Source organism: Ceratotherium simum, chromosome 13 (genome assembly GCF_057802395.1).
Source record: "Ceratotherium simum simum isolate JZ-2026a chromosome 13, ASM5780239v1, whole genome shotgun sequence".
Classification (NCBI taxonomy): domain Eukaryota; kingdom Metazoa; phylum Chordata; class Mammalia; order Perissodactyla; family Rhinocerotidae; genus Ceratotherium; species Ceratotherium simum.
Genome location: NC_141912.1, coordinates 52,529,350 through 52,584,719, shown reverse-complemented (window position 1 = coordinate 52,584,719; position 55,370 = coordinate 52,529,350). Strand labels below are relative to the sequence as shown.

Genomic DNA, 55,370 nt, shown 5'->3' with positions numbered 1-55,370 from the left:
GACACTCAGTTACATTTGAATTTCAGGTAAATGACAATTTTTTAGTACGTGTATGTCCCAAATATTGCACAGGGCATACTTATACTGAAAAAGTATTCATCATTTATCTGAAACTCAAATGTCACTGGGTGTGCTGTACTTTTCTTCACTTGGCCTGGCAGCCCTACAGAGGAAGCCTTTCCTCACCAGCCCAGCCAGACACCCCTCTCCCCCTCAGCTGCCTTTCAGCTCCATCACACTCTTATCTCCTTACCCTGTTTTATTTTTTCAAAACATTTAACAACCACATGAAATTATATGTTTGTTAGCTTCACCCACTAGTCAGATAGAAAGTTCCATGATTCCATGCATAACGTGTCTTGCTCCTGGCTATCTCTGATATCTGGAACACAGTAAATACAATTTCATTTGAATGGATGGATGGATGAATGAACAAATAAATGAATGAAAGTATAAATGAGTGAGTTTTTATACACACTTGATTTTCTTGAATCTTTTACTTTAGAGAAAAGCTGGTAACTTTCAACGTGAGTTTAGAGTTCAAGGTTTTCTGTTCTCTGCCGCTTTAGCTCCCACTGTCTGCTTCATATGCCACTGGACTCCTTTCTGATAACTTCTGCCTTCCTTTCTGAAAATGCCTTTCCTGCCTTCCCCCTGACTTTCCTGCCCACCCTCCAAACCTCCCTGCCCCCAGGGCAGGTCCCACCCCTCCTACCGACTTCTCTGATATCTGAAATTGCCCAGAGACCCAATACTCTTGCTTGAAGTCCTCAAAATGCAAATGCTCCCGGGAACATAAATTTGTCCATTCTCCTTGATGCAAATGAACTTGTCAGGTTCTTTCCTGGGAGCAGGTTTTGGTTGAGAAGCGGGAGAGGAGGGAATCTCCGGGGCCCAGTGATTGCGTACAGGAGCCTTGGACAGAAAGGGGTTCATAAAAGTGAGACGAGGGGTAGACTTTCATTTTATCAGGCCAGCGCCTTCCGTCTGCACTAACGCGTCTCAGCCCTTTATGAATTGTCGGCAGCCGGGTGTCCGTCTTTCCCCTTCACATCAGCCCGTCAAGGGAGAATCCTCCTGGTCGTGGTCTCAAACCTCCATTAGCTGTTGTTGGTCGGCACAGCACAAAGCCATCTTTGTGAGAGAGGTTAGATTAGCATCTCTTTACTGCTCTGGAAATCTGGGTACAGACAGAACTTCTGACCCGAGGCCGGTCCCTGGACCTGGCTCTGGGCTCAGGTCCCTCCTCGGTCTCCCAGGGCAGTACCCTACCTGGAACACCGAACGAGTCCCAGGTGATGGAGACTCGCAGTGGCTGAAAAATGAGGCTGCGTTCCCGTCCTCAGGCAAATTGCTCATGTGGAGCCTCCTGATTGATTTGGGTTTTCTTTGTGTGCAACTTTGAATCCTTGTCGCGTATTTGGGTCAGAGCAACGGGAGGGACACATGACTTGCTTTAAAATTAGCCTCAAAACTCATTGTGTAACCGCTCTCGTTTCCACTAAATGGTATGGTTTCTTGAGAGGACAGCACAGCATTTGTAGTTGTGTGTCCAGTTGAGTTATCTTGGAGACAATCCTTTCAACCCACCAAGACTCAATGCTTCCACCTGTAAAATGGGGTAGTTTTGTTTGAAAGAAAATAAATGAAGGCTAACAAAATAAAAGTCACCACTCATCAGATCCCTTCCCCCAACCATCACACATACACACATACATACATATACACACTCACACACACACACATACACATTCATAGACACACACACACACACACACACACACACACACAGAGTTTTGGGGCTTGTCAGCAGATAGAGAATAAACCCTTCTATTCCCCAAAAGTAGAGAAAGAAAGAAGTGCTTTCTCTCTCAGTCTTGCCCTTGCCAGAGCCCGGTGGCAATGTTCTGATGGCTTAGCGAGCTCAGAGAATATATTTTAAGTCTTAAGAAAACAAACTTTCTTTCTAACTCTTTTCTCCTGGGACAGTGAGATAGTCTTCATACAAATTCAAAATCAGCAAAAAGAAACTAACAAAAAATCCTCCTGACTGTTGTCCTTCTCCAAGGACAAATAGTTTCTGCAGATTTCTGATTCATCTTGGCAACATCCACAAATAAACCCGAATGACCCAGTGGCTAAATAGATACAAAGAACTAGGAGTGACTGTGTATGCCTAAAATGTTTCTTTGTAAGGAAACAGTGTTCCCGTGATCGATTAGGTCAGAAGAATGGTCTGTTGTAATTTGTGTATCACTTCTGAGGTGGCAGTAAATTGCTGTCCGCTGGGGGAGGGGGTGCTAAAAGAATCCAGCCTCTCTTAAGTAGGGGGACAAAGAGCAGGTGACACTTAGCTAGAAGCCACCAAGCATAGGGTTCCCCCCTTACAGCTGGCTATGTCACCAGGCAGGAAGGCTTCCCCATGCTTAAAGACCTTTGCAGTCAGACGGACCTCAGTTCAAATCCCAGCTTCGTAGCCATGTGGCCTTGGGCAAGCTACTTTCTGTTAGAACCTCTCTTGGCTCATCTGTAAAGTGGGGCTAATAATAGTGCCTATTTTGTGAGGCTTAAATGAGATCATGCTTATAAAAAGGGCTTAGCAGAGCACGTGGTACATAATCAGCCCTAATGCTCAACTTTGTCGGTGATTGTTGTACTTAGCCCTGATTTTCTAGGGCTGCCATAACAAATTACCACAAATTTGGTGACTTAAAACAACAGAAATTTATTCTCTCGCTGTTCTGGGGATCAGAAGTCTGAAATCACGGTGTTGGCAGGGCAGTGCTCCCCTGAAGGCTCCGAGGAGTACTCTTTCCTGCTTCTAGCAACTTCCAGTGGCTGTCAGCATTCCCCGGCTTGTGGCAGCATCTCACCAGTCTCTGCCTCCCTGATCACGTGGCCGCCTCCTCTTCTCCCTCTGTCTCTCTTCTGTTTTTCTTAGAAGGACACTTATCATTGTATTTAGGGCCCACCCGGATAATCCAGAATGATCTGATCTCAAGATCCCTAATTTAACACCTCTGCAAAAGTAAGGTCACAGTCACAGGTTCCAGGGATTAGGACATGGGCATATCTGTTGGGGGGCCACCATTCAACCCACTACAGTAATATTTACATGGTTATTTAGCAAGTAGTGCAGTACCAGCCATCACCCTGGGCAGGAGGGTCCTGGGCCCGTCACCTCAGAACGCCCTCTGCCACATGGCACCGGCTCAGTGCAACCCCCAACCCTGAGCATCTGCTGGTGACTCACACCGGTCAGACCCCAAGGAACCCTCTACAACTTTTGCCCTGTGTTCTCTAAGCAAAATGTAACCACACCCGAAGCTGTAAAGGTTTGTAGAATGTGCCACTGCTGACCTCAGATCAGACCCTGCCTTGGAAAGTGAGGAAGACTGTGGTGGCCGAAGCTCCTGGGAGAAAGAGAAGATAAAGCAGCTCCCCCAAACCTTCCTCTCCAATGGCCTGAATGCAACAGTCTCAGTTTCTCTTCTTGTTCCAATGGATGGTTCTGGAATTACTCATGAATTAGCACAATATTCACAGCAGTTCACGTTACTCTTAAATGCATCTGTACACAGGTGTGCACATAATATGCATGAAACATGATATCAACTCTTTACAATACTATGTGGATCTAGATTTTTAAAAAATATTGTTTTAAGAGATTTTTGAAAATAGTGCTATAAATGATAGTGATTTATAGGATGAAATTAAAATATTTGTAACAGTGTCTGTGATAATGGAATATATCAGATGCAGCCCAATTATAAAGTTGGTATACAAAATTCCTGACCCATTTCCAAATCAAAGTATTGCTTTAAGAATTTTATTGATAATTTCAATTGCTGCTGCCTCTGCAGAGCAAAATTTCTCCAAGTTGAAATTAAAAAAACAAACTAAGATTCAAGAAAGGTCATCTAGTTTGGCATTACTGTCAATAGAATACAAATGATGTGAAAATATTGATTATAACAACATAATTAGTGGTTTTGCTGAAATGAAAATAAGGAACATCAATTTTATGGATAAATACATAATCATACATGAATTGTCCATATCTTTATTTTATTGCTCATTTAAACATATCAGCCCACTAACTGAACACCCACAAGTGTGCAATAATAATGGAATAGTTATTTTAAAATTTTTGCCAATTTTGTCATAAAAAACCATAAATTTCACTTTTTTTCCCAAATTTGTTGCTAGATATATTTATCCAAGTACAAGGATGAAGCAAATTTTATTTAAACATCAGACATTAGACGTGTGGGCTTCCATTCATACTTTCTCGCCCCAGGCCCTGCAATTGTTAGGGGCTGGCCTGACTCTGCTTCAGGGTCTCCATCTATAACTTATAATCTGCACTTGCTGAGAGTTTTCTTGCTTTAGAATATCTTTCTCTGTCCCTTTGGCAAGAAGACACCTTGCCCATCCAGGAAGAAGGTTAACGATGCTGGTCTTCCAGGGTCATCAAAGGCAGTTCACAGGAATGCACACAGCAGCATGACTTGCTCTGGGGAATGGCATCTCCTAAACTAGAGGCCTTGGACCATGGGTGTTGGAAACTTAGGGGGGCTTTCAGAGGTCTGCCCTCACTCGCATAAGTGCAGCTCTCCTGCTTATCTCTGTATCCCCCTCGTTAGCTTGGTCCTAAATTTATAAATGAATAGGCTCCTCTGGCCACACACACAGGCAACAAGGTACAGCCTCTCCTAGCTATCCATTTTGCTTTTTCCTCTGTTAGACTATTTCTAAACTACTTTTCACTCATTTCTATAGACTCAATTGCCTTTGTTTCTGACCATGTGTTGTATGAAAATTCTAATTTTGGTGGTAGGAAAGTTTAGGATCTCTCATAGTTTGGGGCTCCGCAATGTTTCATCTGATTCCCAAGGTGTACATGTGTAAACCTCTGTCTCCGGTGACAGGTAAGAGGCAGCGTGGGAGACAGAGCTGGACCTCCCCCGGGGGCTGGGCGGGGGCTCACCGTGCAGGGCGCCATGATGAGTGGGGCCTGGGCTCCGAGTGAGGTGCCATCTGCTCTCTTAGCCCTGCTCCTGACCCTCCCAGAGGGACATCCTTTTCTAATGCATCCACCAGGGGTGCACTTTTTCCAATTTGCATAAAATCGTCTAATACGGCTTGAGGTGGCTCTGTTTGCATCCCAGTCCCTCCACAGTCCCCTTTTCTCCCTCCTCTATGAATCAGCTGTCAGAAGAACTGGCAGTTAACCTAGATGAAGGAAAACAAGAGAATAGGTCCCAAGCTGTTTATACTGCAAACGAGCGAGTCACCTGCCCAGGTGAATTGCCTTTTAAAGCCTGTGCTTGCGTAACAAATGGACAATAGCTAGAGTGTGAGCCCTGACCAAATTATACTCGAGCTCTCCTGACCTGGAGGCTGCCACGGCCAAGTTAGAGACCAGCATGCAAACCAGCTGGACGCCACCGTTGGCTCCCTGCCAGCCCAGGAGCTCCAGCAAAAGGTCCTGTAAAAGGCACCCTCCGTTCCTGCCTTGCAGCCTGAGAATCTCTCCAGGCTCTCAGGGTCCACCTCCTGGCTCGCTGCTGCCCCTCACCTGTTCTCTCAGTCTCTGCCAGTGGTTCTCAACTGGGGCGACTTTGCCCCCCAAGGGACATTTGGCAATGCCTGAAGACGTTTTTGGTTGTCACAACCTGGGGAAGGGGTGCTACTAGCATCAGGAGCGTAGAATCCAGGGATGCTGCTAACCTTTCTACAATGCACTAGGGAGCCCCCACAACGAAGAATTATCTGGTCCAAAATGCCAATAGTGCCAAGGCTGAGAAAGCCTTGCTGTACTCTCCACTTGGATGCCTTGAATCTGGTTCGTACTGTCTTATTGCACTTAGGACTGATGCTTCGGCCAACCTTGGCCCCAAGCCCATCCTCACCTTGGCTGTAAATGCCGTGTTCCTTTTTATTCCACATCCTGAATCCACTAAACAAAGGTACAGCTGCCCTCATCTCACCAGGTTTCTATAAATCCTTTCAAACACTGGGGCTCTGCGACGATTTCAGGCCATTCTTGGGGCTCCCCCACGACCTTCCACCCGTGAAAGACCCCCTGCAGGACCAACTTAGTTAATGCTAATACGTTCTAGCTTGTTAAATAGTGTGATTTTTAGATTTTAGTTCTGTTTTGTGACGGTATGATAAAAGAGAGAAAAAACCAATCACATTCTAAGCCTCTGCTCTTTGCTCTGTTTTTTCCACAAAGGATTAACGTGCTTCTAAACTGTTAACTGGTGTTGTCCTATTTTTGTTCCTGTTGTAACTTTGTACCCCACAAACTATTAAGCCAAACTTCGATTTTTCGTGGCATCCTTTAGTTTCTCAACACCTATAATTCTTTAAACAATAGATTTCATCCACGTGGTAGGCAGAATAATGCCCCCCACTCCCAAAGATATCCACATCCTAACATCCAGAACTTGTAAATATGCTACCTTACATGGCAGAGGGGACGCTGCCAATGTGGTTAAGGACCTTGAGAGGAAGAGTCATCCTGGGTTCTCTGGGTGAGCCCAACCTAATCACATGGTTCCTTAAAAGGGGAACACCTTTCCCAGCTGTGGTCAGAGAGGTGGATGTGACAGGGGAGAAGGACCTTTGAGATGCAAGCTTGCTGGTTTTGAAGATGGAGGAAGGGAGCCATGAGCCAAGGAAGGTGGGCAGCCTTTAGAAACTGGAAGATGTGTGGAAGTGGATTCTCCCCTAGGGCCTCCAGAAGGAATATGGCCTTGCTGACACCTTGGTTGAGCCCAGAGGGACCTCTGTTGGACTTCTAGCCCAGACTGTAAGATAATATATTTGTTGTTTTTTGAAGCCACCAAATTTGTGATGATTTAAGGCAGCCACAGAAAACAAATGCAATCCCTCATTTTTCATCCTTCATATTCATTAAGGTATTTTTTTCTTCTTAAAACTCTTCTTGACTTCTAAAAGACTTTTTAATCTTAACCTTTTTCTGTATTTCCCCTGTCACCCATTTGCCAAGATTTATCCAGACATCTCTTCTTGATGTTTCTAGGAGCTGTGAAGTTGCAGAATTTTAGTTTGTTGGATGCAAGCTGGTGATTTACTACAGATCTTGTTTTGCAAATAAGAACGGGAGACTTCAGAGAGGGCAAGGGGGTTGTCAAGTTCATGCAGTTAACAGACAGCAGACTGGCACCACACCCTGTTTCCTGACTCACTAGCTGTTCCTATTTTCACTTCCTTCCCCTTAAAAAAAATAGACTAGTCCATTGATTCAAGAAGAGCATGCTAGCTTTATCCATGTATGGGGGCTCTGAAAACATAGTGGTAGTTGATGCTGTATAGATCAAGGTTTCCTGGCAAAAGTCGCATGGAACTTAGTTTAGAGAGATGCTCCAGGAAAATTTTTTAAAAGCTTCTGTGGTCCAATACCCTTGGGAAATGCAGTATGTTTATCCCTGTCTTGGAAGGTCATTACATACCTAAGCATAATAAAACTTCCCAGTCCTGTAGAGAGAAACAAGTTCTAACCCAGGATTTGCCCTTTCCATATAACACTCATTAGCATGCGACGAGAAATGCTAGTGTAGATAGTCTCTCCATGTCTTTTCTTTGGCCCTTCGCCTGTGGTGTGGTTGGTTTAGCACTGAACATAGACTTGGCCTGAGTATGCTGTATGGGGTCCTTTGGGAGTTGAGCAGGTGAGTGCTAAGACAGAGCCTACTGGGTACCACCCATTCTCCCTTTCTTCCTCAGTAACAGAACCCCATTTTATTTGGGTCAACAAGGGCTAAACTAAAACTACTTCAAGCTCCTTTGAAGCTAAGTGTGGCCAACTCACATAGTTCTGGCCAAGGAGATGGGAACAGAAATCTACAGAGGGGCTTCCAGAAAAGCTCACACATGCATTTCCTCTTCATCTTTCATCTTCTTCCTACCTAGAGTGCAGAGGCAATATCTGGTGGTGCAGCAGCCATCTTGTGACCATGAGGGCAATAACATTTACCAAGGATGGCAGAGAAGAAAGAGCAAGAGCCTGAGGCCCTGATGATGTGGCATCATCTCAACAGCTTCTAGTCTTCTTGAGAATGTGAGAAAAATAACAAATTGCTATCTGGTTAAGCTCCTATAGTCAAGTTTCTGTTCCGTGTAGTCAAATATCTTTCTAACTGAAATCATGTTTCAATATTTATTTCTGAGTATCATAGAATTTTGCTCTGTGAGTGCTGTCTTGGCTTTCTCTGTGAAAGGCAATGATTAGGAAGAGTATAAGGAGTTTACAAAGCAGTCCAGCACCAGCATCAGGTCACCCACAGTGTAGCCCCAGCCCAGCAGCATCAGCACTACCTGGGAACTTACTAGAAATGCACATTCTCAGGCTCCACTCTAGACCTACTGAATCTGAGACTCCGGGGGTGGGGCCCAGACATCTGTGTTTTAGCAAGCCCTCCTATTGATCTTCATGTACACTAAAGTTTGAGAACCACTGACCTAAGTTAAACATGCCAACCTCAGTTAAAACCCAAGGGAAGTGAAACACTTTGAACAAAATCATTGAGTCTGGGGCCGGCCCCATGGCTTAGTGGTTAAGTGCGCGCACTCCGCTACTGGCGGCCCGGGTTCGGATCCAGGGTGCACACCGACGCACCGCTTCTCCGGCCATGCTGAGGCCACATCCCACATACAGCAACTAGAAGGATGTGCAGCTATGACATGCAACTATCTAGTGGGGCTTTGGGGGACAAAAAGGAGGAGGATTGGCATAGATGTTAGCTCAGAGCTGATCTTCCTCAGCAAAAAGAGGAGGATTAGCATGGATGTTAGCTCAGGGCTGATCTTCCTCATTAAAAAAAAAAAAATTGTTGAGTCTGAACAATAAGGACCACGCCCACAGCTAAGAAAGCACAGGCTCTCTGGACAGAGGCGTCTTGTCACGCCTTGGCAATTCAAACAGAGACAGAAGCCAAGGTAATAATGACCCAGATAGGAGCCACCACCACATAGAGAGTGTGGTTGATTGTGGTTCATGTCAGGGTACCAAGGAGCCAGGGTCGCAATTTCATAGGAACCTTTCACTTTAGCTTTTCTTAATTAATCACATGCTGTTCTTTTGCCTCCAGCTCTGGTCATAGGGCAACCAGATCAGAGTAGAGACAGGATTTGTATAAATCTCAGCAATTTAAGAATTCGTGTACTTGTGTAAGAGCAGGGGTGGGGAGAGGGTGCAAGCAGAATTGATCAGTTTGTCTGGAAATTTACGAGAATGCTTCAGGATCTAAGAGGAGATCAGCCTTGACTTGAGATCTCTAAACCCACTCTATGCCATCCCAAAGTGATTGCTTTCTTCCTTCTATTCAATAACCAGCAATTACTGATCACTCTGTTCTGCAAAAGCTCATATACTCTTGTTTAATCCTCATGAGAGTCCCAGGAGACCGGTATTTATAGTGGACATTTGTTGAATTCTTGGAAGCAGAAGGGGCCACACTCTCCTGTCCCCACGCTCCCCGAGCTGTGGAACCTTAGGGGCAGAGAGAGTTGCTATGAGACTTACTCACAGCAGAGAAATTTAGCTTTGGCAACAATAGCCAGTGACCAGTGGAGGTAATGTCAACACCAGTTTCCCAACCAGAACAATCCTGAGGCTTCAACCTTGCACGACTTTACTTGCTCCCTGGCCTCCTTTATTTCTGCACATCTATAAGCATGGTTATATATCCTTCTCTATTGTGTGAGTTGCCCAAAATTCATCCAACAAATCCCTCTTTTGCCTAAATAAGCCAGAGTTATTTTCTGTTGCTTGCAACTAAGAAGTCTGGCTAACACAATATTGTTACCATCTTTATCAGATGAAGAAACTGAGACTTGGAGGTTATGTAACTTATCAAATGTGTGGTAACCAGCCTGCAAGGTGACCTCCAACGCTCCTCACCTCTTAAGTGTTCACACCCTTGTATAGTCTCCTCCCACTGAACCAGAGCTGGTCTGTGTAGAGGACGGCAGAGGTGATAGCATGTGACTTCTGAATCTAGATCATAAAGAGCATTGCAGCTTTTGTCTTGCTCTCTTGGATTGCTTACTCCAGGCAAAGCCAGCCACCATGCTGTGAGGCTGTATTAACCATGTCTTTTATTTTTGTATTTTGATGCTTTGACCTCTGGAGTCTTGCTGACCCTGGAGGGACTGCCCCTCCCAGGGTTACCCACTTCCTAGAGAAAATAAACGACTTGTTTGCAAGCACACTTTTCAAATGCAAACCAACCAATCCAGAACCCACATCCCCAACCACTTCCTTTATGGGACTCTCACACTCTGGGCCCCTATCCACCTGCACTAGTCACCCGATGGCCAGGTACTAGACCATCAGAGACAGCCACTGTGCCCCACAGCCTGCTGAAATAATTCAGACGAGCCAATCCTAAGCCTGCTCAAGCTGCTTTGCCTGTTCCTTGCTGTGGAAACCGCAGTAAAGGCTCTTGTTCACATTTTCCCCTAATTCTGTCTCCTCCTGATCTACTCCAGTACTCCCCGTGGAGTAGATGTGCCCCCTCCTCTTGGGATCTGTGAGTATAACAAACTCTCTTTTCATTGGCAGTCATCTCCTGATCTGTTAGCCTTGCCATACCGAAATAATAATAAAACCTATATTTTAAAAGAGAGGACACTCAAGGAGCCCTGTGGAGAAGCCCAGGTGAAGAGGAACTGTGGTGTCCCACCAGCCATGTGAGTGAGCCGCCTGAGAAGCAGACTCACCAGCCCCGGTTAAGCCTTTAGATGACTGCAGCCCTAGCTCATACCTGTTTACAATCTCATGAGAGGAGGGAATCTAAGCTGGAGTTGCCCACTCAAACCTCTCCCAAATTTGCAACCCACAGAAACTGAGCAATAATACACACGTATGGTTTTTCTAAGTCACTAAGTTTTGAAGTAATTTGTTCATCAACAACAACTTGTTAGTGGAGGAACTGAGATTTGAGACCAGGTCCGTGTAATTCTAGAGCCCAGGTGTTTCCTCATTGCCCCTCCAGTGTGCTACTTGGGCTGTATTCAGATGCTTTTGGCTTCTGACTCAAAGAGTAAGAAAAAAATTGTTATGTCACATAAGAATTCAAGGGGTAGAGGGGCTCCAGGGTTGATGAATTAAGCAACTCAGCTTTATCACCAAGGACCCAGGCAATTCTCTCCATTGCTCTACTTGGCCAGGCTTACTCAGCCTGTCAACTTATCTTTCTCATTTTCAAAAGACGGCCATGGTATTCCAGGCATCGCATGCAGACACGACAATATGTGTTTTCATAGAAGCTTCTCAACTGACTTCCCCGAATTGGCCAGAACAGCAGTACATGCCCATCCCTAAACCAGTCACTCTGAGGACAGTAGAATGGGAGCAGTGACCAGCTCACACTGATCAGGGTTTTCCCCTGGGGCTGAGGCTTTAGAGCCCTTCCCTTGGCCATGTGGGGCGGGGAGCACCTTGAACAAAACCAGGCTTCTGGCAACAAGGAAGACGTACACAGAAGGGCTGGGGTGGTGGTGAATGACTTACATTATCTTCTGTATGAGCCATCAAGGAGCCAGCAGCAGTAGTGAGAAGGGAAGTACAGACCCAGAGAAGGTGTGAGGAAAGCACAAGGTGGAGGCAGGAGCCTTGCAGGTGGGTTGAGGCCAATTGAAGGGCCTTGGGCTGTCCACACAGAACAGATCACCTGAATGAGACTTGCTCTGGAGCCATGGTTCCCTAGCCCATTCTCTCTCCTGAGGATGGGTTATGTAACTCTGGGCACATCTGACTGCTCTTCTACATGGCCAGTTTGGGTCAGGGGGCATGACCCAACTGCATCCACAAGCCTGCCAACCAGTGGGCCCACCGGAACAGGCTGTGGGCACATTGGTCAGCTGATGGCTGCTGATTGGAAGGCATGAGCTCTCCCCAGGGTGGAAGGCAGCCGGGCCTGTGCCTAACCTCCTCCTCCAGTGAGACGAGGGAGGGCTACTCGTTAAATGCAGTTAGTGTTGCTAAAAACATTTGGCATCCTTCATCTAGATATGGAATGATCCCACACATTGTCAGAGATGCATTCCTTTATGTGGTAGCTGTGGAAGTCCAAGTTCACGTTGAAGAGACTTGGCCAGGGTCACACAGGCAAAACGGGAACTAAAACTGAGTCTTGAGTCTCTTGCTTCAGTGTTCTTTCCTATTACACCTCGTGGAAAAAGATTCTATGTCAAATTCTATACCAGATCTATAACCTCATTTTTCTGAAACACAGAATCACTGGGTAAAATGTTCTAACAGTCCTTCATGTCCATTTGAAAATATAAATTATGCCTGATATTGAGACATTTATTTTTAATGTTGTCTAATTAGACTTTCAAGCCCCACCCTTAAGATGTTTTCTCTGGTGTTTACCAAAACAGACCAAAAGTCCAGCTAGTGATATTGTCAGCCAATTTTGCTGCTCTCCAGTAAATTACATAGAAAATTATTCAGGGTAATTCTTTTCCAAGTGACAGCAAAAATTACAGACTTCAACTCACCAGTTCAGGAGTTCATTGGACTCATTACTTTAGAGAGAGTATAAATAAGCTTCCTGAGATGATCTTTCTAAAATAACTCTTCTCTCTACCAGCTTTCTTGCAGAACTGACTTTGTACTTGACACAGATCCACATGACTGTGTATGATGGGCTTAGTGGTGTTGGGAGGGTATTCCAAGTTTTGCTTCTTTTCTTTCTTTCTTTCTTTTTTTTGCTGAGGAAGATTGGCCCTGAGGTAACATCTGTGCCCATCTTCCTCCATTTTATATGTGGGACGCCTGCCACAGCATGGCTTGATAAGAAGTGTGTAGGTCTGCACTTGGGATCTGAACCTGTGAACCCTGGGCCGCCAAAGTGGAGTGTGCAAACTTAACCACTGCACCACCAGGCCAGCCCCCAAGTTTTGCTTTCTTAGGTGATTTTTGCTCTTGATTTCTTGGTTTGTTTGAAGAGGTCAAAGGAGAGCCTCATACACCAACTGAGGGGGTCTCTTTATCATCATTTTCTATAGCTTTCCTTTACAAGATCCATTATGACTTTGGAAATGTGGTGACGTTTGTCTTAAGGGACTCTAATAAAGACGAAATCTGGTAAGGTGGCTCTGGGGAGTGTGTGTGTGTGTGTGTGCGTGTCTGTGTGTGTGTGTTCGGGCGTGGGCAGGGTGGGGGAAGAAGACAAATTTTGGAGTTGCAATTGCAGCCCTAGGAACAATAAAAGGATGTTTAGCATATACCCATAATAAATGTGGTCTTCGTTATTTTTAGTTATTATTGTTATCTCCAGAGAAATTATGTAAAGCATTCGTAGGTTGAATAAATGATTCACAGAAGATGATTGAAGGCAGTCTGTTCAGAAGCTATCACTACTTCCCCCTCTAATTTTCAAGTTGCCAAGTCACTCTGAGGAAAATATTCTTCGTCGAGCAAACTATTTAAGATTTATTGTGCTCAATCACTTAGGCACACAAGTGAATGAGCTAATGTGGGCTAGAAACCAGATTAGAAGCACACTCAGATTGAACCACTCATTCATCAAATGTACAGTAGACACTCACTGTGGGACAGGTTTTGTGCTATGATACAAGAAACAGTCATTAGGAAAAGACAAAGGGTTTCGATGCGGTGTGATGCTGTGGTAGAGGCATGGCCGGCATGCGTGGGAACACATTGGCCAGGTACCAATCCTGATCTGGGCAAGGAGATAGTCTGGGAAAGTTTTCAGGGGGAGCTGACATCTGAGCTCAATGTGGAAGGTTGGATCCGAGACAGGCAGACATGGAGGTAAAGGGAGCAGGAAAAACAAAGGCTTGGAGGTGTGAGGTGGAGCGTGGCAGGTCCAAGGACCTCAACGTCAATATGGTGGGGCCATCAGGAGGGAGGGAGGGAGGGAGGAGATGGATGGGTGCAGAGGGTGGAGGGGCCAGCTCCTGCGGGGCTGCATCCGCCTCGCCAGATCAGACTCCATCCTGAGAGCAGTGGGAGCTACTGAAGGAATCACTTCAAGCAGATCAGATTTATTTTGGGTTTACTGGAGGAGTGAGGAGGTTGATGTTTGTCTCTGTGTGTGTGTGATTAATCTTGTTTGGACAAGCTTTGAGCTTAGTAAAGGACAATACAAGGTACTTAAGACAGAGAGAACAAATACATTCTGTCACACTTGTAACATTCTCTTCAGTCACAGCACGTTTGATGAATGTATTCTCAGCGAATATTTCCTTCTTTAACATGTGAACAGAGATGTTGTTTGGTGGGAGAGGGAGCAAATAAAAGAGACAGCAAGGTTTGAAGACCTTTTTTGCATGTCTCAAGGTCTCACTGCTGATGTTTCATGCGCGTATTTCACACTGGCTTCCTCAAGCTTTTTTTCATCGAAGTCTTAACAAACATCGTGTTAACATGTGACCTTAGAAACTGTACACAAGGCACCTTTTTGGGACAATGTGTGCAAGGGAGAAAAATCTCTCCTTCTGTCTCCCCTCTCCTCGCCCATCTGTGCTTCTGCCTAAAGTCATTTCTATTTCAGAGTTTAACACTGTGTTCTTCAGATCTTAGATGCCAATTTGTATTTGCATGAGCCATACCAAAGACGCAGAAATTCCTTCTGTGGCTTGACGACTTGGAACTTTGTAAAGAATGAATAGTAAGACTTCCTGTCAGATTCAGGCTTTCTTTAGAACTTGCTTTAGAGAATTAAAGGATAAATTACATTTATTTAAAATTTTAATCATTACATCTCAAGAGCCACTATAACCAAACTCAGTACAACTTGAAAACATAGCACCCGATTTTGGCAGGGTCACCAAATGCATCCATTTTTCACTACAAGTTCAAATTCACTTAAAATTTAGCAATTAATCTCAAACATCTTTTTTGGCTCCTTTACTGGTCACCATAGTCACATCTTTTAAAAAAAGAAATAATACGTTGAATCAGATAAGTCACTATTAGGATCTACTCTCTACTCATGTAAAGCATGTTCTTTTATTTTAGGCAGAAATATTCTCCAAATGTAACTATTTGTGTGTATTTTTCTCTTAAGAAAGTTTATCTGAAAGATGCACATTTGAACTCAATGAAAGAAAATTGTAATTTTCTTCCTGAGGTGGTTTTTTTTTTTGTGAGGAAGATCAGCCCTGAGCTAACGTCTGCCAATCCTCCTCTTTTTGCTGAGGAAAACTGGCCCTGGGCTAGCATCCATGCCCATCTTCCTCCACTTTATGTGAGACGCCGCCACAGCACCGCCTGACAAGTGGTGCGTGGGTGCGCGCCGGGGATCCGAACCGGTAAACCCCGGGCCACCACAGCAGAGCGCACGCACTTAACCGCTTGCACCGCCAGGCCGGCCCCTGAGGTTGTTTTTAAGATTAGTAAAAGATAATTTAGCAGAAACAAACCACGGAATGAAGTTACATTTTTAAAGTATTTTGTAGACTTATACGTGAACAGTGACTTCATCTGCCTACTCTATGAAAGACTGCGGAAGCTGTTAACAAACTCCCCAAATGCTGAGCTGTGCGCTTCCCTTCTCCCTGTAATTTTTTTTTTTTGGTGAGGAAGATGGGCCCTGAGCTAACATCTGTTGCCAATCTTCCTCTTTTTGCTTGAGGACGATTGTCCCTGAGCTAACATCTGTGCCAATCTTCCTCTATTTTGTATGTGGGACACTGCCACAGCATGGCTTGATGAGTGGTGTGTAGGTCCACGACCAGTATCCGAATCTGCAAACCTGGGCTGCCAAGTGGAGCTGGAGAACTTAACCACTACGCCCCTGGGCCACCCCCCCAGCCTCTGTATTTTAATGACATAATTCAAGGAATGCTATCATCCCTTTGGAGATCTAATGGTGTAGCCCTTTCCAGACACCAGAAGAGTTGAACTGGACTTTAAACATTACCTAAGGTTTATCTCACAGGGTTACCACCTCCCAAACAAGCCATTGTCCTGGAGACCGAGTGGGGATGATTTTAACAGGAGGAGGTGGGAGTGGGGACAGAAGATGGAGAGGTGGGGTGGCAGGGGAGGAGGCAGATTGAAAGTGATTTTAAAAAAAAGGACATCTGGCCTCTGTCTGGGTTGAAAGTGCGCCTGCTTCCCCGGGAGCAACTGCAGAGGAAACATGAGTTAACGGGAAGAGAGACACTAGGAGTTAATCATTCAGGGTACAGGATGAAAGCAAGGAGGGATTCTAAAAATAATGCCTTCTTCACAACTGAAGCCGTCGGCAAGAAGCAGAACTGGAGAGCTTATTAGCTTGACTCCTTTGCCCTCTGCAGCTGATGCTCCCAGTTTAAATTCCGGCACAACCCTAAAATGGGGAGTTCGTTCTGCAAAGGTCGAAATAGTTGAGGACACAAAAGAACATCTATGAGGTGAGTTTGGTGGCACAAAACTGAGTCTTGAGTCCACATTTGTGTTAGGGGCTCCCCTGACCTCTCTCTTCTTGTTGCTACCCACAAAGGCAGCTGAAGGGGAAGCAGCCAGCCAGAGTTGTCGTTGACAGCCGTCCTCTCGTTCCACCCCTGTGTCACTTTCTGGTAGCAGTTGCTTTGGGAGGAACAAGGGGAAGGTGCCAAGGCATTCGATTGCATGCACACGTCTATTCCATTTTCTGTGCCCTTTATGCAAGGGAGGCCCTTGCTCCAGCTCCCGCTTCCTCCTGAAAAGCTTGCCACCCAGATCGACCGCACGCCTTTCAACAAACCCTGCAAATTGTTTCAATTCGTATCGCTGAGCCCACGACTGGTGTTACATGATAAATTCCTTCCTTCTTTCTTCTCCTCCTTCCTATTTCTTTCCACCTTCAAACATTCTGGGGCCCTGACCTAGATGCTGGAGATATGAAGTAGACCAGAACATTCCCTGCCCTCAATTATTCTCAGTCCAGTGAAGGAGACAGAAACCGAGGTCTGAGAGTTTTGAATAACAAAGCAATTTGTCAGAGAGGTCCAGCTCATATGAAAAGTAGAACTTAGGTCTTCTGACTCATAATGAAGACCTCTGTGCTCAACGCCACACACAATACATGTGCTATTTATAAATGGATGAATTCTGTTAATAAATAGATTGATCATTTCAGAAACGGCCATTTGTGCCCAGACAGCAGAATTTCAAGTACTAGCTTGTCTTTCTCCCATTCCCTAAACAAAGATCTCCCCTGAAAGAATATGTGTGCCCACCACTAGAGAGGCTGTCCGAAGGACTCTGGCCTTTCTCATTGAATGGTTTGGAGCACATGTGGGGAGGTCCCTGCCCTCTTCAAAGGACACAATCCCAGCTCTGTCACTTACTTGCACAGTAAATGTGGACAAGGCTCTTACATTTTCTGAGCTTCAGACTCCACATCCATGACATAGGGATAATTCTTCCTTCTTCGTGAGGTTGCTGTGATATTTAAAATAGGCTCCTGGGACACAGTAGTGTGCAAGAAGTGGGAGGGTTTGTTAGCACAGAGACTGTCTGCCCTCTCCTCTCATTTTAAGCCCCTTGCCGAGGAAGATGGAGAGAGAAGGCCTGGCTCGCAAGTGTTGCTTTCTGGAGGGATCAGGATCTTGTAGATGCTATGGCTGGTGATGCCGTAGAAGCAGAGGTTCAGGTCTTCCAGGAAATTCCTCCTGGAACAGCAACATGTCCCACTGAAGCTGGGCTTTGGGGGTAGACACATGGCAGCACCAGGAAATTCAAGTTGGAGGGATGGATGCCAGAGACCAGGAGAGGTACCAGAGGGATGAGAAGGTTATGTTTATAGACAGGCCGGTGATGCAAAATCAGAGGAACCATTGGGACATGTTTATTTATTTCCTCATGCGCAACTCTCAAATTGTTTTGATTTCAGATGTTACAAATTCATTCCACACCCCTGCACCCATGAGTCTCAGAGAAAGAAAGTCTCTGCTGCTTAAGACTCATCTATTGCCTCTCAACTCGACCCTACTGTGAACTGTCACCTCCCTTACCCTTACCCCAATCTTCCTTGGGGGTCCAAAAATGGTTCTATAAGCACAATTTGAAAACCACTGCCATGGTGCAATGTTGGGAATCTTGTTCATGTGCTAAAGCTTGAACATCACTTCTATTTCAGTCACAGATCACTTCCTCAATGTTTGGTTAGCTATAGCTGTGTAACAAACTACCCAAACATAGCGGCTCAAAACAACATTGATTTTATTTGCTCACGATTCTATGAGACAAGAATTCAGGCATAGCTCAGCTGGGTACTTCTACTTTACATGGGGTCAGCTGGGGTCATTGACTCAGCTGCATTCATCTGGTGCCTGGGCTGGGCTGGGAGGTCCAAGAAGGCTTCACTCATGTGGCTGGTGCCTGGGTGCTCCTCCATGTGGCCTCTCTGTCCACAGGCCTAACTTGAGCTTCCTCACAATATGGTGGTCAGACATCTTATATGGTGACTGACTTCCAGGGGAAAACGTTCCAAGCAGCAAAGGCAGGAACTGCAGATCTCTTAGGGCCCAGCCTTGGAAGTTACACAGCCTCGCTTCCACTGCACTTGATTGGTCAAAACAAGTCACAGGACCAGCCTAGATTCAGAGGGAGGGTAAACACATCCCACCGCCCCATGGGGGGAAGGGCAAAGAATTTGCAGCCATCTTTTTTTGTGTGTGTGTGAGGGAGATCAGCCCTGAGCTAACATCCGTGCTAATCCTCCTCTTTTTGCTGAGGAAGACTGGCTCTGAGCTAACATCTATTGCCAATCCTCCTCCTTTTTTTCTTCCCCAAAGTCCCAGCAGACAGTTGTATGTCATAGTTGCACATCCTTCTAGTTGCTGTATGTGGGACGCCGCCTCAGCATGGCCAGAGAAGCGGTGTGTCGGTGCACGCCTGGGATCCAAACCCGGGCCGCCAGTATCGGAGCACGCGCACTTAACCTCTAAGCCATCGGACCAGCCCCGTAGTCATCTTTAACCTTCCACAATCAGGAAGCCTTCCCTGACCTCGAATTTAGACCTCAGACCCTGTTACAGTCCTTCCTTGCCTCTTTAATTTCTGTTTCATGACATTTATCACAAGTTGGTTGTGTGATGAGCTGTTTCCCTTATAGTAACCTATGGCCAAAGAGGGCAGGAAATGAGATGAGTCTGTTAGAATCACCACACTATACCCACTGCCTAGGGCAGTGCCTCGTGCATTGTAGGCTCTCAAAAACTGTTTGTTTAGAGAATAAGGTAAAACATTATCAGGATAATAGAAAAAGACACTTAGGAAAAGTCAGAAAAACATAACATATTCACACGATACAGTTTTTTGGAAGCAAAAAGATGAAATAGTGTGCCAAGCCTTTAAAATCTGTCTTTTTTTGATACCAAATCTCTCATTAACCACCTGGAAATCTCAAACTTCCTATCTCTTCCACCATGGAGGAAAACATCTGCTATGTTCCATCTAAGCACCTCTGTTTTTTAATTTTCAGAAGTATCTATATAATAAATTTTTTAAAAATTTTTAATTGTGGTAAATACACAAATGTAAAATTTACCCTCTTACCCGTTTCTAAGCGTATAGTTCAGTAGTGTTGAGTATATTCACATTGTTGGGTAACCAATCTCCAGAACCCTTTTCATCTTGCAAAACTGAAGCTCTGTACCCATTAAACACCAACGCCCCATTTCCCATCCCCCATCCCCTGGCAACCCCCATTTCACTTTCCGTCTCTGTGAATGGAACTGCTCTGGATACCTCACATAAGTGGAATCAGACAGTGTATGTCCTTTTGTGACTGGCTTATTTTACTTAGTGTAATGCCTTCAAGGTTCATCCATTTTGTAGCATACGTGAGATTTTCCTTCCTTTTTAACTCTTAATAATATTCAGAATGATCTATATTTTTAAACTAATTTTTTTCTTTTAACTGTGAAATTAAGGATGTCTGTTCTAAATAGGTCTAAGGGAACAGCGATGCCTAGAAACGCTAAACTTATCTCCGCATCTGCACTGGGTAGCCTTATTCTTGATACAACTACCAAGATATTGATATTACCCTCTTTAATCCACTCAAGGACTCTAAAATGTGTCAAAATTGATCTGTTTTTGGCAGCAAAATGCCTGCCTTAGAGATGAATGCTAATCTACACTCTAGGTAATAATTTGTGAATTTTGGTGCAAAACGAAAATGCAGGTAACTTGTTAAAAAATTATTAAGAATTTTAAGATAGGGCCGGCCCCGTGGCTTAGTGGTTAAGTGTGCACACTCCGCTACTGGTGGCCTGGGTTCGGATCCCGGGCGCGCACCGACGCACTGCTTGTCCGGCCATGCTGAGGCCGCGTCCCACATACAGCAACTAGAAGGATGTGCAACTATGACATACATCTATCTACTGGGGCTTTGGGGAAGAAAAAAAGAAGGAGGATTGGCAATAGATGTTAGCTCAGAGCCGGTCTTCCTCAGCAAAAAGAGGAGGATTAGCACGGATGTTAGCTCAGGGCTGATCTCCCTCACAAAAAAAAAAAAAAAAAAAAAAAAAGAATTTTAAGATAGCAACAGCAAAGCATTAAAATAAATGTGCAGCCCTAAGCAAGAGCAAAGATCGTAAACCCATGAAGCTGGCCCTGCCCATAGAAAAACTGCTTTCCCAGAAAAATACTGCATATATATATACTGCATATATATATATATATATGCAGAAATACCATTTCTGCATACATTGGGAACCTTGATTTTTTTTTTTTTTTTTTTTGTGAGGAAGACCAGCCGTGAGCTAACATCCGATGCCAATCCTCCTCTTTTTCGCTGAGGAAGATTTGCCCTGGGCTAACATCCATGCCCATCTTCCTCTACTTTATATGGGACGCCTCCACAGATTGGTGCATTGGTGCGTGAGCAGAATCCAAACACGTGAACCCCAGGCTGCCGCAGTGGAGCGCATGCACTTAACCCCTATGCCATTGGGGAACCAGCCCCTGATTTTTTTTTAACCACTACACTGATCATACTTGAAATGTATCAAAGTGGTGGCCTAATACTATTAGGAAATTCTTCCTGAGATCTAGTTCTTGTGAATTAGATCTCACCCAAATGTGAGGAAATATCTAGAGGTTGGTGCCTGTACCCTAGCTCCAAAGGAGTGTGGGAGAATCCTCCAAACATTTTATGAGGGAGCTGCAGCCTGGGGAAAATTTGACAAAATACTGGGAGAAATGTACACGAGAAGAAAGAGCCCGAGTCTAAGTAATCCCCTGAAAAAAGGAAATTATTTTCAGACATAACTTTAGGGAAAGACAAATAAACATGTACTTGGCCACAAGACCCTATATGACTGGCCTTTCCATACAGACACACACACACACACACACACACACACACACAGCCATCACCCAGGCTCTCGCGTAGCCTCTGACCTTATCTCTCACCACTCTTTCCTCGCTCACTCTGCTGTAATCAAGACAGGCCTGACCCCCATTCAAGCCTTTGTTTTGTCTGTCTCTCTCCCTGGAACACTCTTCGCCGACAGATCCCTGGGGCAAACCCCCTTTCTTTGAGTCTTTGTTCAAATATCGTGTTCCTAATGAGGTCTACCTGACGATTATATTTAAAACTGCAATTTACCCCTGTAGAATGGTGGCTTCCAGAACATATCAGAGAAACAAACTATCAGTAAGACAAAGCTGAGTTTTTTCTTACCACAATATGAGAGAAAGAGTGCACCCCACTATGACAGAGTCTAGGAGCTTGGAGGGTCACGTTGGGTCACTTACGAGGTCTGAGAGTTGGGTTGAAGGCAGGGCTTTCATTGTAGAGCTTGATTAGGGTTGTGTAAAGGTCATGATATATTTTAGAACTGGTGGACCCAGCAAGGAGAGGATTTGAGATGAATATTTCAAAGAGTCTTGGGGAGTAAGCAGTCATTTGATCAGACTGCTCATTCAAATGGGTTTCTAGAAGGACAAACAGGAGATAAGAAAGCTTGTGTAATGTTTGTTTATGCAGGTGCAAGTGATCTCTCCGTCTTCTTCATGGCCACAAAACTCCCTCGAGAGGAGATTTATGAGAGGTTCACTCCTCAGCTCCTTCCTGGGAGTAGATTAGAATAGTCCCTGGAGGGACCAGCCCGGTGGCATAGTTGTTAAGATCGCGTGTTCCGCCTCGGCAGCCTGGGGTTTGTGGGGGATCCTGAGTGCAGACCTCTGCACCACACATCAAGCCATGCTGTGGCAGCATCCCACATAAAAAATAGAGGAAGATGGGCACGGATGTTAGCTCAGGGCTATTCTTCCTCACACACAAAAAAGAAAAGTCCCTGGAGTCTAGTAAGTCCTCTATAAACCATTGTTGAATGGAAGAATATGGTGTTGGCAACATTTTTATTCCTCAAACTGAAAATTGTCGTTTCAACAAATAATTTTTGCATGCTATAATGGAAAAATGATTTTATTTATTATTATTATTATTATTTTTGGTGAGGGAGATTGGCCATGAGCTAACATCCATTGTCAATCTTCCCTTTTTTGCTGAGGAAAATTAGTCCTGAGCTAACATCTGTGCCCATCTTCCTCTATTTTGTATATGGGATGCCACCACAGTGTGGCTTGATGAGCAGTGCGTAGGTCCGTGCCCAGGATCCAAACCTGCGCATCCCAGGCCTCTGAAGTGGAGTGCACGAACTTAACCGCTATTCCACCAGGCAGGCCCCAGAAAAACGATTTTAGTTTTACCATCTTGTAGTCCGTTCTCTTATCTGATATTTAAATACAGTAAAACTCACATTCCTTCTCCAACCAAAAGAACCACAAATAATTTCTGTTTTAAAAGTTAGTGAATGGGAGAATATATTTGCAAAAGACATATCTGATAAAGGACTTATATCCAAAATATACAAAGAACTCTTAAAACTCAACAATAAAGAAGTGAACAACTCAATTTAAAAATGAACAAAAGATCTGAACAGACACCTCACTGAAGAATACATATAGAGGGCAAATAAGCATATAAAAAGACGCTCTATCATATGTCATTCGGGAAATACAAATGAAAACAACAATGAGATACCACTACACACCTGTTAGAATGGACAGAATCCAGAACACTGACAACACCAAATGCTGATGAGATCGTGAAGCAACAGAAACTCTCATTCATTGCTGTTGGCAATGCAAAATGGTACAGCCACTTTGGAAGACAGTTTGTCAGTTTCTTACAAAACTAAATATGCTCTTACCATATGATCCAGCAATCACACTCCTTGGTATTTATCTGAATGAATTGAAAACATGTTCACACAGAAACCTGCACACAGATTTTTATAGCAGTTTTATTCATACTTGCTAAAACTTGGAAGCAACCAAGATGTTCTTCAGTAGGTGAATGGCTAAATAGACTGTGGTACATCTAGACAATGGAATATTATTCAACATTAAAAAGAAATGAGCTAGAACTAATAAATGAATTCAGTAAAGTTGTAGGATACAAAATAAATACACAAAAATTAGTTGTGCTTCTATACATCAACAATGAATTATCAGAAAGAGAAGTTAAGAAAACAATCACATTTACAGTAGCATTAAAATGAATAAAATATCTAGGAATAAATTTAACCAAGGAGGTGAAAGATCTAAACACCGAAAACTATAAGATATTGATGAAAGAAATTGAAAAAGGCACAAACAAATGGAAAGATATTCCATGTTCATGGATCAGAAGAATTAATATTGTTAAAATGTCCATACTATCTAAAGTGATTTACAGATTCAATGCAATTCCTATCAAAATTCCAATGGCATTTTCCACAGAAATAGAAAAAAAAATCCTAAAATTTGTATGGAACCACAAAAGACCCCAAATAGCCAAAGCAATCTTAAGAAAGAAGAACAAAGCTGGAGGCATTAAACTTGCTTATTTCAAACCATATTACAAAGCTACAGTAATCAAAACAGTATTGTATTAGTATAAAAACAGACATATAGATCAATGGAATAGAATAGGGAGCCCAGAGACAAACCCATGCATATATGGTCAATTAATTTATGACAAAGGAGCCAAGAGTATACATTGAGGAAGGGACAGTCTCTTCAATAAATGGTGTTGAGGAAACTAGACAGCCACATGCAGAAGAATGAAATTGGTCCCCTCTCTTTCTCCATACACAAAAATCAATTCAAAATGGATTACGACCTGAACCATAAAACTCCTAGAAGAAGACATAGCAAGTGAGCTCCTTTTTTTTTTCCTTCCTTTTTTGTGAGGAAGATCAGCCCCCAGCCAACATCCATGCCAATCCTCCTCTTTTTGCTGAGGAAGATCGGCCCTGAGCTAACATCTGTGCTGATCTTCCTCCACTTTTATGTGGGATGCTGCCACAGCATGGCCCGACAAGCGGTGCCTCGGTGCGCACCCAGGATTGGAACCTGGGCCGCCAGCAGCAGAGTGCGAGCACCCAACCGCTATGCCACGGGGCCGGACCCGCAAGTGAGCTCCTTGACATTGGTCTTGGCAATGATTTTTGACTATGGCACCAAAGCAAAGGCAACAAAAGCAAAAATAAACAAGTGGGAGTGCATCAAACTAAAAACTTCTACACAGCAAAGGAAATCATCAACAAAATGAAAAGGCAGCCTATGGAATGGGAAAGAATATTTGCAAATTATATATCTGATAAGTGGTTAATATCCAAAACATATAAAGAACTCATACAACACAATCGCAAAAAAACAAATAAACCAATTAAAAAATGGGCAAAAGACCTGAATAGGCATTTTTCCAAAGAAGACATACAAATGGCCAGTAGGTATATAAAAAGGCAATCAGGATCACTAAACATCAGAGAAACGCAAATCAAAACTATAATGAGATATCACCGTACACCTGTTAGAATGGCTGTCATCAAAGAGACAGGAGAGATCCTTTTATAGCTCATGAGCATGATGATTGGGTGTTCACACTGTTGCGTGAGATGTGCCTCCCAAAAACCTTGTTATGATGTTGGCACATTACCAGTCTGACATGGAAAAGAAAGAAAAAGAAAAGACAGGAGATAACAAATGCTGTCTAGGATGTGGAGAAAAGGGAACCCTTGTGAACTGTTGGTGGGAATGTAAATTGGTGCAGCCACTATGAAAAACAGTATGGAGGTTCCTCTAGAAATTACAAATAGGACTACCATATGATCCAGCAATCCCATTTCTGGATATACATCCAAAGGAAATGAAATCATTATCTCGAAGAGATACCTGTACTCTCACGTTCAGTGCAGCATTATTCATAATAGTCGAGGTATGGAAACAACCTAAGTGTTCATTAACAGATAAAGGGATAAAGAAAATGTAGTATATAAATATGACAGAATATTATTCAGCCTTAAAAAAGAAGGAAATCTTGTCATTTACGGCAACATGGATGAACCTAGAGGGCATTATGCTAAGTGAAATAAGCTTGACAGAGAAAGACAAATACTGCATGGTATCACTTATATGTGGAATCTAAAAAAAAGAAAAAAATCGAAATCACGGAAACAAAGTAGAAAAGGGGTTGCCAGGGGCTGGGGTGTGGGGAAAAAAAGAGCTATCGAGCCATGAAAAGACATGGAAGAAACTTAAATGCATATTACTTAGTGAAAGAAGCCAATCTGAAAAGGCTACAAACTGTATGATTCCAGCTATATGACATTCTGGAAAAGTCAGTGAAAAAAAATCAGTGGTTGCCAGGGGATGGGGGGAGGGAGGGATGAATGAGCAGAACACGGAAGACTTTTACCGCAGTGAAACTATTCAGTATGATACTATCATGGTGAGTACATATCCTTACGCATTTGTCAAAACCCACACCAAGAGTGAACCCTAATGTAAACTAAGGACTTCGGGTGATAATGATGTTGTCATTGTAGGTTTATCAATGATAACAAATGTATCACTCTGGTACGGAATGTTGACAGTGGGGGAGGTTGTCATGTGTGTGGGCAGGGGTTATATGAGAACTCTGTACTTGACTCTCCGTTTTACTGTGAACCTAAAACTTCTCTAAAATTAAAGACTATTTAAAAGGGAAAAAAAGTCAATGAAATTGGGAGAAATTTGACTTTTGATGATAAACGTTACTAGCTTGTCTCAAGATAGCATAAAACAATCAAAACCATATCTTATTCCATAGTCAAGAATCAAATAAACTGAGCCTGTAAAGGTCTTCTGTTTAATTATCATTCAAACAGAATAGCAAACTTTTGCCAACCTGGGCATAGATACGAGAGAGGAGTTAGAAAGCTCGTAGATGTAGACATTTTTAAATGCTGGCCACCAGGCTGAGGTAAGAAACCCTCCAAGAACTTAGAAATGTAGGGGAAAGATTGCCCTCATAGAGTTGAACTATTAGTACTCATACAGATATGCAAAATGAGCTGAAAAAGAGAGACCATTTTCCGGGCTGGAAAGATTATGTTTCCTTGGAAAATAGCTACATAATTTAAGAAGGAAAAGTGTCAATCAGAGAGTGGACTGTCAGCTACAGAAACATCATCATCATCATCTTCTTTTTTGTTGTCAAAATAATGGGTACACTTTGCTGAGCTCAGACCATAGGATAAATATTCTTAATTATCTTAGCAATCTGTTGAGGGAATTGTCATTATGTCCATTTGCTTAGAAAGAAATTCAGGCTCCAGGTAACTTGTTGTCTCCAAAACCCACAATCTTAACAATTATGATGTATTACAGGAGTCGGCAAACTTTCTCTGTAAATGGTCAGAGACAGTAAATATTTTAGGCTTTAAAGGTTATGTGGTCTCTGTCAAAATTTCTCAACTCTGCTGTTGGAGCCAGAAAGAAGCCCTATACAACACATAAATGAAGACTGTGGCTGTGTTCCAATAAAACTTTATTTATGGACACCGAAATTTGAATTTCATATATTTTTCATGTGTCATGAAATATTCTTATTTTTTCCAAACATTTAAAAGTGTAAACACTATTTTTAACTCAAGGATTTAAAAAAATAGGCATCAGGAGAAGTTTGGCCCAGGAACCATAATTCGTGGACCTCTGATGTATTATGACTCAACTTTGAAAAAGTAGCCGAGTCCCAAATTGGCAGTGTCCTTCCAAGCACAGTCCCAAGGAGAGGGAATCTTATCCACCGGATGAGAGTCTAGGTGGAGATGGACACATTAATATTAATATCCAATATTTATTGAGGACTAACCATGTGCCTACGCACTATCCTTTACTTAGAAAATCTCATGTAATCTTCATAGAAACGCCATGAAATAGTTCCCTATAATTTCCCTCCTTATAGATGAAAAAACTGAGCCATAGAGAAGTTAAGCAGCATGTCCATGGTCACACCGCTAGTTTGTGGTTGAGTGGGGATTTGAATTCAGGGAGTAGAACTCTACAGCCTGTGCCCCTTCATTTTACCTCCAACCCCACAGGCCTTCACCTGTTCCTCTAAAAGGCCCACTTTGGTCTGCCTTTGCTTCAGGATTGCCCAGTGCTACCTCCATTGCTTGCCCCTAGATTATTTTCCTGGATCTTTTTCATCCTTCAGGTCTTAACTCAAATATCATCTCCTTAAAGAAGCTTTCCCTGATAACCCAGTGAAAAGAAGCAACATCCCCAGCCACCAGGTCCCCCCACACACACACCACACACACACACACACACTACACACACCACACACACACACCACACACACACACACATACACACTGACTCTTTCTTCCTTTTATACCACATTCTGTTTTTACAGCAGTTATTTCTATCCGAAATTCGAAATTGTCTTATATATTCATTTGTCAAGCTATTTTATTGGGTCTCCCCATTAGATCACAAGTCCCTGAACTTGTCCATCCTTTGCAGTTGTCTACCCAGAGTCTACAGTGCCTGACATGTAGCAGGCGCTCGGTAGGTACTTGTTCTAACTCCACGTTGTGATATACTTCCTTTACCAAGTAACTTTTAAATTCCACTCTGATCACGTTTATTGGGAGAGACTTGTGTTAAAAGATAAACTGAGTCATATTAAAAATTTTAAGAATTTATTTGAGCAAAAATAGATCCTAATCCTGTGGCACCAAACCTGAAGTGGTTAGGAGTGCTCTGGGGACAGAAGCAGGGAGAGACTTACAGAGAAGAGGCAGAAGCAAAGCAACGAAAGTATTTGATTGGCTACAGCATAAGGTTGCCTTATTGGGGAAATTTAGTTGGCTGTTTGTGATTGGTTGTCCTTAGGTTTCCATTTCTTAACCTGCAGGCAGTACAGGCTTAGGTTTGGGTTTGCTTACCTAGATCACAAAGGCCTTGAAGCCTTAAACCTCAGTCTAATGGCCTCCTGGTTTAATTAATTTAACACGGTCCTCATGGAAAACTTCTGGTCCCTGCATAAGATGAGTTATTTCAGTGGATTAAAAAATAATGATTCTGCTCATGATGTGACTTCCAAGGCGTCCTTTTTTTTTTTTTTTTGGTGAGGAAGATCAGCCCTGAGCTAACATCTGTGCTAATCCTCCTCTTTTTGCTGAGGAAGACCGGCTCTGAGCTAACATCTATTGCCAATCCTCCTCCTTTTTCCTTCCCAAGGCCCCAGTAGATAGTTGTATGTCAAAGCTGCACATCCTTCTAGTTGCTGTATGTGGGACGCAGCCTCAGCATGGCCGGAGAAGCGGTGTGTCAGTGCGTGCCCGGGATCCGAACCCGGGTCGCCAGTATCGGAGCGCACGCACTTAACTGCTAAGCCAAGGGGCAGGCCCTTTCAAGGCATCTTGACCACAGTGTGGGAATCTCTGATCGTACCACACAAGTACTTCCGGTCTGTGAGTTACATTTCCCACTCTGCATTAATACATCAGCATTCTATTGTCCAATCCAGTCTCATACATGTTTTAGTTATTTCTCATCTTCTCCTGAAGGCGTCTGTGGTCCTTGAAAATAGAAGGTCATATCTGGCCATTAGGCAGTTAGGTGATAGATTTCCTTTTAAATAATTCCTACTAGAGTCACTCAGACAGAGCTGTGCTTAGCAAATTTAGAGAATGGTGCCCCTAACATTCTCCCATCTACCTTTTCCATCTCATTTCTCCTCTTGCTACAACCTCCTTACACCACTCCCTTCCCCTTACCCATCTTCCAGTACTGACCTGTTCCAGGCCATTTCTTTCGTGGGCAGTCACCTTCTAATTTAGTAATCCCCTTCTCACCCTATCAGGCATGCCTGCTGTGTCTCTTATACCCCAGGGACCCTCCTCCCAGAGACTCTCCCCAGGAAACACTCAAGTGTGAATAGGATCGCAAATGATATTTGTGAGTGCAAAGTTTATACCTGTTTTGTTTGTTTTTCTTCTTTCTCTATTTCTCAAACTTTCTCTAAATTGGTTACATTATTTTATAATTTAAAATTAATTTTTAAAAGTTAATCTAAGTTATTACTAGGACAGGGATGGCATAATTCTATGCTCAGTCATTTGCACTTAGCCTTTCTGATTTTTGCCATTATTAAGTACCGCCTGTGTTATTATTTACTTAATAATTTTTATTACATTTATTCACTTTTTTAAAAAGTTAAATAACTATATCTTAAAAGAAAATTGCATGTGACATCATAGAATGGAAAACACATTTGCCACAAATATAAAGTAACTAAAAATAAATACAGCAGAAATAAAATACCCTTAAATCTACTTTAATACCATTGCCTGCAGAAAACTGGGACCCTTTGTTAGAAGGATGATTAGCAAATGTTAGGGATCTTCTCCTAGACTTAATCAGAATGATTGGAGGAGCACTGAGACATTGTTAATTAATACAACGGGTCTCAGATCTCTTTTAGGGTCTATTTGCACTTTAATGAAGTCACCTTGGAGACTACACCCTGGCTGAAGGAGAAGAATATTTTCAGACCCCGGGGCTGGTGGGGGTGTGCACACATTAGGGTTAGGTTTGGGTGAGCAGGCGGCCTTTTGCTGAAGGGAGTACATCCTAGCCACACTAAATTGTCTGCCTTGCACTCAGGCCCCACAGGCAGGGATTGGGTACGTAGGTGATAGAGTGCTCATTCCCAGGCCCCAGTCACTCGAGTCATCTGCAAGGGCCTGACCACAGCTCCGTAGCTACTCATGCAGATATTCAAGTAGGGGAAAGCACCCTTTTCTCTTTCTTTCTACTGGAAATATTTCTCAGAAACAGGCAGAAGCAAAAATACAGCAAAACTGAGAGCAAACGCAGGGCTGCGGAAGATTTCCTGCAAAACCGGCTTTGAGTTTTTTTCTCCTTTCTATTGAGTCTGCTCATTGCTACAGTTACTGTCACTAACTGCAACTGAAGATCGAAAGAGCAGATAAATCCATTAACATTATGGTCTAGGGGCTGGCCCCTTGGCGTGGTGGTGAAGTTCTCGCGCTCCCCTTTGGTGGCCCAGGGTCCGCGGGCTCAGATCCTTGGCGCAGACCTACACACTGCTCATCAAGCCATGCTGTGGCAGCGTCCCACATACAAAGTAGAGGAAGACCAGCATAGATGTTAGCTCAGGGACCATCTTCCTCAAGAAAAAAGAGAAAGACTGGCAACAGATGTTAGCTCAGGGTCAATCTTCCTCACCAAAAAAAAAAAAAAAAAAAAAACCCAACATGATGTAGTAGGAAGAGCTCTAGATTTGGAAGAAGGAAACCTGAAATCTGATCCTCTTTCAGCATTTCTCAGCTGTGTGATTACCGTGACCAACTTATCCATTGCATACCATTTCTCACCTTCTACTAAATCTTTAATTCTCTCCCCTTTGTGTGAATGGGTTAGCTTCTGAGGACACAGTTAGCTCCCCCATAAGATGAGAACAACAACATTTTATCCCCTCGTGAAAGCCGGATAATCTCTTTTACTCACCAGTTAGAGGATCATAGAATCCTATGAATTAGAGAAAACCGATGGTACACCAGTACCTCATTCCTGATCATGAAGCAGTTATGAGCTATACCAATGTGTGAGCAAGTGGCAGCCTATAGGACAGTTATTTGTGGATAGCCAACTCTGCACAGTAACAATGAAGATAAGTAATTTTTGTTGAATATTCACTCCTCACAACAGCCCCTTGAGTTACTTTCTGTTAGTATCCCCACTTTAAAGGTGTAGAAACCAAGGCACAGAGAAGCCAGGTCATTTGTCCGCAGCCCACAATCAATAAGAGTAGAGATGATTTTGAACAGAGGCAGTCTGACTCTAGAGCTGTCCTCCTAGTGCCAACATCACACCACTTAGGGAAATAGCGATGAGAAGATACATGAACCACTGCCTTGCCCTCAAAACCTTGCACCATAAAAGAGGTGAGGACAAACACAAATAACAAGCCAGTTAGAATGCAATCAGAGCCAAATAAAGCTGTTAGGAGAGAGGGTTCCTTCTGGATGAGGATGTGTGGGTGGGAGCGAGGAGCAGAGGGCCCAGGCTTCCACATCTGTCACAGGGACTCCCTGGAAGGGAACAGAGAGGGTCAAGCAAATAGATGGCTTAAAGATGGCTTAACGGTTCGTTTCATGCTTGACCTGCCACGTGTGTTCTGACATTGACCAAACTTAGCATCACTAATAGGGGACAGCAGACATGGAGCTCCTGATGTAATGGAACATGAAGTCCACTGCCCCACCTATGAAGGAGTCACGCCCATGATAAATTAATTAAACAATAAATTAATTAAACAACCCATTAGACCGGGGTAGCTCTAATGCTGTGGCCGCCTTGATAAGCTACCCAAAATCTAAGCCTGTAAATGCCTCAAGGTTACCAAATCAAAACCTAAGGACAACTAATCGCAAGCAGCCAACTTGTCTGTACCCTACAGCCAATCACTACTTTCCCTACTTTGCTCCCGCCTTTTCTCTATAAAAGTCTCTCCCTGAGCTGCGTTGGTGGAGCACTCCTAACCACTTCGGTTTGTCACTGCCCAATTTGGAATTCACTTTCGCTCAAATAAACTCTCAAAAATTTTAATATGCCTCAGTTTATCTTTTAACACTCCCAACAATCTAATCATGTCCTCACAGCTAATTTACACGAAGCGCAGGAAATAGAGGAGAAGGTTAAATGACCCCACACGAAAGCGAAGAGACAAATCCAGAGTATGGAAACTTTCTGTAGGAAAACAGACCTATTTTCTGTAAGTCAATGACATGGGAGTCAAAGGAGAGGGGACTACTTTATTTATTTATTTTTTTTTTTAAGATTTTATTTATTTATTTTTCCCCCCAAAGCCCCAGTAGACAGTCGTGTGCCATAGCTGCACATCCTTCTAGTTGCTGTATGTGGGACGCGGCCCCAGCATGGCCGGAGAAGCAGCGTGCCGGTGGGAGCCCGGGATCCGAACTCGGGTCGCCAGCAGCGGAGCGCGCTCACTTAACCACCAAGCCACGGGGCCGGCCCGAGAGGGGACTACTTTAGATGAAAATATTAAAGAGGCATAACAACCTTGTGTAATGTGGACTCTAATTCAAAGAAACCAACTTAAAAAAACATTTTTGAGATAACACAGGAAGTCTGATTATGTGTGATATAGTAGATAATACCAAGAAAAAGCAATTTAGTTAGGAGTGATAGTGGCCTTGAGGTCATATGAGAAAACGTCATGCTTTAGAGATCTGTTGTGCTTTTAGAGGTTTGATATGATTCTAAGCATCTTCTTTAAAATATTTTAGCAAAAAACTAAAAAAGGGATAGATATAGAATGTATGGCACAATGTTGACACTATTGAATTTCGGTGATGGGTGTGTGTGGGGTCACTCTGCCTGTCTCACTCCACTTTCATGAATGTTTGAATATTCATAACACACTAAGGAGTACACAGAAACCTGTTTGCCAATGTTTATAACAGGCTTATTCATAATCACCCCAAACTGAAAACAACCCAAATGTCCATCAATGGGTGAATGGATAAGCCAATAGCCATACAGTGGAATACTACTCAGCAATAAAAAGGAATAAATTACTGATACATGCAACAACATGGATGAATTACAAAAGCATTATGCTGAGTGGAATAAGCCAGATTCAAAAGGCTGTATACTCTATGATTCCATTTATACAACACTCTGAAAAAGTCTAAAGGGACAGAAAATTGATCAGTGGTTGATAGTGCCCAGGGTGGGAGGATGCAATTGATCACAAAGAGGCAAGGGGAATTTTGGGGGGTGATGGAAATGTTCTGTATTGTGATGGTTACATAACTGTATACATTTGTCAAAATTCTTAGAACTTTGCACCAAAAAAGGGTGAATTTCACTCTACGTAAATTATACTTTAATAAACCTGACTTTAAAAGCAAACAAAAACAGAATGAAACCAAGAGCTAAAGAAGAGAGGAGGGAGGAAGGGAGGGAGAGAGAGAGAGAAGGAGGGAAGGAGACTCTGCAGAGCAGGCTTGGAGCCTAGAGACCAAGAAAAACTCCTTGCAAACGTTGACCAGTACAAGGTCATAAGTTATTTTGAGAACCACCGCCTTGCTCAGGAAGAAAAACAACAAGATAAATTCTGCTTCTCTCTTTCTTTCACATTTGCTTTGCTGTGCTTCGTCAGGGCTGTAGCTGTCTGCTCTGCTCTTGTCCCTTCCGGTCACCTTTTTCATGCTCTCCCTTTTGAAGGCGATCTCATCTCTTGTAGCCTCAGGGCTGGCTGCCGAAAGCAGGGGCCGAAACATTTGATAGCACATTGGTTTAACCAGAACAGCCTGTCCAGGGACGGAACAAGCAGTGACTCAGAGGTTTTTGTTCAAGAATCTGACTGTATTGATTCAAGCAAATAAAAAAAATAGAGAAATATTTTTTACTGCCAGCAGTCTGGCTAAGAATTGATGGAAAAACATTCAGGAAGAGTTAAATAGAGAACAATAGTGTTTCCTTGCCAGCATCCTTCCCAGGTGGCAGAGAATTCTTTTCGGGTTTCCATTTTGGCAAATATGTCTCATATCTCACTGGGCGGGAGCCCCTGACCCTCTCAGGACATGTCTCAGACAAGGAGAGTTGCCTAATCACCACCTGTTTATTTCATCCTAATTTACAGTCCTAAGTCCTTTGCTGAGCTCTTGTCTTCATGAGATCAGAGTACATTTGTTAAAGACTGAAAATTGATCGATTAGCAAAATAATAAACCATCTAAATCTTCCTGTGTGCATCTTCAAATTCCACAGATAGTTGCTCGTTTGTTGATGAAGTATTGGCTCTTGTAACAAGAATTTTGGTGACCACCAAGAAAACCTGGAATTTTAGAAGTGTTATTTTTATTTCATATCTTAAAATTTTATTTTTGTTTTAAAGTTTATTTTTTAAATGTTAGAATGGATAATCCACGCCAATGATTCAAAAAATAGGAAGAATTAGAGTGAAAATTTTCCCTCCCACAGTTGTCTCCATCTGCCCAGCACCCCCTCCCTAAAACAAGTTTCTTCTGCATTCTTCCAAGGATTTTAATGCGTATGAATACGAATATTTACTGACCCTACTTTTTAAATGTAAACTTTCTATTAAAGTACATATGCCTGGATGATAAAGTGCACAAGTCATGAGGGATCAACTCAATATTTTTTCTCAAAGTGAATATACTCATATAAACCTAGATCAAGAAAGAAAACTTTCCCAGAATCTCAAAGCCCGTATCCAGTCGGTAACCAGCCCACTGGCTCACCCCTCAACCCCCTCCACCTTCGTTTCTAACAACATAGATTCTTTTTGCCTGCTTTTGAGCTTTGTATAATACAGTATGTATTCCCTTGTGCATAGATCTTTCCCTCAACATTGTGTTTGTGAGATTCATCCATGTTGTTATGCATAATAGTATTGACTTATTCTTATTGCTAAATAGTGCTGCTTGTATAAATAATACACCATTCTTTATCTATTGATTCTACTATCTATGAGCATTTCGGTTATTTCCAGTTTGGGGCTATAGTGAAGAGCGCTGCTGTAAATGTTCCTGTCTTTTGGTGAAGATGAATGTAGGCGTTTCTGTTGCATATGGAGAAGTGGAATTGCTGGACCATAGGGCCTACGCATTCAGCTTTAGTGTATACTGACAAGCAACTTTCCAGTTTATAATCTTCAGAGCTGTATGAGCTCTATTTGACTTACATCCTCAACAACACTTGATATTGACTGTCTTTTTCATCTTAGCCCTTCTTCTGAGTGGTTTTCATATACATTTTCCTGAAGAATAATAGTTGAACCACTTTTCATATGTTTACTGGTCACTTGGATAGCCTCTTAGTAAATAGGTATTCAGGCTTTTTGCCCATTTTAAAAAAACAGGTTTTTCTATTTTTTTTTACTAATTAGTTGTTCTTTATATTTCTGGCTATCAGTCCTTTGTTTACTGTGTGTATTACAAATAGCTTTTCTTCTCTGTGGCATCTTTTTACCCTCCTTATGGTGTCTTTTGAGGAACAGAGGTCCTTAGTTTTAATGTAGTCTAATTTGTAAATTTGTTTATTTTATGGTTAGCACTTTTTTTTTTCCTGTTTAAGAAATCTTTGCCTTCCCTAAGCTTGTGGAGATACTTATCTATGTTTCTTCTACTAGCTCGATTGTTTCACAATTTCAGATCTCCAATCCATCCAAATTGATTTTTGTGTCTGTTGTAAGCTGGAGGTCAAGATTCATTTTTTCTTTTCCATATGAATATCCAGTGAACTTAACGCCATCTTTGGAAAGGACTGTGTTTTCTCTACCACACTACAATAACACCTTCGTTATAAATCAGTTGCCCAGATTATTGGTATATTTGCCTGGCACCAGTACCACACTGATTTAACTACTAGAGCTTCATAATAAGTCTTTTCTTCCAGCTTTATTGGAGTATAATTGACAAATAAAATCATAATATATTTAAAGTGTACAATGTGATAATATGATATATACTGTGAAGGGATTCCCCCCATCAAGTTAATTAGCACATCCATCACCTCACATCTTTACCTTTTTTTGTGGGGGGAGGACATGTAAGTTCTACTCTCAGTGAATCTCGTTACACCATACGGTGTTATCCACCAGAGTCACTACGTTATATATTAGACCCCTGGACCTTACTCATCTTTTTTTTTTTTTTTAATGAGGAAGATCAGCCCTGAGCTAACATCCATGCCAATCCTCCTATTTTTGCTGAGGCAGACCGGCCCTGAGCTAACATCTATTGCCAATCCTCCTCCTTTTTTTCCCCTTTTTCTCCCCAAAGCCCCAGTAGATAGTTGTATGTTATAGGTGCACATCCTTCTAGTTGCTGTGTGTGGGACGCGGCTTCAGCATGGTCGGAGAAGCGATGCGTCGGTGCGCGCCCGGGATCCGAACCTGGGCCGCCAGCAGCGGAGCGCATGCACTTAACCGCTAAGCCACGGGGCCGGCCTCTGCACCTTACTCATCTTATAACTGAAAGTTTGTAGCCTTTTACCAACCTCTCCCTATTTTCCCCACTTCCCAGCCCCTGACAACCACTTTTCTACTCTGTTTCAATGAGTTCAACTTTTTTTTCATAATAAGTCTTGATATCTGGTAGTTTTGATATCTGATAGTTTAAGTCTTTGTTCTACTTCAGATCTGCCTTGGCGATACTTGGCCCTTTCCATTTCCATGTAAGTTTTAGAATCATTTTGTCCCTCTCCCTTTTTTTAACCTAATTAGTAGCATACCATGCATACAGGTCTGCATCTTGTTTTTTTCACTTAACAATGTGTGTTGGAGGTCTTTATATAACTATACCTAAAGAGCTTCCTTATTTTATTTTTTGAAAGCTGAATAGTGTTCTATAGGACAGATAAGCCATAATTTATTTTATCAGCCCCTATTGATGGACAATTAGGTTGATTCCAATCTTTTGCTCTCATTCATACGGCCAATGAAGACATTAAGACTTTACATAAATTGTTCTCTTTGGGGGTCATAAATAGAAGTTGAAATACATTAGTAAATTTTTCTTGTTGTCCGTCTACTGGGAACATATAAAATACAAGAATACGTAATGTGATCAAAATGTCATTTCAAGGGATTGGGGAGAACTCTGTGTGGCTTTTGGCCGATATTGGCCATTTTGGCAATTATAGCAGTTGATATTAAAAATAACTATCATTTGTACAGAACTTTAGAGTCAGAGAGTTATTCCACCTACATTAGTCTAACCAATAATGCAGGGATGTATTATCATTTCTATTTTACAGGTGAAATGCAAAGACATTAAGTGACTTGCCCAAGGTCTATAAGCAGTAAGTGGGGTAGCCAGGATTTGCATTCCAGTTGTCCGACTTGATGTCTAGCACAAAGGCAGCCAAGAAACAATATTATTTAGCCATATTACCCATTAGAACTCACTCTACTCTGCAAGCTCCATGCCATCATCTTTTAGATTAATTGCTCAAAACTAAAGCCAAGCTTTTCAGTGGTAATGACTTAATTTGCAAAATATAATTATGACTCTTAGGAAAGTTATATTTTATTTTACTTATTTATTTATTTATTATTTTTTTGGTGAGGAAGATTGGCCCTGAACTAACGTCTGTGCCAATCCTCCTCTATTTTTTGTATGTGGAAAGCCACCGCAGCATGGCTTGATGAACCATGTATAGGTCCATGCCCAGGATCCAAACCCGTGAACCCTGGGCTGCCGAAATGGAGTCAGCAAACTTAACCACTATGCCATTGGGCCAGCCCCTGGAAAGTTGTATTTTAGATCTAACTATCTTGCTAAGTTGGCTTAGGTTAGCAAACTTTAAACAGGTTTTAAACAAAAATATTCTATTGATCCTCTGTGGATCTATATGAAGACATTTGCTAAGGATCTGATTCGATGTAATATCTTCTACACCGGATAGAGATTAGGCCAGAACCTAGTTCTTAGATTACTACCCATTTGTTTTACTAAATGAATACTTAATTATACTTAGTGAATAGTTTCCTTAACTGTTTTTACCAGGTGGAGCCGTAGATGTGGCTCTAGCCACTAGTGACTTATATTTAAGAAAACAGATCAAACATACCAGGATCCTGGCTCCTGGTGCTCTGGTGGAGATTTCACTTTAGTTGAAGTTGTCATACAGGTGTCTCTTCCACAACTGATTCCTGAACACAGACTAGTTTTGAGTTAAGCACTGTCAGGAACTGTCAGAGGATCATTCCCTTGGGTAGGGCAACTGGGGAACCAGTCTGGGGCCCAGGCTGGAAATCACTTAAATTTTTTTTCAAAATATCTGTATTTAACAATTTCAAGGAGCCCTTTAAATGCAGTTGTCTTAGGAAGGAGGGGTGGTTCAGAGTAAATGGCCCTGACCCCACACCCTCTATTCCATTGTGATATGTGGCTGCCTCTTGTTTTTTCTGTCTCTAAGAAGTAAGCTTGGGAGGAATGAGGAAGAAAGATAACTTGAAGTGTCCTATTTATCCTTTTTGACACTGCATTATTCATGCAATGACAATGCTTACTTAGTTATCTGCAGCAGATGACTTTTAAAAATGCATAATACTAATATGGCTAGATTGATGCTTCTTGTATTTAATTATTAACTAATAGAGATTCTGCAGTTTTTATAGTGATTTTAAATGAGAATTAATGGTGACATATAAAAATGTCCCCCTCCCCTCTCCCTACAAATCTCAGGGCCAATGACAGCCATACCCACATATGGGAAGGGTGAGTGTACCCTTGGGCACAGCTAGGTCTTCAGTTTACAAGGTTCCCAGGCGTCCCTCCTCCAAAGCTTCTGATGCAAATTTGAGGGCTTCCCAACAGCGGAAGTGGGAGGAGCTTGAGTTTTGGGTTGAAAGGCCCAGGGATGAGAGAGTAGTAGATTTTCTACTGGTTTTGTCCTGATTTTTCTCTCTAGGTAAAATAGTCTCCATCTGGACTGTTGCGTTTGGTTCTCCTGAAGGCAAAAGACAGTGCGTGTTAAATAGTCTTTAGATTTTTTAAAACAAAGAAAGGTTCTCTGAAGTCATCACCTCTAGGGGTCTAGGGAACGTCTTCTGTCCAAATTATTTAGGTAACATTTTTCCTCTATTTTTTCCATCTTCTTTCATTCTTTTTTTATTCTCCATTTTCCCTTGCCCAAAACCTCCAATCAAGTCTCATCAAGTTCATCTCGATTCTCTTCAACCACAACTCCATCAAATCTGATAAAAGTAAGTGATTTGTTGTATGTTTACTTCTCCATGTATTTTAAAAATATTTCTACCTATTTAAATAATTTAAAAATTATGTCATTTAAATGTGTGAGTTATCTTAGGAACAAATGGAATTACAATTACGAGCGAGTGTCCACTCCTAACTTTTCCTTTGCCGTTGCTTTGGGAAGTTCCGCTTCGATTTACAGAAATTCGCTCTTCTCACGGACTGCAGAGCGCGTCTTCGGCGTGAGTGACCTGGCCACTCCTTGAGCCGCACAAACAGGGACATGGGATATGCGGCCATGGAGAAAGCTGGAGACAACGCTGCTCGCGGAGTGAAAAAGAGACTGACGTCCTCAATTTCACTTTTCAACGCAATGACCTGTGATTTGTGCAAGTTACTTAAACTTTTTAAACATTGGTATCCTTACAGGTTGTTAAAAGATAAACTGAAGCATATTAAGAATTTGAAGAGTTTATCTGAGCAAAAATTCGAACTGGGCATGGGCCAACCCTGAAGCGGGTGGGTGAGCTCTGCCGAGGGAGCCGGGGAAAGACGTCGAGAAGGTGCAAAGCAGAGAAAGGCAATTATTCGATTGGCTGCAGCTGAAAGCCTAGTTGGCTTTTGTGATTGGTTGTCATTAGGTTTCGATTTCTTCACCTGGAGGCGTTCCAGGCTTAGGTTTGGGTTTGCTTCTGTAGGCCACCAAACATCAGAACCCCTTCAGCCAAATGGCCTCCTCATTTAACTAATTTAACAAGGCAAAACGAAGATGACCCATAACTCTCAAGGTTTTTGAAAAATTGAGTAAAAAAAACAAAGGTGAAATCGTCTAGCAACTAGACGATCATTTCATTCATTCAACACATAGTTATTGAGCACTTTTTAGTTCCAAGCACTTGAAATTAAATAATCGAAGTGAACAAAACAGACAAAATGTATTGGCTTGTGGAGTTAACATTCTAGCCAACTGCCCAGTAAGTACATAGTATAATATGTCCGAAGCTAAGAGAGCAATGTCATACCGTAGTGCAGAGCTCTGGGATCTGGTCAGGTAGATCAAGCTGAAAAGGTGACATGTGAGCAGACTTGAAGGTGACAGAGGTTGGCCATGCAGCTCTCTAGGGAAAAGCATTCCAGGTAGAGGGAACAGCCAGCACAAAGGCCCCCAGCAAGAGCAGCCCTGTCTTGTCCCAGAAGCAGCAGGCAGGCCAGTGTGTGGTGGTGAGGTAGGAGGAGATGCTAGGAGATGGGGTCAGAGAGGAGAGGGGAGGAGGCAGCAAGACCCATCAAGGAGAGCTTTGTCAGCCATGAAGGGACTTTGGCTTTTGCTCTGAGTGAAATGAGGAGCCAAGCAGAGTTTTGATCTGGCTTTGATTTAAAAGGATTTTTCTGGCTGCTGGGTAGAGAGGAGAATATCAGACAAGGGAGGAAGAAGGGAGAACTCTTAGGAGGGTATTCCAGTAATCTGAGCGGGAGATGACGAGATGAGGTGAGAAATGGTCCATTCCCGGATAAATTGTGAACCTAGAGCCAACAGAATTTCCTGACAGATTCTAGGTGGCGTGTGAGAGAAAGAGAGTGACCAAGAATGACTGCAAGGATCTAGGTCTGAAAGGAAGGAAGAGATTGCCAATAAGGAGGGAGGAGACAGGTTGTGATGGAGAGGAGCCTGGATTTCAGCTCTGGGCTGAATGTTTGGACTGCAATGTTGATTTTGCGACAACCACTAGATGCTCCTGTGGTGATGGCAGGTAGGCAGTTGGATAATGAAGCATGGACCTCAGGAGAGAGGTCTGAGCTGGGGTATATACTGGGGAGGCAGAGGCATGAGAACTGGCCTTTAAAGCTATGAGACTGAAGGAGCCTGTGAAGGAGAGAGCAGGGATACAAGAGAGGAGGTCCTGGGGCCCTCCAGTGATAAGAGGAGAAAAAGAGGAACAAGGAGAGGAGACTATGAGGAAGCCTCCAGCAGGTAGGAGAAAATTCAAGAGGGTGTGGTGTCTCGGAAGCCAAGTGCAGAAAGAGCTTTGAGGCCGAGAGAGTGATCCGGCTGTGTCAATGCTGCCCATCGAGCAGGTAAGATGCGATGGAGAGCTGGCCGCTGGGTTTAGCTTCTCTCAGGGGCCATTGGTAACTGATGCGAGCATTTCAGTAGAGGGATGGGGATGGTTTAAGAGAGATTTGGGGAAGAATTTTGGTCCTCAAGTGCAGATGATTCTTTGGGGATTTTTGCTGCAAATGAGAGCAGTAACAGGTGGGGGCAGAGGGAAGAAACTTTTTTTTTTTTAGCATGGGAGAAATACCAGCTTTTTGGTACGCTAATAGGAGTGATTTAGTAGACAGGGAAAACCTGATGGTGCAGGACTGGGTAGAATTAGTAGGGCAATATTCTTGAGAAGGGGAGAAGGGATGGGATTAAGTCGTTTTGGATTGGAGCATAGATAGATGAGGGGTCAGCAAACTTTTTCTATAAAGGACGAGATAGTAAATATTTTAGTATTAGTGGCTCATACGGTTTCTGTCACAGCTATTCTGCTGTGGCTCTGAAGCCACCACAGACAATACGTAAATGAATGGGCATGGCTGTGTTCTAATAAAACTTCGTTGAGGTACACTGAAATTTTAATTTCATAGAATTTTCACATGTTGCACAATATATTTTTCTTTTGTTTTTATCCCCCTTCCAACTATTTAAAGTAAAAACCATCCTTAGCTGGCAGGCTGTACCCAAAGGGGCAGCGGGCAGCATTTGGCCTACAGGCTATAGTTTGCCGACCCCCAATCTATGTAACAGACAAGAAGTGAACATAGAGGAGTACATGTAAGTTGGGTAGGTGTGTGGTGAGGGGCATCTGGGAAGTCTCCTGAGTGTTTTGATTTTCTCAGTGAAGTAGGACCCTGAGAATGGGGATGAGAGAGAAGGTATCAAAGATTTGAGGAGAGAAGCAAAGGCATAAAATACAGAACATGAGTTGACTAGGAACAGAGAAGTCAAACGCTTCTCCAGGCAGCATTAAGGCCTCTTTTGAGATTTGCAGTCATGAAGTTAAAGTGAGATCTGTTCAGTGGGATTGTGTTTTTCTCCAACCACAATCAGCTGCATGGATGGCAATGCAGAGCTGTCAGAATGTTGGGCTTTAACAAGCTACGGTTTCACCAAGGGAGTTTCAAGTTGGATGAGACCAAAGAAGTTGAGAGTTTATGTAAGAGAGTGATTACGATTGTAGGGTTTCGAGAGCTAGCAAATTAAAATACAGGATGCCTAGTTAATGTGAATTTCAGATAAATAACAAATAACTTTTTAGAATAAGTAGGTCCTGTGATTAGGAGGAGAGGGAACATACAGCAGATGAGAGAGCGCATCAGTGGATTGGAGGTTCTAGTCTAGGGAACACTGTTGGAGAGGGCTACCAGAAAGGGTGAGATGAAATCGAATGCTTGACATGGAGGTTGTGAGCACTTGCAGCTTCTGGTCAAGACAAGATTTAGGTCCAACCATGGGGGTGAGTGGGTGGCATTGGGTGGAGGGCAAGATGATTGAAGGTAAAGAATTCAAGGAACTGACTGTTCACAGAGATCATATACCTTGATGGCGCATTGATAATGCCATAACGATGACTGAAAATATTGCATGCTAACCATATATCTAGCAAGTGTGGGGACATCAAATAAAAAAAACAATTAAACTGTTCCAGTCTAGGGTGACATGGAAGCTGTATGTGCTAGAAAGGTCATTTAGAGCTAGATCATGGAGGCCCTTGAATGTTATGCTAAGAAATTTAGGACCACTCGTTCAATATCCCTCCCATCCTCTGTGAAGAAAAGTAGCAAAATCAATGACATGAGCACACCCCATCCCATTTGACATACCTGAACATGAAAGTGTTTTAAACACTTGAAACACATTATGTTACAATATCATATATCCTGGGGTTGAGTAAACTACAGTTAGCTTTTTTTAAGCTTTCACAATCTTTTGGTTACTTTTTAAATGAAAGTAATTTAGAAAATACTTTACTGACTTTGCCCGGAACAAGTGAGTAATATCAGACTGAATAAAAAGAGGAAGGCTGAGCGTTTAAAATACGCATTGGGTGTTTGTGGTTAGCCTGAGGTTGGCCCCAGGAGGGGTTAGGGAGGAGCCAGCAAGGGCTGGGTCGTGACCTGAACAGAGTTGTAACTTAGACCTTTCAGAAGAGGGAGAATGTCTGCACCACTTCAGTATGCACACACTACTCCCCTTCCAAATCCCAGTTATAAACTGGGATTTGGAAACAAACTGGAAGTCAAGAGGATATAAAGGGGGCTTCAGAGTTGTCAGGTTTTCAAACTACAGTCCACTCTGCAAAATGTTGGCTAAGATGAGCGGCCGCTTCTTAAGTAAAAGTAAGCTCCATCTTGTTGTCCAATCAGAAATGGAAAATGATTGGGCTATTTGCATAACTAGGATATAATAAGTTCAGGAAAATACTGCAGAGTCCGTAGAGAAGCAGCAAACCAGCAGCATCCTCACTGGGGCCTGGAGGGGCCGGCAGAGTGTTAATGTGAAAGGGAAAGGTGATGGTTCAAAACCCTCTAACCTAACTCCAGAGCTGAAGTTCGTAGAGGGCAGAGAAGGGGTTTGTATACGGCTGTGTCCTCAGTTCCTAGCAGAGCTCCTGGCACAACAATAAATATTGTGCCAGGAGATGAAGAAATATTTGTTGAGTGAATAAATGAGAACAGAACAGTGAAAGAGAACCCTGGGAATCTCCTAGGCTACCTTTGGCCACTTAACTAGATATGTGGTTTGGGGCAAGTAAATTAGTATCTCTGAGCCTCAGTTTCCTCATCCGAGTAATGGGACTAATTTTGGCTAACACCTCCACATCTTCTGCAAAGATGAAATGAGACAGCACCTAACATTGATGAGTAGTCCTTGTTACTGATGGGAAAAGGGATGGTGAGTAGTCGTTACATGGTGGGAGCAGATTTTAAGAAATAGCTTGAGAATTAAAAACTAAAGGGAGGGGGAAACCTTTAATCCTAGAACCTAGGAGAAAGTTTTCCAAATGAAGTTTGAAAAAATTACTTACTTTCTATTGTATGTCAATTCATATGGAAGACAGTTTTACATCTATTATCTGAAAAAAAATCCTTGGGGATAGGCAACATCCGGAAACAATATGACAAATATGCAGATGGTTAAACAGCGACAGGCAAACAATGGAACAAGACTTCAAACTCAGGCTGTGGGATATCAAAACTCGTATTATTTCTACTACATCAGAGTGTAGGCTTAAGTATCTTAGCATATTAAGGCGACTTTAGGAATTTAGTCTAGCCTCCCACACAGAGCCCAGGTCTTCTCAGCAGTGATGGGTTCTAGATTTTGGGCCACAGTTAGACAGTCTGATTCATTTTGAATGGTGCTGATTAGTCAAAGGTTCTTCTTTCCAAACAATTGAGATTAGTCTCTGTCAGTTTTCCCCTTTGGACTGGCTCTGGCCTCTGGAGCAGCCTGCAGGAAATCCAGGCCTGCCCGAAGGACATGGGGCCGTGTCCCTATGATTATTGACTTGCTGTTCCCCACAGCCGTGCACACAGTGGATGCTCAGAAAACGTCGGCTGCGTTGAACCTAGCCTGGCGTTTTCTGGTCAAGATCGCTAACAGATAAAATGGCTCCCGCTTCCATCACTCCGAGAGCAGTGCTACTGTTGCACTCTGTGAGATGCTGGCTCCAAGCCCTGACCTGAAAACCCTCCTGGGGAGACAGATTTATGCTCTCACTAGTTCATTCAGTCAAGAAGCATTTATGGAGCGCCTGCCATGTACCAGGCACTGTTGTGAACAAGAGAGGCACCTGCCCTTGTGGAGCTTATCCTCTCACTGGAGAAAATAGAGAACACACAATGGATAGACTATCTTGTAGAAGGCGATAAGTGCTAAGGGGAAAAAATTGAAGCAGGTAAGAGGAATTGGGAGTGTTAGAATGAGAAGTGAGGTGGTTTCAATTTAAGTGGGAGGGCCATGGAAGCAAAGACAGGAGGAGGTGAAAAAGGCAGCTATGAGGTTATCAGGGGAAAGAGCAAGGAAGGCAGAGGGAACAGGCTGTGCAAAGGTCCTGAGGCGCGAGCCTGCCCAGTGGGCTGGAGCACTGAGCACGGTGAAGGGGAGCAGGAGGCTGATCAGAGAGATACCATCAGAGACATGTGGGCTCGAGCTGTACTGTCTGATACAGCAGCCTCTAGCAACATGTGGCTATCAAGCTCCCGAAATGGGGTAGTCCAAATTGAGATGTGCTGTATGACTAAATGACACATGGCATTTCAAAGAATTTGAATGAAAACAATGTAAAATTTCTCAAGTTTTATATGGATTCCATGTTGAAATGATAATATTTTAGAGATACTCTGTTAAATAAAATATACTATTAAAATTCATTTTACCTGTTTCTTTTAACTTTATTATTATGGTTACTGGGAAATTTAAATGCCACATGTGGCTCCTATTATATTTCTATCGGACGGTGCTGGCCTAGAGTCTCGTACACCTTTCTAAGGACTTTGGCTTTTATTCTGATTGAAATGGGGAGCCTTGGAGAGTTTAGAGCAGAGGAGTGACATGATCTGACACTTTCAAAAAGGATCACTCTGGCTGCTGTGTTGAGATTAAACTGTAGGGGCTCAGGCGTGGCAGCTGGGAGAGCAGTCAGGAGGCTGTTGCGGTAACTCAGGGCAGAGATGACAGTGGCTCAGCCCAGGGTGTTAGCAGTGGAGGTGGTGAGATGTGGTTGGAATCTGGATATATTCCGAATGTAGAGCCTGCAGGATTTCCTGCAGGATTAGACCTGGGATGTGAGAAAAAGGAAGGAGTCCGAGATGCCTGCAATGATTTTGGTCTGAGGAACTGGAAGGATGGGGCTGCCACTAACTGAGATAGGAGCACCGTGGGCCTGGCGGTGCGTATCAGGATCTCAATTTCGATGTCAACTCAGTGGTCACGTGGAGATGCTGAGCAGACAGCTGATGTTAGAGTGTGGCGCTCAGGGCAGAAGCCTGAGCTAGAGGTATCTATTTGGGAATGGTGATGTCTAAGTGGGATTTAAAGTCATGAGACTAGAGGAGCTCACCAAGGGAGTGTGATTATGTTTAGAAAAGAAGTCCAAAGACTGAGTTCAAGAATGAGATTGGAGAGAAAATGTGCAATCAGCAAAGAACTAAGAAAGGAGGGGTATCCAGATTATGGTGACCTGGGAGCCAATGCAGACATGTTTCCAGAAGCAAGTACTCAGTTGTGTCAAGTGCTTCCTATAGATAAGGTTCAGATGAGGACAAAGAGCTGACCATTGGATTTAGGCGATGTGGAGGTCAGGAGGAGTTTCTTTGGAGTGGTCCGAGCAAAAGCTTGATCGCAGTGGGTTTAACCAAGAACGGCAGGAAAGGCTTTGGAGACAGGGAGTATCAGGGAGCGTGGAAATCTCCAGGAACCTTACTGGAAAAGGCAAGGGAGAGATGAGGTCATGGCTGATACGGAACTGGGGCCAAAGAAGGATTGCAAATAATGATGGGATAGATAACAGCAGGTTTATGTGCTAATGAGAATAACACAGTAGAGAGAGGAAAATTGATGATGTGGGAAAACAAGGTGGAAAATTGCTGGAGTCAAGTTCCCATGGAGATGAGGGGCGATTCCAGCCAGGCACAGGCTGGGTTGCCCTTAGGAGCCGGGACAGTTCATCTACAATAACAAGCAGGAAAGCCACCTCTAAGGGTGTGGATGCTGGTGGGGGCCTCGTGGAAGTTCTCTTCTGGGGCTTCAGTTTCTCAATGAAGTGGGAAGCAAGCCCACCAGCAGAGTGAGGCGTTTGGAGGTCTGCAGAGTGAACTGAAAGTGTAAATATTTGTCTTAGGAGAGAGTGGGAGAGTGAGTGCGCTGGGGAAATACAAGATGATTAAGGGCCCGCATGACATGTATGGACATGGCTTTAAAGTGAGAGTGGTCAGCACGGTGATTTTTTCCCTAGCCACTTTTTTCGCTGCAGGCGGCCAGGAGTCTGGTGAGTAGAGAGCAGAATGACCCAGGGCTGTGGTACCCGCAAAGGTGTTGAGGGATCATTCAAGGGAGTGATCTTAACGATTGGTCATAGAGTTGACTGGTTTAAACAAATATTTGCTGAATGCTCACTGTAATCACAGCAGGAATGTAATAAAACTACTCCTATGGCTCAGAGTTGCCAAGTTTCTGCTGCCTCTCAGGTGACCCTGCTCGCTCTTACACTGCCCCCCTCCCCCACCATTGGCCCTGCAGGAACCAAGGCTGAGACACCAGATAAGACAGGGCTGCCACCTCCCGGCCAGTCGCTGCTACTGCAAATACGCCAGGCCCACATCTGCAACTCGTTTCTCCCTGCCCCGGGGCGGTGCCTAGTAAAAACAATGACCTGGCCAAAGACTTGTCCTGTGTGGCCGATACTGCTGCCTTTCCCTACCCCTCAATTTTCCATTCTCATTCTCAGGAGGAAGCAGAGCAATCCCTACTGCGTGACACTCCTTTCCGGGGAAGGTTTCCATTTTAGCAGACAACTTTAAATATCAAAGAGCCTTCGAGAGCCAAGGAAATGAGATAGTCATTGAATTTCAAGCATCTGTGGAAAACGAATGCAGGAAATATTTTAGATGCAAGGGTCCACACTGTGGCCACTCTCACCCCTATACTACCAGATAGATGGGGCACTACACTCAGTGTAATCCTGAGTGTGAGTTTTGTGCTTTTGTTTCACATTCACATTAGATGTTTACTGAGTCACACCTGAGTATACATGCAAATAGTAAAAAAGGCTTATGATGAAAAACTGCAAATAGCTGATCTGCCTTTTCTTGCCACCCTCCTCCCATACCCGCAGAAAATTACCCTTATCTTTTTTCACAATTTGTCTTAGCATTTATCTCCTTGTTTCTGAATAATATGTTTATATTGTATTTCTCAATTTATCAGTTTTAGGTATTACTGATTCATTCCCCTCTCCCCAGATAATTATATAAGATTTTGGCTAGTCAGTGGTAGGCTATTTGCATTACTGTGACAAACAAATATCGTTCATTGCTGAAGTACAATCCTTTGTTTCTCCTGGAGTTAAAAATTGCCTCATTTTTTCATTTGCCTGGTTTCCTATGCACCCATAATTAATTTACCATATTGAATCTTTGCCACACACTGATCAACAATATTTTCTATACTCACAAAAGCGTTGCTTCTCATTTTTTTCCTGTAGACCTCTATGTTAGTTAGTGTTCGCCAGAGAAACAGAACTAATAGATTGTGTATATGTATATATATATAGAGAGAGAGAGAGAGAGAGAAATTCAGTTTTAAGGAATTGCCTCAAATAATTGTGGAGACTGACAAATCCAAAATCTGCAGGGTAGGCTGACAGGAGACTCAGGGAAGAGTTGATGTTGCAGCTCATGTGTGAAGGCAGTCTGGATACAGAATTCCCTCTTCTTGGGGACATTTATCTTTTTTCTTTTATGGCCTTCAACCGATTGGATGAGGCCCACCTACATTAAGAGGGTAATCTGCTTTACTCAAAGTCTACTGATTTAAATATTAATCTCATCTAAAAAATATCTTCACAGCAAAATCTAGACTGGTGTTTGACCACATATCTAGGGATCTTGGTCTAGCCAAGTTCACATGTAAAATTAATCATCACACTTACACAAAAAATTTAACCATCACGATCTCTCTCCCAGAATCCTCTATTCATGGACAGGGCCTTCTGCATACCTGCCCTGCTGAAACTTCCCTGCACCATGATCCTGGGCTTTTCGTCATGGCTGTCCTGGAGCCCTCTGTCCTCATTCAATTACCCCTATTTTGGTGGAGCGTATCCTTCAGTAGCTTCCAGTGCACAGGAAGTAAAATTTTAAGGCCGTTGCATGTTTAAAAATGTTTTTATTCTTTCCTCACATTTGACTGATGTGGCTCACTCTAGAATTTTGGGTTGGAGATGCTTTTCTTTTGGAATTTTGGAGGCATTACTCCATCATCTTCTGTTTTTTCTGGAATTCGTGCTTTTGAACAATCCAGTGAAATTCTGATTTTCCGTCTTTCGCATGTAACCTGCTTTTCCTCTCTGGAAGTTTAAGGACTAAATTCACTTTTACAGAGATGTGTCAGGGCAGGTCTCCTTTCACTTACCGTGTGAGCATTCTGCAGAACTTCACTCTGGAGTCTCACGGCCTTCAATTCCGGGAAGATTTCTTGTATCACTTTGTTATTTTCCTCCTTCAATTCTTTCTTTTTCTGGCAGCTTTTAGTTCCAGTTGAGTAGACTTTCTAGTCTGATCCTTTAAGTTTATTTCCTAATTTTGTTCTCTTTGACTTTGGGTTTAACTCTCTGGTTGGAAGGTTTCCCTGGTTTCAGTTTCCTATTTTTTACGAATTTTTCATTTTCACTGCCATATTTATAATTTCCCAGGGCCCTTTCTTGCTTTTTGCCTTTTTTTTTTTCTTTTTCCTGTAACATCTTGGTTGTTCCATCCTCAGGGACTTTAATGGCGTAGTTGCAGCATCTTCCTGCTCTCTCCTTCTCCAAGGCGTGGGTAGTTGGTTGGTTGGTGGGTTTTAAATCCCTCTCTTTCATGTTGGGGGTTTTCCCCAAAGGTGTAGTCATCCTGGACTGTCTGTTCCTGTTTAAAGAGTGAGATCCCTTTGTTAAAAGCGGATTTGAAGCTCTACATGTGTAGGTTAAGCTTGCTGACTGGTGGGTTCTCTTTTAGGGGATCTGTCATTGAGCTGTCCTTGTTATTATGGGACCCTAAACTACGTGCACTTCTTTTTTCTAAGGCTGTTCAATTTCTGCAGAAAAGAAGGGTCATCCATTTGCTACAGTCAGAGTGGTGTCCCAGGGTAGGGAAAAGCGCTGAGGTCCCCCCAGTTAATTTGTAGACTTTCATTTAATCATGTTGATTTCAGCCTGGTGCTCATCCCAACCTTCCCTTGTCCCTTATGTCCCCAAACTTCTCCAAATCCAGAGCTTTGGTTATTCAGTTTTCCAAGAGAACAAATCTCAGTGCTCCTGTTGGTTGGGGAGGGATTATTGTCTGATGAGTGGATGGGGGAGAATGACCCAGCTGCTCAGGACTCAGACAGTCAACCAATGCTTTTGCCTCACTCAAGTCTGGCCTTTCTTGGGCCCTGGGGTCTCCAGGCTCTAAGCCTGTGAGTGAGTGGTCTTTCTTTTCTTCCATATCCACCTCCACTTAGGTTGGAACACTCTCCCCTTCCTGAGTCTGTTCCCCTGATGTCTACTTTGTCTTCCAAAAATTCATTGAAATCTCTCTTCTACTGTATCCTCCTTGCCTCTTTTTAAAAAGTTTTTTGCCCTAAGACTATTTTAAATTCCTTTACAGTTACTCTAGTGGGTTTGGGGAAGGAAGGGAAATAACAGAGGAAAAAGTGCAGAGGATGGAACATGATCTGGAAAGAGACTCAGATGGTGCATGGTAGGGCTGGGCATAGGGGGCACCTTGAGGGTACCGAGTCCCTGGGAGAGCTGAGAAAGGTACAATCCAGGGGCATTCAGAGAGGATGCTCAGGGAGGCAGGAGCACTCAAAGAGCAGTTAATTTGGCCATTTCATAGCTTTGCTTCTAGGTAGTCTTGCTTGGGCCAACCATCATACAGTCAGTCAACTTCATACCTACTTTTTCTAAACTAAGCATGGGATCAAAGAACAATGCTCTTCCTAGCCAATCTATCCCACCCTGCCCTCCCCTGTCACTTTTTGCTGATTTCCTCTCATTGCAGGGTCTCTAATAGACCTTGAGATCATTTCACTGTTATCTAAATATATATGTTAGCAGGCCTGATCTCACATAGACAAATCTTCATATTCAAAAAAAGATACTCACTGTCAAGGAAAACTGTCCCATAAAATCATGAGGTTAGGAGGACCTTAAGATGTTGTCCAGCTTATATTTCTGTGCCTCACAGGGAAATTGTACTTAGGAAATGACTTCAAATGCTCATTCACAAATACTGACAGATGGTGGGGAAGAAGGCCAGAGCTGGAGTTGGTGTTACAAGATCTCTGGTGGTGGCCCCATCCCATGTTGACTAGTGGTGAGCTAATGGCAGAGATTCTCATCTTCTTTGCCTATAAAATTGCACAAATACTCACCCTGCCCATCTCGGAAGATTGCTGTAAAATCAAATGTGGCAATTCAGATCAAAATATTTCATTAATTGTACACTACATTGCTGTATTCAAAGATAAGTTAATGGAATTTGCCAGGAATTTTGCTATGTGTTACGTGGAATGTGAAGTTAAATGCAGGACATTCCCTGATCTTATGAAACTTACAATTTAGTAGCATATCTTTGGAGAAGAGGGGAAAATAACAAAGACAAAAATCTTGCTTTTTTTTTAACACTGGAATTTACTTCTCCAATTTGAAAACACTCAGTGCATACTTCTCTGATCCGTGTCTACTGCCATTAGTTCTGTTGTTTTGCTTTTTTCTTTGCCTATGTAGAATCTCTCTAACCTTTAAACGGAGGCTTGAAAAGCTTAAATGCAGTGGAAACAAACGAAACGTCCATTGGCAGATGAATGGATAAACAAAATTCGGTATATAATACAACAGAATATTATTCAGCCTTAAAAAGAAAGGAAATTCTGACACCCGTGACTACATGGATGAACTTTAAGGACATTTATGTTAAGTGAAATAAGCCAGGGGCCGGCCAGGTGGTGTAGTGGTTAAGTTCGGTGCACTCCGCTTCAGTGGCCCGAGTTCATAGGTTCGGATCCCAGACGTGGAGCTACACCACTCATCAGGCCATGCTATGGCAGCAACCCACATACAAAATAGAGGAAGATTGGTACTGATGTTAGCTCAGGGCCAATCTTCCTCACCAAAAAAAAAAAAAAAAGAAAGAAAGAAAGAAAGAAATAAGCCAGCCACAAAAAGACAAATACTGTGTAATTCCACTTATGTGAGGTCCTTAGAGTAGTCAAATTCATAGAGATGGAAAATAGTATAGTAGTTACCAGAGCCTGAGGGAAAGGAGAGTTATTGTTTAATGGGTATAGAGTTTCAGTTTTGCAAGATTAAAAGAGTTTTGGAGATGTATGGTGGTGATGGTTGCAAAACAATGTGAATGTATTTAATGCCACTGAACTGTACACTGAAAAATGGTGAAAGTGGTAAATTTCATGTAATATATATATTACCACGATAAAAAACATGGGAAAAATAAAGCAACTTAAGTGCATTGTAAATGTGTAAATCCAGTAGTATGGCCAGACATAAAATCAGATGTGCATGCTTCTCTAGAAGCTTACACATCTGCTGCACAACTGTAGGTGTTCAACACACTTGGGCTTGTTGATTGCGTTGGATTTCTACATATTAACTTTTCAAGTGATTTCAGTGAATTGTTCTCAAGCTGAGTTTTCTGGGCAAAGTTTGAAGGAGTTATGAGAAAGATGACTGAAATAGCTTTCAATAAATACTAAGTTCCAAATATTACATTAGAGAAAAAGGAAGAATTATAGGGCCTACATTTTCAAAAGGAGAGTCCATTTCAGCTGAGTTGTATTGCTTACCTTCTAAAGGACTGGGATTTTCAGTAAATGACAGCCCTTCCCCTAGCAGGGACCTTGGGCAATCAGCTGGTCCAGCCCATGCCTTCAGGCAGGTAAGATATCATTATCCCATTTTACAGATGAGGCAATCCTGGTGCCAGAGAGGTAAAGAAACTTGTCTCAAAATCTCATAGTAAGTAGAGAGTGGTGTCCAGAACTCGGGGCTCCTGCCTCCCAGGACTTGGGCTTATTTCTGCTATGTCATGTTCTGTCTTATGTAACTTCTCTGGATTTCCCTTTTTCTACCACATTCTAGAGTTAAAATATTAGCCATCCTAACTACTGTGTGAAAATTCTCTGAGTGTCCCAGGCTGTTGCTTATCTGGGAAAAGGTGGGTGGTTAAAAAGCCTTTACAGCGTTGATACGGTGGTTATCTGGGATGGAGTCCTGAATTCAGAGTCTGTAGAGGAATCTGAGTGTCTGATCTTGGATGAACTGGTTAACCTCTCTGCACCTCAGATTCCTCATCTGTTTAAAAACATGCATAATTCAAAATGTTTTTGTGAGAGTCAAATGAGATTTGTTTGTGAATGTATTTTGTATGTGAATGTGAATGTATTGAAAAGAAAATAGTTTTCAAAGTGTGGTCCAGAGAGTCTTGTGGGTGCCCCAGACCCTTTCAGGAGGTTTACAAGATCAAAACTATTTTCATGGTAATACTAAGATGTTGTCTTTTTTTTTTTGCTGTAAACCTCTCACAAGTATGTAGGGGACTTCCCAGAATTGACATGACATATGAGACTGCAACAGATTGAACGCAGAAGCACATATAAGCTGTCTGGCTGTCTTCTGTTAGGTTAGATACCAAAGAGATTTGTAAAAATGGTAAACAATGTGACTCCTCTCAATTTTTGTTTTGAATATATAGTTACTTTTCATAAAAATGTTATGTTAAAATGTAATGAGTTACTATTATTTTAGACATATTAATAAGTATTTCAAATATTTTTCTGTTCTAATTTCTAATATGGTAAATATTGACAGATATAACAAAAGCTCTTTGAGATTCTCATTATTTTTTGAGTGCATACTCATCTTGAGACCCAAAAGGTTGAGAACTTCTGTAGTAAAGTACTGTACAAATAGCAGATATTTTTACTTTATATCATTGACCTTTTTTTTTTTAAAATGTGTCACACGACTGAAAAAGGATGCATGCTTCTTATGGAAAATGTAGAAAATTATAGATAAATATAAAAAAGGAAACAAACATTATCAATAATCCCATAACACAAAGAGCAACTGTTACCATTTTTGTTGCACTTTTCTCAGTATTCTTCCATTGTAAATATCTAACTTTCGATTTTGCCAGGCTTCAGAGTTTAAATTGAAGTGACACGAGGAGTGTTAGGCTGGTATTTGCTGGTCCTTGGATCCACTTGCAGGATCTCAGCTCTGCCCCGCATTATCTCTGGTTGTGTCTTCTTCAGGGGGTGTGTCGTGTGTGCTCCTCACTGAGTCTTCAGTTACCGCATACGTCCACCATTTTCTTCCTCTTCTGCTGTGCCCTCTTTGGTGATGGTAGCTGTCTCCAAAGCCTGCTGCAGAGGATGACTCAGTTGGCGGGGTCGCGCATCCCCGAGCGGGCTCGACTGGGCGCCTCCACCACTGCTCAGCGGGAGCTCCCGGGCTGCAGAAGTGGTGGGTGCTGGGTCTGCTGGAATTAGTCCTGGGGGCCGAAAACCCTTCCTGTGGGCAGGGCCTCCCTCCTCGAGCAGTACTTTGTCCTGTCCGCCTTGATGGTGTGCAGTTATACTGAAAGCATCTCTCTTTGTCTTTATCATCTTCCCCCCTTCGATGCTAGTCCTGAGCTATGAGCCCATGGAGAACCAGAAATGCGGCAGTTTGCACTGAGTGCTCAATATCACCAGAAACAGCCCTCCCCTGATGACCAAGGTTCAGTACTTTATGATTTAGTACTTTATAGCAGCAGTTCTCAAACTTTTGGGTCTCAGGACCAGTTTTCACTCTTAAAAATTAATAAGAACCTCAAACAACTTTTGCTTATGTGGTTGTACCTATCAAAATTTACAATATTAGAAATTAGAGCTGAAAATTTTTTGAAATATTTGTTAATTCATCCAACAGTAACAACTCATTACATTTTAACATAAATAACATTTTAATGAAAAATAACCATAAAACCATGTTTTTATGAAAATAACCATAAAAATTTTATTTTTTATGAAAAAAAATTGGGGTACCTCACTCCTTCAGGGAAATGGTAGGATCATATTCCCGCTTTGTTTGATTTGTGGTTCTTAAATTTTAAAAAGTTGGTGTTGATTTCCTAATTTGCAAAATTATTTGAGAAATAGAATAGTTTTCTCAATTCTGACTTTACCCACATTGTTATCAATCTATAGGACATCTCATTTCTCGCCTTCTATCACAAAACAAAAGCACAGCAAAATATTTATAGGAGATTGGAAACAATCCACCACAATGCATTTCAGAGCTTGTTTGTTTTTTCCTTTTTTAGGTGGTCCACACTTGGGTTCATGGGTGTGATTTTGATATCACATATACAGATATTACTCATAGCTTCTATTGGTAAAACAGTTCTTAAGTCTTATAAAGTGAATATTTTAAAATTTCACAATGTTTTCCAAAGAACACCCTGACGTCAAGGGACTTTCCCACC

General features: G+C 42.7%; 1 non-coding gene across 1 annotated transcript; it reads left to right on the top strand.

Annotated features, from left to right (window-relative positions):
- Window positions 1-24,883: 24,883 nt before the first annotated feature.
- LOC147915731 (small nucleolar RNA U13) lies at window positions 24,884-24,987 on the top strand. The gene has a single exon (XR_015554205.1). It is a non-coding gene; the product is annotated as a small nucleolar RNA U13 (small nucleolar RNA).
- The last annotated feature ends 30,383 nt before the right edge of the window (window positions 24,988-55,370 follow it).